General features: G+C 32.7%; 9 protein-coding genes and 1 non-coding gene across 19 annotated transcripts in view; 5 read left to right on the forward strand and 5 right to left on the reverse strand.

Annotated features, from left to right (window-relative positions):
* Window positions 1-690: 690 nt before the first annotated feature.
* LOC114166212 (nuclear poly(A) polymerase 4-like) lies at window positions 691-6,109 on the forward strand. Of its 6 annotated transcripts, none has more exons than XM_028050904.1 (13): window positions 691-1,200; window positions 1,296-1,373; window positions 1,874-1,981; window positions 2,230-2,292; window positions 2,374-2,535; window positions 2,664-2,777; window positions 2,884-2,946; window positions 3,066-3,395; window positions 3,498-3,662; window positions 3,790-4,557; window positions 4,978-5,054; window positions 5,155-5,224; window positions 5,823-6,109. In XM_028050904.1, the coding sequence occupies exons 1-12, from the start codon at window positions 1,087-1,089 to the stop codon at window positions 5,180-5,182; spliced, it is 2,070 nt and encodes a 689-aa protein (XP_027906705.1). In that variant the 5' UTR covers window positions 691-1,086; the 3' UTR covers window positions 5,183-5,224; window positions 5,823-6,109. The 6 variants fall into 6 exon arrangements, 4 of the variants coding, with proteins under 4 accessions (XP_027906705.1, XP_027906707.1, XP_027906704.1 ...); XM_028050906.1 differs by having other exon boundaries at window positions 3,790-4,545; XM_028050903.1 differs by lacking the exon at window positions 5,823-6,109 and having other exon boundaries at window positions 5,155-5,635.
* A 657-nt stretch (window positions 6,110-6,766) lies between these two features.
* LOC114165663 (hexokinase-1-like) lies at window positions 6,767-13,859 on the forward strand. Its single transcript, XM_028050233.1, has 9 exons — window positions 6,767-7,064; window positions 7,160-7,310; window positions 7,453-7,635; window positions 8,119-8,193; window positions 8,338-8,493; window positions 8,597-8,695; window positions 8,779-8,909; window positions 12,846-12,927; window positions 13,530-13,859. Exons 1-9 carry the CDS (start codon window positions 6,793-6,795, stop codon window positions 13,857-13,859), a joined length of 1,479 nt encoding a protein of 492 aa, XP_027906034.1. The 5' UTR covers window positions 6,767-6,792.
* A 1,922-nt stretch (window positions 13,860-15,781) lies between these two features.
* LOC114166653 (auxin-responsive protein IAA18-like) lies at window positions 15,782-18,785 on the forward strand. Of its 3 annotated transcripts, none has more exons than XM_028051412.1 (7): window positions 15,782-15,951; window positions 16,116-16,303; window positions 16,447-16,912; window positions 17,312-17,598; window positions 17,883-18,078; window positions 18,338-18,402; window positions 18,502-18,785. In XM_028051412.1, the coding sequence occupies exons 3-7, from the start codon at window positions 16,545-16,547 to the stop codon at window positions 18,519-18,521; spliced, it is 936 nt and encodes a 311-aa protein (XP_027907213.1). In that variant the 5' UTR covers window positions 15,782-15,951; window positions 16,116-16,303; window positions 16,447-16,544; the 3' UTR covers window positions 18,522-18,785. The 3 variants fall into 3 exon arrangements, with proteins under 3 accessions (XP_027907213.1, XP_027907216.1, XP_027907214.1); XM_028051415.1 differs by having other exon boundaries at window positions 17,315-17,598; XM_028051413.1 differs by lacking the exon at window positions 15,782-15,951 and having other exon boundaries at window positions 16,011-16,303.
* A 2,714-nt stretch (window positions 18,786-21,499) lies between these two features.
* Window positions 21,500-21,572, reverse strand: TRNAK-CUU. The gene has a single exon. It is a non-coding gene; the product is annotated as a tRNA-Lys (tRNA).
* Window positions 21,573-25,074: 3,502 nt separating this feature from the next.
* Window positions 25,075-30,956, forward strand: LOC114166784 (lysM domain receptor-like kinase 3). Of its 2 annotated transcripts, none has more exons than XM_028051611.1 (11): window positions 25,075-26,229; window positions 27,598-27,675; window positions 27,789-28,097; window positions 28,268-28,413; window positions 28,504-28,593; window positions 28,706-28,805; window positions 28,959-29,110; window positions 29,207-29,304; window positions 29,387-29,534; window positions 29,972-30,079; window positions 30,486-30,956. In XM_028051611.1, the coding sequence occupies exons 1-11, from the start codon at window positions 25,632-25,634 to the stop codon at window positions 30,648-30,650; spliced, it is 1,992 nt and encodes a 663-aa protein (XP_027907412.1). In that variant the 5' UTR covers window positions 25,075-25,631; the 3' UTR covers window positions 30,651-30,956. The 2 variants fall into 2 exon arrangements, with proteins under 2 accessions (XP_027907412.1, XP_027907411.1); XM_028051610.1 differs by having other exon boundaries at window positions 25,076-26,229; window positions 28,706-28,811.
* Window positions 30,957-31,406: 450 nt separating this feature from the next.
* On the forward strand, window positions 31,407-33,475 carry LOC114166786. The gene is made up of 4 exons (XM_028051612.1): window positions 31,407-31,615; window positions 31,785-31,934; window positions 32,014-32,746; window positions 33,059-33,475. Exons 1-4 carry the CDS (start codon window positions 31,541-31,543, stop codon window positions 33,277-33,279), a joined length of 1,179 nt encoding a protein of 392 aa, XP_027907413.1. The 5' UTR covers window positions 31,407-31,540; the 3' UTR covers window positions 33,280-33,475.
* Window positions 33,476-34,274: 799 nt separating this feature from the next.
* LOC114167098 (protein PAF1 homolog) lies at window positions 34,275-38,465 on the reverse strand. The gene is made up of 13 exons (XM_028052045.1): window positions 38,258-38,465; window positions 37,316-38,180; window positions 37,063-37,131; window positions 36,860-36,967; window positions 36,591-36,771; window positions 36,445-36,518; window positions 36,226-36,345; window positions 35,937-36,042; window positions 35,494-35,580; window positions 35,325-35,393; window positions 35,103-35,174; window positions 34,855-34,998; window positions 34,275-34,772 (listed from the first exon to the last, which is right to left on the reverse strand). The coding sequence occupies exons 2-13, from the start codon at window positions 38,125-38,127 to the stop codon at window positions 34,635-34,637; spliced, it is 1,980 nt and encodes a 659-aa protein (XP_027907846.1). The 5' UTR covers window positions 38,128-38,180; window positions 38,258-38,465; the 3' UTR covers window positions 34,275-34,634.
* Window positions 38,466-41,937: 3,472 nt separating this feature from the next.
* Window positions 41,938-43,508, reverse strand: LOC114167472 (histidine-containing phosphotransfer protein 4-like). The gene is made up of 6 exons (XM_028052562.1): window positions 43,234-43,508; window positions 42,880-43,010; window positions 42,716-42,787; window positions 42,546-42,617; window positions 42,229-42,301; window positions 41,938-42,139 (listed from the first exon to the last, which is right to left on the reverse strand). Exons 1-6 carry the CDS (start codon window positions 43,291-43,293, stop codon window positions 42,092-42,094), a joined length of 456 nt encoding a protein of 151 aa, XP_027908363.1. The 5' UTR covers window positions 43,294-43,508; the 3' UTR covers window positions 41,938-42,091.
* A 6,679-nt stretch (window positions 43,509-50,187) lies between these two features.
* LOC114166152 (NADP-dependent malic enzyme-like) lies at window positions 50,188-55,270 on the reverse strand. Of its 2 annotated transcripts, none has more exons than XM_028050823.1 (20): window positions 55,059-55,270; window positions 54,576-54,844; window positions 54,348-54,468; window positions 53,739-53,813; window positions 53,392-53,543; window positions 53,171-53,276; window positions 53,031-53,096; window positions 52,663-52,758; window positions 52,484-52,555; window positions 52,300-52,383; window positions 52,112-52,210; window positions 51,900-51,947; window positions 51,776-51,829; window positions 51,591-51,689; window positions 51,418-51,507; window positions 51,265-51,342; window positions 51,090-51,164; window positions 50,912-51,002; window positions 50,695-50,823; window positions 50,188-50,494 (listed from the first exon to the last, which is right to left on the reverse strand). In XM_028050823.1, exons 1-20 carry the CDS (start codon window positions 55,086-55,088, stop codon window positions 50,406-50,408), a joined length of 1,923 nt encoding a protein of 640 aa, XP_027906624.1. In that variant the 5' UTR covers window positions 55,089-55,270; the 3' UTR covers window positions 50,188-50,405. The 2 variants fall into 2 exon arrangements, with proteins under 2 accessions (XP_027906624.1, XP_027906623.1); XM_028050822.1 differs by having other exon boundaries at window positions 53,392-53,561.
* Window positions 55,271-59,883: 4,613 nt separating this feature from the next.
* Window positions 59,884-67,839, reverse strand: part of LOC114167292 (ABC transporter G family member 36-like) — an 8,456-nt gene continuing 500 nt past the window's right edge. The window contains exons 2-22 of the mRNA XM_028052343.1: window positions 67,478-67,839; window positions 66,629-66,838; window positions 66,416-66,500; window positions 66,138-66,297; window positions 65,969-66,045; window positions 65,796-65,849; window positions 65,387-65,477; window positions 64,679-64,980; window positions 63,889-64,487; window positions 63,569-63,729; window positions 63,382-63,491; window positions 63,130-63,286; window positions 62,881-63,036; window positions 62,613-62,782; window positions 62,179-62,511; window positions 61,798-62,088; window positions 61,486-61,703; window positions 61,170-61,397; window positions 60,908-61,079; window positions 60,550-60,804; window positions 59,884-60,449 (exon numbers count right to left, since the gene is read on the reverse strand). The exon at window positions 67,478-67,839 is cut by the window's right edge and continues 13 nt beyond it. Coding sequence (XP_027908144.1) covers window positions 60,177-60,449; window positions 60,550-60,804; window positions 60,908-61,079; window positions 61,170-61,397; window positions 61,486-61,703; window positions 61,798-62,088; window positions 62,179-62,511; window positions 62,613-62,782; window positions 62,881-63,036; window positions 63,130-63,286; window positions 63,382-63,491; window positions 63,569-63,729; window positions 63,889-64,487; window positions 64,679-64,980; window positions 65,387-65,477; window positions 65,796-65,849; window positions 65,969-66,045; window positions 66,138-66,297; window positions 66,416-66,500; window positions 66,629-66,838; window positions 67,478-67,836 — 4,461 coding nt within the window. The 5' untranslated portion in view covers window positions 67,837-67,839 and the 3' untranslated portion in view covers window positions 59,884-60,176. The remainder of the gene's footprint in view (window positions 60,450-60,549; window positions 60,805-60,907; window positions 61,080-61,169; window positions 61,398-61,485; window positions 61,704-61,797; window positions 62,089-62,178; window positions 62,512-62,612; window positions 62,783-62,880; window positions 63,037-63,129; window positions 63,287-63,381; window positions 63,492-63,568; window positions 63,730-63,888; window positions 64,488-64,678; window positions 64,981-65,386; window positions 65,478-65,795; window positions 65,850-65,968; window positions 66,046-66,137; window positions 66,298-66,415; window positions 66,501-66,628; window positions 66,839-67,477) is intronic.

Consider the following 67,839-nt stretch of genomic DNA (forward strand, 5'->3'; position numbering starts at 1 on the left):
AAAAAAATAAATAAAGAATCTTGATGTAAATAAATATTAGCGCCTTAATACTCTAATTCTATTTTCTTTGTTTTGTTTATATCTTTTCGTAAATATTTACTATCCTTCGAAAACACCCATAATCTTAAAAAAAATGTAATATCCTTATCACCAAATCAAAATAAAAAATATAATATCCTCATCATTAATCCAACTTTAAAAATTGAACATGTTACATATATATTTATTGATACGGTAAGATTTTTATCTATAAACAAATAACCACTAATCTAAAATTAAGAATATAATATTCTTATCATTGATCCAATTTTAAAAAAATCAAGATATTACTTGTATTGATATTGATATGATAAGGTTTTTATCTATGATCTGAAAAATAAAATTTACAAATTATAATATAACTGAATTAAGTATATTGATAGTGTTATTTTCTGCTCATATAATACAATATTTTCAAATTAATATTCAGTACAAATGTAAACTAATTAATTAATAGATCGGTTGAAATATTTAACCCTAAAAAGTTTATTGAGGAAATGTTATCAAAAAGATTTTGGAGATAATTGATAATGCAGAAAAAGATATTAAAATTGATAAAATATTTTGAAGCAGTAATAAGATAAAATAAATAAGCATGAATGGATAAAAAAAAATCTTAAACGTGCGATTCTATAAATATCTGAGGAAAAAAAATCACAAAAATGCAAACCCCACCATTGCATTCACCGCGCTTTCTCTTCGCCGCTCCCTTCCAAACCTCTCTTTCTTTCAACCTCCCTCTGCAATCCCTTCCAAACCTTTCAGATCTCCCTTTTCTTTTCATCCTTTTGTTTTTACGATCTAGGGCTTTTAAATTTTTCCAATTCCTTGCACTTTCTCCTTTTTTGTTTTTGATTTGGTTTCTCCTTTCTTCATTGATTTCCCGTTAGATTTTCAATCGTGGGTTCCGTCTGAACGTTCGATACGATCTTTTTTTTTTGTATTTTTTTAAAATTGTTTTCCGGGTATCAGTTTTGTCTCAGGAAAAGAATAGGAAAAATATAGAAATATTTCATTTTTTCTTTTGGGTAATTGGGTGTTGAGATCATGGGGAGTTCGGAAGGGGTGGGAACATCGTCGAAGCAATACGGTATCACGAAACCCATTTCGATGGCTGGACCAACAGTTTATGATTTGCACAGAACTCTTGAGTTAGAAAAGGTTGGTTTTTTCTTTTGTGTAATGCGATATTTTTTTCTTTTAAGTGATTGTTGATGTACTTATTCATCTGAAAAATTCTTTCCTATGTTTACAAGTTTCTCGCTGTTTCGGGACTTTATGAGAACAATGAGGAAGCTGCTAAGAGAGAGGAGGTTCTTTGCCGACTTGAACAGGTAACGGGAGATATAAAGATAGAGATAGGGAGAGTGTTACGTGTTGGTGATTATTCGTTATAACGATTGTTGCGATGCTTAGATGATGTAATTGTACGATGACAGCAATTTATGTGAGATACTTTTACGTATTAATGGTGATGCCAAAGTAGGAGTTGTAGGGGCAAGTGGGGAACTATTTGTTTGATTAGGGGGTTTATTTCTTTTATCTGGAGTTTAGTCTAATTGAGTGGTGGATTTATGCTAATTATGGTTTATCAGAATTGTTCTGGGAGTTAATTGAGTGATTAATGAGAGCGCATTTTTTAAAAAAATTTTATGCTGATATTAATCATTATAGTTTGAATTGCGGTTGAAAATAATGTATAATAATGATAAGAATAAGAATAATAATAGTATCTTATTGTCCGTTAGTGTCACTTTGTACAGAACTATTTAGTGCAAGATGCAAAACCTTCAGAGTTAACCTTTTATGTATTAATTTGTTTTCTTTATTTCAGATAGTAAAACACTGGGTGAAGCAACTTACTCACCTAAAGGGATACACTGATCAAATGGTGGAAGATGCAAATGCTATCATTTTGACTTTTGGTTCTTATCGCCTTGGTGTGAGTATCTTACCTCCTTACCTGACATGAACACCTCGTGACTTGGTTATTGTTGTAGAATCAGGCAAACATGTTTTTGGATCTGTTTACTCTGCTTGGGAATGTTATAATTTTATAGTTTACTAGATTGTATTGGTTTTTTCTCTTGAACAATGTTTTACTTTGTTAAGTTTTGCATGCAATTTGCTGCACCTATTCTGCATTTTGTGGATTAGTTGATCCCGTTTTCATCGAGTTTAATGATGCAGGTTCATGGTCCTGGGGCTGACTTAGACACAATATGCATTGGACCTTCCTACGTGAATCGCGAGGTAGAATGTGAATGCAAATTTTTTTTTTTGTGTGCTCCATCAAAATAATTTTTGTCTGATTTTTCATGTTTTCATCATCAGGAGGATTTTTTCTACACATTGCATGATATCCTAGCTAACATGGAGGAGGTCTCTGAATTGCAACCAATTCCGGATGCTCATGTCCCAGTTATGAAATTCAAGTTTGATGGAATATCAATTGACCTCCTTTACGCCAGTATTTCTCGCATGATTGTACCTGAAGTAAGACAAATAATATTTTTTTGTACTAATTTCTCAAACAAAAGAAAACGTTTATTGTTCCAGATCTAGTTCTGTATCATCTGGTTTTTGTCATATTTTCTAACTGTTTTTTATTAATAAATCAACAGGACTTGGTTATATCTGATATCTCTCTCCTATACAATGTTGACGAGCCTACTGTGCGAAGTTTAAATGGCTGCAGAGTTGCAGATCAAATTCTAAAGCTTGTTCCTAATGTTGAGGTGTTTCTTTAGACCTTGTTTGTCTTACTGTGCTACGTCTTCCATGTAATATTATTCATTGAGTCCCTAATACTTTTAATACATTTACTTTTTGTATGTCTTATAGCACTTTCGTACAACACTTCGTTGCTTGAAATTTTGGGCCAAAAGACGAGGCATTTATTCCAATGTGAGAGATATTTTAAAATTTCCCCTTATTTGCTATTCTTGTGAATATGTTCGTTTATTTTGAGTGCCCACTTACACAGTTATTGGCTAATTTATTTGTGATTTTTAATGTTTTTTCAGGTAACAGGTTTTCTTGGTGGTGTTAACTTGGCACTTCTTGTAGCTCGAGTGTGCCAGTTGTATCCAAATGCCGTTCCGAGTATGCTTGTTTCTCGATTCTTTAGGGTATATACACAGTGGCGGTGGCCAACTCCTGTCATGTTATGTCCAATAGAGGAAAACGAACTTGGTTTTTCTTTTTGGCATCCTCGTAAAAATCCTCGTGACCGATCCCATCTCATGCCAATTATTACTCCTGCCTATCCCTGTATGAATTCTAGTTATAATGTTTCTACAAGCACGCTTCGTGTTATGATGGAACAGTTCCAATTTGGCAACAAGATATGTGGGGTAATCACTATTATTTTTTGTTGAGTTTGATAGGAATAATTTGGACATAGATATTGATTTGTTATTGGTAATTGATTCCTTTGTTTTTGTCAAAAAAATCAGGATGTTGAACTGAACAAAGGTTGTTGGGAGGATCTGTTTGAACCATACAGTTTTTTTGAAAGTTATACAAACTACTTGCAAGTTGACGTAGTTGCTGCTGATGTTGATGACTTGCGCAATTGGAAAGGATGGGTGGGATCACGCCTTCGGCAGTTGACCTTGATGGTATTTTCATCTGTTTTACCTCTGTGAAACCAAGACATTTAAATCTATACATTAGAATTAATGTAGTTCACAACTCCGGGGTACATTTAGTTGGTGTGCATTTGATTAATTTGGTTCCTGTTTGCAGATTGAGCGTGACACTTTTGGGAAGTTGCAGTGCCATCCCTACCATCATGAGTATATGGATACCTCAAGGCAGAGTGCACATTGTGCTTTCTTTGTGGGTTTGCAGAGGAAGCAGGGAGAAGTAGTTAAAGAAGGCCAGCAATTTGATATACGAGGAACAATTGAAGAATTTTTGCATGCTGTCAATATGTACATGTTCTGGAAACCAGAGATGGAGATTTATGTTTCTCATGTTCGGAGAAGGCAAATTCCATGCTATGTGTTTCCTGATGGTTATAAAAGATTGCGATCATCAAGGCCAACCTTAAAATGTGAGAATCATAAACCATTTCGTAAAAATGAGGTTTCTGGGACTGAACATGTTGAGAGAATTCGTAAGAGGAAGAACAATGATGGGTTGGGTGTGAGGGAGGATGCAACACTGAAAAAGAAATGTACCAGTCTTCCTGAAGGTAGAGGGGCAAGTAGCAGTGTGTCTGATAGTCAACAGTTGTCAAGCAGTGAGCAAGAGTTGGGTAGAACAGACTCTCCTGAACCTGCCTCCAATTCTAGTGGGACTGCTTCTGTTGCAAGTGATAGTGGTTCTTCTGAAGATATTGGAGCCGTATCTATGGCAGGTTGTGTTGAAGATAACACCGGGGGTGTTGATACGATGAACAATGATGTTAGGTTTGAGAGTATTACATACGGGAACGGTTCTGGCACACTGGAGAACAGAGTGACAAGTTCTGAGGGAGTATTTCAACACGATCTACAGGTGCAGTTGCAGGTTTTGGCTTTCAATTCCTTCCCGAATATTTCCTTACTCTGTAACACTTTTTTATTACCATCTTGATATAATCTCTTGTCTGGTTAGTAGTGCAGTACTTTTAGTCATTTAATCATTCTTTCTTTCGTTATCATATACTGTAACTGTGTAGAGATTGTACTGCGAAGGGCACTGTTGTGCAAGACCTTCCCTGAATCTGTAAGGCCAAAATGATTACATGGCTTATCGGTGATGCATAATTTGAAGTGAGACGTTAGATAGGGGATGGATAATAAGGGTGTAAGCGTGCACATTTGCAAGATTTTGCATATCTACTAGCATTGTATTTTTTCAATTTATAACTTTCTTTTTAGATTATTATTGTGAACAATGTCGTGTACCGATGAATTAACCATTTTTCTTTCCGGGGTTTTTATGTAGCAAAATGCAATGGTAGGGATGGTTCTTGATTCTACAGGAAAGGTTCATTCGGAGGCGGTGCAAGAACCAGTGATAAGGCATGCTCATGTTTAATAATGATTGTGTTTAGAGCTTGAGCTTGACCACTTGTATTTTGTCTTTATGTTGTCTCTTGTGGTTGTTTGGTGTATATTACAGGAGACTGGGTGTGGCATCTGCAGTGTGAAGACTCATGCAGTGGAGAAATCAAGGGGAGCCAGCAATTTGGGTAAGTAGTAATTTAAATGGCTGGCTTTCATTTCTCTAATTTTTTCAGGCTTGCTTGGCCATTCAAGCTTGCAAATTGCAATTCATCGCATCAAGCTGAAGAGCTGGAGCTGGGATTTGTCAGCCGCCACTTGTACAGTTGCATTTTTTATGCCTTTTGACTCAGATAGCCTACACTATATCTTGTTTAGGATCATCATCCTAAACTTTTAGGGCCTTTGTTCACCTTTTTGGGTTTTGTTTTTCTTTTTCATTTGCTTTTTCTAGGGCTAGGGAGAGAGCAAGGGCGAGGGTGGGGATTTGGTTATCTAGTGTTTTCTAGCAGAGAGGGTTCTTACTTTATTATACTCATATTCTTGGCTACTGTCTTCCACACTTTTAGTATATAAACTTAACACTGTACTTCTGCTTTCGCCTTTCCTCCTCCTCCTCCTCCTCTAACAATCATTAACATTCATTCATAACGACAAACAAATTAATTATCAAGAATGAATAAGAATTAATAACTAAGTAATGATTTGTTAATAGCTTTTATAGTTTCTTATATGTTTTTAAAAATTATTTTTATATAATAATTATATTTAATCTATTCTTAACAGGCCAATGTCGGACTCACAACTACTGTGGGGACTTACCATTCACAAGAAAATCATCTTTAATCATACGTGGGGTGTTATTTGAATCTAAAAATTGTTTATATTTCCCATAACCACAATAACCAGAGAGAATAGAGAGAATGTCGAAGACCATATTTAGATCAGCTGGTACCACGATGAGAAAATGCGACGGAGGTGGCGGAGCAACAAGCCACGGAGCTGGCTCAGAAGAGACCTCCGGCAAATGCTGCCGGCGCTGAACTAAAGATAAGGCATAGGTTATATCAAAATTTTTCGATAAAAAAAAATTGTAAAAAGTTGCGAATAATTCTGTGAATTTTACCAAGCTTAAATAAATGTAATGAAATTTCATTTTCAGCACGAACTTAGGTTTTTGGTTTTCGTGGTTGAATTGTAAATCAACGGTGCATTTAGTTTTACATTTTAATTCTCGTGTTCTATCACTTAAATATCTTAATAAAGTTTATAAACTTCTGATTAATTAGATTATATCATAAACTTAAGTGTATCATCAAGAAATGAAATGCTATATTATAAATTTAACAAGAAAATTTACGTTTACAAAAAATGCTTAACATAATTTATTTCTTTATTCTAATCGCAATTTGACACAACGTTATTTGTTCGCGGAGAAGTTGGTTTGTTTTTGTCGCGTTGTTGTTCCAATTTTGCGTTTCCTCGTACACACGTCACCATCACCCAAATTTTTTTCAATTACGGAAAACAAAATTCTGAGTTGAGCATTACACACGAACAACTATTCAGTCACTCTGTTTAGTTCCAATTAAACAGTGACTTAAGCTTTAACTAAAATTAATTAAATTCGTTATTCGTTTTCCTAATTAGCCGCATTGGTCAATAGTATATGTTTCTTTCCGCTTTCTATTTATATGCAAGAGCATGATACAAGGGAAACAGTTGGTTGCGCGCCAAAGTCGATCGTGAAAGCAGAATGAGGAAGGTGGTGGTGTGTGCGACGGTGATCGGAGCCGCGACGGCGTGCGCCGTGGGTGCGGTGGCGGTGCAGAGCTACGTGAGGAAATGCCGGCGGTGGGGAAGAGCCATGGAAATATTGCAGGAATTGGAGGAGAAGTGTGCGACGCCGACGTGGAAGCTGAAGCGTATTGCGGATGCCATGAACGTGGAGATGCACGCTGGCCTTGCTTCCGAAGGTGGTAGCAAGCTCAAGATGCTCATCACCTACGTTGATAAGCTCCCAACTGGGTACTGTTCCATTCTTTTCTTCATTCAATCTACGATCTTATTCAATCTCTTTATCATGCTGTTGGTTTGTTCTTATGCATCCCTTCCCTTTTTAGGAATGAGGAAGGACTATACTATGCCTTGGATCTTGGAGGGACTAATTTTCGGGTGTTACGTGTGCAATTGGGAGGCAAGGAAGGAGGTATCGTTTGTCAAGAATTTACTGAGGTGTCAATTCCTCCTAATTTGATGGTTGGGACATCAACTGTGAGTTCTTTTTTTCTGCCGTCAATTTGAAAATCTTCTTCTTTGCCCACCACCTGTTTTGTTTACTCCTTTCGCAACAGTTGCTGATCTTTGTGCAAATGATATGAGAAACAAGACCAATCTAAAATAAATTGTGATCCAGGAACTCTTTGACTATATTGCAGCAGAACTTGGAAAATTTGTTTCCGAAGAGAGTGAAGATTTTAAAGTTCCTCCAGGTAGACAGAGAGAGATAGGTTTTACCTTTTCCTTTCCTGTCATGCAAACGTTAATTGCTTCTGGGAACCTTATCAAGTGGACAAAAGGCTTCAACATAGAGGACGCTGTAAATCCCGTTTCCTGATTGCTTTGATGCCTTCTCCATTCTTTCTCAGATTCAATATCTCCTTGTCTGTTCATTATAGCATTTCAGAGACATAACTTTTTGATGATTTATTCGTATGTATAATAATTGAATCACAATGTATATTATAATACACAGTATCATCTCATCTTAGTGCACTACACAATGAATCACAATTGTTCATTGTTCATATTCTTCATTGTATATTTTAAATGTTCTATCAAAACTTGTTAAAAGGATCCCCTATATATCTTTTGGTATTTTCAGACAGTTTACAAGAATTCCCCTAAGCTCGTTAATGTGGAAGTAGTTTAGTTCGGAAAGTCATTGAGTGTTTTAAGTTTTATCTATTAACCAGTTAATAATGCTGAAACTAATAACTCCGGAGAATGGAGGGTTTTAGACTCTAGAAACTTACTACTTCTTTCACCTTTTTTGTACTTAGTTTTGTTGTTGTTTGAATAGGTTGGTAAAGATGTTGTGGAAGAATTAATGAAAGCCATTCGGGAACGAGGTCTTGATATGCGTGTAAATGCTCTGGTAATTGACGGTTTGACCTCTTCCAATCTGCATAACAATAGTTAAATCACTAGACTTTGAATCTCTTTAGTCTTTTATTGATCTTAAGGAAAATGGTTTTTCAAGTTATTATCTCTGTACTTATACATTCGATATCTATGCTAGGTCAATGATACGGTTGGAACATTAGCAGGAGGTCGATATACACACAAAAACGCCATTGCTGCTATTATTTTAGGAACTGGAACAAATGCTGCATATGTAGAGCGTGTTCAAGCAATACCAAAATGGCATGGTCCTTTGCCAGATTCTGGAGAGATGGTGAGCAATTCCTGTCATTGTTTCCTTTGGCAGAGTGTGTAGTCTTAACAATGGTTACATATGATTTGATATGAATGAGATTAATGTGGAATCTTGACTCCAGGTTATCAACATGGAGTGGGGAAACTTTAGGTCATCACACCTTCCATTAACTGAGTATGATCATTCTTTGGATGCTGAGAGTTTAAACCCTGGTGAACAGGTTAGTTTGTGCTACTTCTAAGCTTCATCTTCTCTTCCTTAAAAAACGAGGTTATGTAATTTTATTTTTCAATCACACCTCAGATTTTTGAGAAGATAATTTCTGGCATGTACTTGGGAGAAATTGTTCGTAAAGTAATATGCAAAATGGCCGAAGAAGCTTTACTTTTTGGTGACAATGTTCCCCCAAAACTAAAAGTTCCGTTCATATTCAGGTATAATGTCAGGTTTTTGTTTGGCCACTCTATCAATGTTATTTTGTTTCTTCAGTATTTTTTTGTCTATTGTTTTGTGGGACGGGATAATTTTGTGATTTCCATTTAGCTTTACCAAATAGTATTTTCTCTATCATGGCACCAACCTAGTCTTTTGATTAAGATAACGTTAGTGTATGAATTTTGTGTTACACTTAAACTCTGTTCTATACATAAAAGTTTAACGAAGAGTAAAGTTAGTGTTGCAATGGTTTAAGGAGTTTCTTCCCGTAATACTCTTGATCATTCAAGAAGATATAAACCTTATTAAATTTTGCTACAAATACACATCAAAACAATATTGATCAAAATCAACAACATTAAAATTGAAAGCGTTTACCAATCGCACTAGAAATAAATAAGGATTAGAAATTCAACACAACCTTTAATCTCTCAAGCTTTGAAAACACTCAATTCGCTACTTTGATGACAAAAGTTATTTCAAAGATCGATAATGAATCTTTATTTATAGATTTTGAAAATATTAATTTAAAATAATTTCTAACACATTTAATCAATTAAATCAAGATGCTAATAAAATAAAGATGCTAATAAAATAGTCCAAAACAAAATTTGAAAAACAATTACAACGTATCACACATTTTAATTGATTAAACATGTTTCTCATTAATTATTCAAAATAAGTTTAATCGATTATAAAATATTCTAACCGATTATAATTAGGAGAGTTTAAAAACACTTCAAATGTTCTCGGGTTTCTATTAGGAACAATTTAATCAATTACATATATAATTAATCAATTAAAAATGCTGAAAAACATTTTATGTTTGAATTTAACTTTGTAAAACCATTTTCTTTCAATTTCTTTTAAGGTATGCTGTGTACTAAATTATAAAGTCTTTATGAATATTTTATGTAAAGAACACAAACAAAATTAAAAGAAAACTTAATTGTAAGACACTTTTTTACCATCAACCTCTTCAATTATCATCAAAAACATCTTCATCTTGAGTCTTTGAAACTCTTCTTCAAGTTCAACAAGATATTGTCGCAAGATGCATATGCTTGAGCATCAATCTTTTCCTTTTATTTGTTAAGTTGCTATGATATTCTAACCATGCTTGCCCTTTTAAGTTAACTGGTAGACAAGATAGAAGATTATGAAAACTTTGGAGCATTCACTAAATCATCCATCAGAGATATACTTAGGAGCAGTTAATTAGTGAAAAAAAACTATATTTTCTGTTTTCACAATTTTCTCTAAGAACTTCAAAAAATGAAAAAAAAAAAAATTAAGTAAACTAGTGAATGTTTTTTCATGAGCTCCTTGTGTTGTGCTGCTTATAATTACTGGTATTGTGTAAAAATTGTCTCATGACCTTCAACACTGAATGTGCAGGACACCAGACATGTCTGCAATGCATCATGATTCCTCTGCTGATCTCAATGTAGTTGGAAGTGTTGAGAATATTACTTAATATCTTTTTTATTTAAATTAGTTTTTAGAAAATATTTCAGTTTTAGAGATATGTGTCAGTTTTAGAAATTTGTTATTATTTTAGATTAGGAGTGAGATATTATAAATATTTTATACTTGATATTTGTTATATTTTGCTCTATATATAGAGTATATCAATAAAATACAAAAACATGTTCCTCCGTATAACATATCACATATATCTCTTATATCTCTCATATTATCAAAAGCCCTAAAATTCCCAACAACTGGTATCAAGAGCCATTGTTCTTACTGTCGATAGAATGGAAGGAAATATGTCACACGTCGCTATTCCACTCTTTGATGGTGAAAGCTATGATCTATGGGCGGTAAGGATGCAAACATATCTAGAGGGGCTAGATCTATGGGAAGTTGTGGAGGAAGATGATGTTCCCTTGTCTGAAAATCCCACCATGGCTCAAATGAAAGCGCATAAAGAAAAGAAAACGAGAAAGGCAAAGGCAAAATCATGCTTGTTCGCAGGTGTTTCACAAATGATTATGACCAGGATCATGACTTTAAAGTCTCCCAAAGAAATATGGGAATACTTGAAAGCAGAATATGAAGGGAACGAGAAGATTCGAGGCATGAAAGTTTTGAACTTGATAAGGGAGTTTGAGATGCAAAGAATGAAAGAGTCAGAGATGATTAAAGAATACTCAAACAAATTGTTGGGTATTGCCAACAAGATAAAATTGTTGGGAAAGGAGTTTTCAGATTCCAGACTCGTTGAGAAAATTCTGGTGACGGTGCCGGAAAGATATGAGGCATCTATTGCTTCCTTAGAAAACACAAAAGATTTGTCTACAATCACCTTTACAGAGGTGATACATGCCTTGCAAGCACAAGAACAACGAAGATTGATGAGAGAAGATCATGAGGCGGTTGAAGGTAATTTAAATTACACGGAAGATAATGCTCTCATAGTCAAGAAAAATATTAGGAGCAAATACAACAACACACAGGTTTTTCCATCTTGTCCCCATTGCAAGAGAAAAGGTCATCAACCCAATTGGTGTTGGTGGAGGCCAGATGTCAAATGTCACAAATGCGGTCAATTGGGACATGTGGAAAAGGTATGCAAATCTAAAGATTCTGAAGAAGATGTTCAAATTGTGGAGAATAAATCAGATGAGGATAAATCAGAGGAAGATCTACTTTTTACAACATCATGTGTCACAACCAACCAATCTTCAAAAGATTGGATTATAGATAGTGGTTGCACAAACCATATGACTCATGATAGAGAAATTTTCAAGGAGCTGAATAAATCAAATATTTCCAAGGTAAGAATTGGGAATGGAGAACAACTTGCTGTGAAAGGTACAGGAACAGTTTCAATTAAAACTCATTCAGGTATCAAATTAATTTTTGATGTCTTATATGTTCCTGAGATTACCCAGAATTTGTTAAGTGTTGCTCAATTGTTAGAGAAAGGTTATAAGGTCTCCTTTGAAAATAAAGTATGTGTGATCAAAAATGCAAACAACATAGAGGTATTTAAAGTCCACATGAAAGACAAAAGATTTGCGCTGGATTTTATGAAGGAGGAATTTGATACAAAGAAAGTGAACATGAAAGAATGATCAAAATTAGAAGATAAATATCTTTGGAAGAAAGTAGATGTTCAAGTGAAGAAAGTAGATGGAGGTTCACATTTTAATATTCACAAAAGGTCCAATGCCACTCCAATGAAATCCACACCGAACAAAGAAAAAGAAGATGATGCTGATATAAGAAGAAATATGAAGGATGATGCCAAATTGAAGAAAGATGTGATGCCATGGAAGAAGGAGAAAAACAAATATTGCAAACACAAAAAGAGGAGAAAATCAAGCATCAAAAGATGGAGAATCAAATCTGAAGATATAAAATAAACAGATATTAAGCAAGGAGGAATGTTGAGAATATTACTTAATATCTTTTTTATTTAAATTAGTTTTTAGAAAATATTTCAGTTTTAGAGATATGTGTCAGTTTTAGAAATTTGTTATTATTTTAGATTAGGAGTGAGATATTATAAATATTTTATACTTGATATTTGTTATATTTTGCTCTATATATAGAGTATATCAATAAAATACAAAAACATGTTCCTCCGTATAACATATCACATATATCTCTTATATCTCTCATATTATCAAAAGCCCTAAAATTCCCAACAACTCTTATATGTTATGTTTCATATGTTATGGTTGTGGTCATGGTTATAGTTATGGTCATGGTTATGGTCATTGAGAGATTGTGGTTCCATATGGTTATATGACATTAGTCTTACACATATAAGACCTTAGACACCACTTTACACCAAAACCTTAAGGCAATGTTGTTATGGGCCTTTATTCTTATATAGTGTTTTAACTTAGTCTTTTCTATCCAATGTGGGACTTTTGACTCACACTTGGACTATTCCCAACACTCAAACACTGAATGTGCAGGACACCAGACATGTCTGCAATGCATCATGATTCCTCTGCTGATCTCAATGTAGTTGGAAGCAAACTGAAGAACATTTTCGAGGTATATAAAATTCTCTGTTCTGTTTGGATTAAGATTTTCCAACAAGCTTTTCAGAGCTTCTTTATACTGACATTTAGAAAGCTCATTCCAATTCAGAGTGATGTCAAGGTTCTTTATGTACTTATAAGTTATAATAGTCACAATGTAATACATTATTTTATAGATTCAATATAATATATGTAGGATACATACCTGTATATATAAATTCTTAAGACATGATGGATATATTATTACAATTCTGCTATTTCAAGAACATACTTTATTCTTATTCATTAAAGACAATGCCCTATGTTTTTATCATGCACACGCTTCTATGTTATCACGTAGGTTTTTCAAAAATCGAAGGTCTGGACATTTCTCAGACACATAAATACATGAACCCGTGTCCAAATTTTCAATATTTTATTTCTATGAAAAACCTTCTAAAGTTAAGACTTGCTGAGTCTAAATTCTCTATTGGATTTTTTTAGTATTATGCTTTGTTGAACATTAAAAATAGTAATATACTATGTTGTTTAAAACTTTAAATTATCACAAAATTAAGCGGAGAATCGAAATTCTAATTTTATGAGGTTAACTTTGTTGTCGGACTTGTGAATCAGATATCTGATACCTCCTTAGAAGTGAGGAAGGTGGTGGTGGAGATCTGCAATATCATTGCGACCCGTGGTTCTCGTCTTGCTGCTGCTGGGATATTAGGTATCTTGAAGAAGATGGGAAAAGACAGTGTGAGTGATGTTAAGGGTGAGAAGAATGTGATAGCCATGGATGGAGGATTGTATGAGCACTACACTGAGTATAGCAAGTGCCTAGAGAATACCCTTAAAGAGTTGGTTGGAGATGATGCCTCAGAAAGCATCATCATTGAGCTTTCCAAAGATGGTTCAGGAATTGGAGCTGCCTTACTTGCAGCCTCTCTGTCGACCCAATAACTTGATGCACAGCATCATGATATTGGGGTTTGTATCAATTATTTTTTTGTGGTGGCCATCGTCCATTTATGGCCACAGTAGAAGTTTTGGGAGTTGGGAAGGTTGACTTTCTCAGCCTCTAATTTAGACCAATCTTTGCCACCTTTTCTCCTCACCATTGGTTTAAGTTTTATGTGTATTCAATTCTTTCTGCAGGATTCTGCAATTTTTTCTCTTGCCTTGTTAACTTCATCGATCTGTTTCTTTTCTAGTCTCGATGTTTTTTAAGAGTTTTGTATTCTATCTATTTATGAATCGATAACCATTGCATGCAAATGGTGTTGTCAACACGAAAGAAAATATTTACACACATTACTTTATTATGGTGAAATCAATACACGCGCATTTCTGAATTAAATACAAAAAAAAAAAACTAACTTGATCTTTTGGACTTGAAGATCTAGTGAGATATTTTTTGATCATGTGATGTTGTGGGAACATAAATTAAATTAGGTGTTTAAACAATAAATACGTTACATTACCTTAACCTTCATCCGTTGCCACAAATTAAAACCTATATGTTAGGCATTTCCTATATGCTATCACCAATGCTGTAAAAAACCTCCTCCTACTCCATTTTCTATTTCTATTCTAAATATATTACAATATTTTAACCATTTTAACTTTTAATATTATGATGTGATACAAGTATAATACATTTATACATTTCAATAAAAGTAACATTATTTTTATTTATTTTTAAATATAATTATTACTTTACAAAATGGGTGGACTCATAACTTTATAGGTTGGTTCAACCTAAAGTATATTTAGGTTGGAAGTTAAATATGTCGGTAAAAATGTCCTAATTTAATTTATGCCACAATTTATTTTTTTTTGGTTTAGTTTAATTTAATCTATTTTATTGAATTTTCGGACCTTCTCATTGTAATCCCATTTTGATAGTTTTAACAAGGTGTCCCAACATTATCCTATTTCAACATTAAAGTTAAAAATATGTCTAATATCATCATTAAACGTAAAAATATTATTTTAAAAGAGTTAAAGTTGGAAAAAAAAGTGTAAATAACTGCACTTGCTTCTGTAGTATATGGTAAATGGGGAAAAAAAAAGAAGAAAGTCAAATGTTTGATTGTTGCGTCTCTCTCAAAACAAACAGAACTAATAGGATTAGTCCTTGGTCCGCTCTATACTTCTTAACATTAAGCATGTCCATTCACCAAGAAAAAGTTAATGTCACAAACATCACCAAAAAAACCATTAATGTCACAAAGGACCATAGTATCGTGGGTTTCGAATTTACCGTCAGACCAACATGTACGTGGGGAGTTCCAAAGGATCTAAAGGACAAGAATTAGGTATGTTTTAAAGCAATGCTTTTAAGTGAAAATAAAAGAAAGAAAAACTGCATTTTGCAACATTGGAAGTTTTGACAGAAGCAAAACAAAGAAATTCATGATGATCTTTAATTCCACATGTATATCAAAGAACACCTGGCAGAAAAGTCTAACACTTGATCCAAAATCTATCTTTAGTCTCATCACCAGCTAGTAATCCAGTAATTTCTGCACAAAAGGTATCTATGTATTCAAAGAATGGTGCAGAACAGGCTTGTGTAATTACTGAAAACGGTTCTTAAACAGATGCAATTTAATAAAAACTGACACTGGATAAGAAACAGATCAAGTAATAAGATGCTGAGATTAAGAAGGCAAGAGAAAAATGCAGAATCCTCCTGAGAGAATTAAATACATGAGCTTAGAGAAATGTTGGGAAGTAAATGGTGCAAAGACTGGGTTAAATTAAGGGGTTTTGCAAGTCAACCCTCCCAACTCCCAAGAATACTGTGGCCATAAATGGATCATGGCCACCACAAAAAATAATTGATACACATCCCAATATATCATGATGATGTTCTTTATTATAAGCATCAAGGTACTGGGAGTGAGAGGCTGCAAGAAGAGCAGCACCAATTCCTGAACCATCATTGGAATGCTCAATGATGATACTTTCTGAGACATCTTCACCAACCAATTCATTATCGCTATTCTCTATGCACTTGCTATTCTCAGTGTAATGCTCATATACAGTGGTATGTAATGTATCTTCATATGTTGAATCTATATATATGTGTTTAAAATAATGTATCTTTGTATCAGATACATTATAACTATTTTATCAATTGGAATCAGCTTTATAAACAGCAGTGTAATCAACTAGCTGTGAAAAGCTTACTTTTTATATATGTTTTTTCAGTTTGGTTCCAACCACATTGCAGACATGTCAGTGTTGATGGTCATGAGACAAATTTTACACAACACTAGGAGCTCATGCTGCTGCAAAAACGTTTACTATTTTACTTAAATATACTTTTTCTTCTCGAAAGTTCTTAGAGAAAACAGTGAAAAGCAGAAGGAAATTCAACGTCACATCAAAGTACTCGTGTGAGTATATCTGATGGTCGATTCAGTGAATGCTATGTTTTCATCATCATCTTCTATATTGTCTACCAGTGAATTGTGTGATGATATTTGTTCTCTCTTAACACGTGGCATGGTTCTCATCGATTCTTTTGTTCTTTTGACAGGTGCTTTTTCAGATATCAAAGGTTCAAGTACGTGTGCTGTTTCAGTCTATAACTAGAAGTTTGTTCCTAAACAAAGGAAGAACACGATTGCAAGCAAGATGTGGCAAAGAAGCCACGGGTCTTCAGAGGAGAGGAAACTGGAGCTTAGGCTTGGTCCACCTAGCGAAGAGTCTTTCGATGAAAGCATCAAAAAATACATCACAGAAAGAAACGAATCACCGCTCACTCTTGGTTACTTTTCACCTCATGAAATTTTCACTTCTGACAAACCAGGTCCAGGTGGGGTTATGGTGCCCAATGCATGGAGTTACCAACACCAGGCTAAACCAAATGTTTCATCATTTTTTCAACTCCAATCAAGGTCACAAAACTTGTTAATGATGAGAAAGGAAGTGTCACAACAACTTTGTTGTGTAGAGAACAAGGCATTCTCACCCTCTTATGCAGAAGCGACCGTATGCACAAGGTACTACTTTTCTCTTTTGTATACGAGGTTTTTAAACTGCCTCTGCTGTTTTGTCACAGTTTTTGATATTGTCGGAAAATAGAGACAAACATAGCCTATGCAACACGTAACTGTGATAGCAGAAAATATTTAACCCTTAATGTTTCAGGTTTCAGACAATATTGCAGTTGCAGAACCTTTTTAAAACTTAACTTATATACCTATATTTATTCAACTTTTCATGATTATATATATATATATTCATTCTCAGATCACCTTTGATATTGTTGTAATTAGTCCATGCAAAAAAGCTTTGTTTCTACAGCATTTTGGATTATAGTTATATAAGAATAAATTTTTTATTGAATATTTTTACTGTTGATGTTGTTGCTGAAATTTTTTGTATATGAACACCAAAAGCAGAACTGTTTCGGATCCAGTAGTGGGTTGGCCTCCAATTCGTTCCTTCAGGAAGAACATTGCAAGTGGAAGCTCTTCAAAGCTGCCTACTGGGTCCCAACAATATCAACATTTTGTTCCAGACAACGTTGCTAGCAAACAACCTACTTACAACTGTGGCAAAGGCTTGTTTGTGAAGATCAATATGGATGGTGTTCCTATAGGAAGAAAACTGAACATTAATGCTTATGACAGCTATGAAAAACTTTCCTCTGGTGTTGATGAGCTCTTTAGAGGCCTACTTGCAGGTTTCACTCTTAGCCTTTTAGTGAGGTGGATTTACTCATATTTGTTGTTTACACAATTGTTTTCAATACAGAAATTTGTTTCTATAATAATAAAAGTAATTCAGTTAATCTCAACCTTCGTAAAAACTTGCTAAATAGAAGGAAATAACATCTGTTCAACAAATTCCTGATGCACATTAATGCATGCACACTGATGCACAGGTTCAATTTCTAAGCTATGTTTTATACCAATTAAGTTTTATATTTTTCTTTTCATTCTTCTCTGATAAGGACTCTTGTTGCAGAGATGAAGTTATCTCATATTGCCTCTTCCCACTGTTTTTCTGCACAAAGAGATTTCATTGCTGGTGGAATTCAAAACAAGGGAGAGGAAGAGAAAGAGAAAGGCAACACAGGTTTTCTGGTTGGAAGTGGAGAATATACTCTTGTTTATGAGGATAATGAAGGAGACAAAATGCTTGTTGGAGATGTACCTTGGCAGTAAGCACCTTATCAATGCATTTTTTTTTTCATATTCTATTGCATGACTATACTTTGAAGCCAAGATATACACAGATTACATTGTCATGCAATGTATATAAATAAACACTAGACTAAAAGTAACTCTTGCAGTTTCATTTTTCTCTTTGCCACAGTTTGATTATCATCTCATGATGTAGCTATTGTTAGAAATCTATGATTCTTGGAAGCTGTGATTGCTATTATTATGTTATTCTTTTTGAATATGTTTGTTTTGCAGCATGTTCGTGTCGACAGTGAAGAGGCTGAGGGTGTTGAAGAGTTCTGATCTTCCTGCATTTGCATGTGAGTTTGACTCTTTTAATTGAAAAGAACTGGTTCATTATTTTCCTCTCTGATTTTTTTCTCTGTGATCAATCATTGAACATTTTTTTTTTCTTTCAGTTAGAAATAAGCAAGACTAGCCACACTACTTGATTTGGCAATAAAGAATGAAGCAGTTTGGGGCATTCTTCCATTCTGAAACTCCAAGACTAAAGAGTGTTTTTATTTGACCTTTTGGTTCTTTTCAATGTTGAATATTAGACAATGAAATATTCAATTAATAAGTAATGTTTGTATCAAGGAATGTACCTTGTTCTTACTGAACTTCTGATTTGTTTCTGCACGTGCAAGAATAAACAAACTCATGTGTACTCATGATTTTGCCTTTAACTTAGTTCTTAGTTTGAAAATGGATCACAAATAAACAAATAAAGAATTATTTATATATATATATATATATATAATTTAAAAGGATTATATAATATTTATAAAAGTAAAAAATTTTATATTAATTTATTGTTTTACTTGTTTCATTTTGTAGATTTGGTAAATGAAAATTTTCTTTCTTTCTTTTCTCATTAAAACATTGCTTTACAACATACCTAAATCTTGTCCTTTAGAGCATTGAAACTCCCAAAGTCCTTGTTCATCTGATGGTAAAGCACAGACCCACGACAATATGGTCCCTTTGTGACATTAATGTTTTTCTGTTGATGTTTGTGTCATTAATTTTTTGTGGTGAATTCATGTTCAGAAATAGTGTGGACCAAGAACTAAGCCTAGTGTTTGTTTAGTTTGAGAAAATGGACAACAATTAAACATTTCACTTCGTATTTTTTTTTTTCTTCTCCCTTTTAGCAGACTATGGAAGTAACTGCATTTATTTCTACTTTTTTCGAATTTAACTCTTTAGAATAATAGGAAGTGCCTAAGATAGGTTTTAAAAATGGACAATGCTTAGTTGTGATAATCATACACTCATATATCTCACAACAAATATATTTTTTCTTCGTCTTTAAATCAAAGTGCTATGATAATTGCTTTGGTATTTTTATAATAAGTATGCATACATAATATTTCTACTACATCTATTTTTAAAATTTGAAATGATAAACCAACTAATAAGAAAATAATCAAGAATATTTTTTGTCATGTTATCTATTGAAATATTAAAATAAACTTTATAGTTATCTATATCTGTTCAAACTTTGTGTAGGTTTTTGGAAATATTAGGAAGATATTCATTATTTTGATATAAAAATAAAGTGATGCATGTATTGGCGTCTGGTTTGTATTGTTCACCATTGTCTTCAACCTCAAGAAAACACCTTTTAACAACTTTTCCATTTTTTTCTGCTTCTAAATGTCTAATTTGGGTACATATTTTGTCCCTGTTTCATTTTACAGTACTTAAATATAAACAATTTTGAATACACACAAATGAAAATTTGGTGAATACAAACAACTTAAATTTTATTTATAAAGATCATCTCTTAATCTATTTTCATTACTTACTTTAACCATTCTAATGATTAATTTTCATGTTTTTGGCTAGTTATTTATATTACTAATATAGTTGACTTTACAAGTAATGTTAGTTATGAGTGTAGTAAAAACTCGGAACATATCAAACATTTCGGTAAGAGTGGTAAAATAGTTATAAAAGTCTATAAGAGTGGTAAAATACTAATATAGTTCTAATGTTTTTAGGATTTAGGATAAATATTTTACATATTCACACTTCCTTGCTTTATGATTTTTTGAACAAAGTCAAAATATATACTTATGAGTTTTGTTCTTAAATGAAAGATATGAGTCTTTCCAATATGACACTCTCACTATTACAACACATAAAAGTCATTTATTATTTGGCATTTGATTTTACTCATTAACTAACATTTGAATCTATATAACTTTATTGCATGTTTTGATAATAGAAAATGTACAAAGTGAACCTAAAGTTACAATAGAAAAAACTATAACATCTTATCCAACTAAGATTAGATATAGGTGAAAGTATTAGTAAATGTACAAAGTGAACCTAAAGTTATGCAATAAAGTTAAATTCCTATACAAAATTATTATATTATCAATACCTGAAGTATTTAATTTAAGTTGAATCTATATACCAATGTATTTTTAATATTTTAAAAATTACTATTTTAAAAACTACATTTCCCTTCTAAAAAAATACTTTAACTTAACAATAACTCAACATAGAGAAGTATAACTGATGATAAATCAATAAATTATTTTTAACCCACCCAATCTCCCATAATTCCTTTTCTTTTCATGTTATAGTTCCAGTGTGGGGGAGAAGCTAAGAGATTTCTTTTAAAATAAATTGTTTGATAATATTGTGAGTTTATTTTATAAATTTAATTTCTCTAATACTAATAAAATTTTTAAATGAGATTTAGACTAAATTATTTGTATGCTTTAGATTATTTAACCATAATTGTCTATTTAAATTAATGTTATAGAATACATTAAAAGAAAAACTTTAAAAACTCTTTATTTTAAATTCTCAGCAGGTTAACCTGTTTGTTTTCATTTGGTAGAAGTAGATGAGCTTGGTCTAAAACAACTTTTTTTGTTCTTGTTGGTGACAAACTCGGCCCAAATGGACCCTATTAGCCCATTGAGTCACATTTTTTTTGGGTTGCGGTCTAAAGAAGGAAGAGAAAACAAATGATTGATTGGATGAAATTTGTTTAAGAAATCAAACTAATTGTGGATTAACAAGGTTGGGGAAAATTATATAACATTTAGCGAAATTAAATTAATACAATAGTGTATAAAATAAGAATTTGCATAAGATTTAATTTTTTAAATTAAAAAAATAAAATTCAATGTCATTTATGCAAGGCGCAGAAAATTAGTATTCTGTATGTACTTTTTTTTCTTCATCGAATATATTGATCATACATATATAGAGACAAAAAAAAATAGCAATGAGATTTTAATGTACCAAAACGAAACAGTAAAGGCCTTCTTTTTAATTTGAAGCTATTGGACCAACAGTGATCCAGGAGTGAATAAGATGGAAAAGCCCAACCCATAACGAGGGTACAAAACAAAAGTCTTAACTTCAAAATAAAAACTAAGAAAAAATAATCGCCCACCGTGGGGCTCGAACCCACGACCACAAGGTTAAGAGCCTTGCGCTCTACCAACTGAGCTAGACGGGCATGTTATGTAAAATTAATAATATAATATATAACGTTGTAATACTTAATTTTACATTTCTTATTACATTTTTTTTCACATCTTGCCTGACTGTTATATTTGTATACATTGAAATAATTTCTTAAATTTATGATATAATTTTCTTTCTATTTATATATGTATACAACAAAGCTATTGTATATACTTACCAGATTTTTAATGTGAGCGAGAAATGGAGTATATTTTTTCATACTATTTATATATTTTTCCAAATTTATACATTCTAAATAAATTTTAAATTGGGATACATTTTTAAGGTATGATTTTTTTTATCAAATATTTTTAAGGTACCAAAAAAAAAATTATTTTTATACCTAAATCAATTAATACTAAAAAAAATTGACACCTTATTTTCTTCTAAGAGGCATAAAGCAACAAATTTATTTACTTATATCTTGAACCATCTTGACAAAAGAGATCAATAAAGTAGAGAAGAATATGCAGATTATACTGTCAACTAATAAGAAATAAACTTTCTATATAATAACGGAAAAAAATATCATATATATATATATATGTGTGTGTGTGTGTGTGTGATCAAATAGAATTTAAAAAATTGTCTTTCTTATTTTATAGCACTATTTAAAAAGTTATTTTCTATCGCCATGGTTGGTGCCAATGAGTTGGTCGTCTTTATCGCAATCCACATGGCCTATTTTACTATAATGCTTAATTGGGCCTTTTTTCTGGCACCCCTAAATTTAACCTGCACTCCCTGTGGAATGGTGGAATGATCCGTTTGTCCTTCTACAAGTTCATGAATATAAAAAATAAAAAAATAGAAAATCATTTAAAAGATCTTATTTCATATTATAGGAGAAAATTGACAAAATTTAATTTTTAAAAAATTATTTCATTAATTGGGTGAATAATAATATGAAAAAGTTTTGACGCGAGGTGATGATGATTCGCAGACAAGATCCAAGTGTTGGGGGAAGCATAGTGGAATCGCAAACCTTGATGAACCACATTATTTGAAATCCAAAAAGAATGATTTTTGGTTAATTAATTAAGATGAAACGTAAATAATGAGTTGGTGTATTATGTATGATTGATGATGTTTCTTGAATACACATGGCTTTGGAAGAAGGGTTTCACATGCAAGTGACGTAGCTTATGGGTCCCACATATTTTGCCTAATCTTTCATTTCGTATATGTTCCAGGGATTAGGTTGATTAGGTATTATTAACAATTCAAGGAAACACCTAACCTAATTTTCTTTTTCTTTTCCAACACTATATTTTATGACATCTTCAAAACATATCTTACGCTTTTTCATGGTACTATTATTCATAGTTCTACGAATAACTAATTTTCTACTCATAATAATATCAAAATCGATTATTAACATTTTTACATATATCCTTCTTGCTATGTGAGAAAAGATCCAAAAAGAATTGTATTAATAATAAAATTCCTTTAAGAAAAAAAAAAGTGATAACAAATATTAAACCAGAAATTCCGTATATTGTCCAAAATCCGGAACAAGTGGGTTTAAAAACAAAATTTGTTTATTATAATGTGTCGTAATTAAGATTCGTAATTGATGAGATGTGTGTATCTCATAGATAATAGTATAATTTAGAGTTCCACGTGCGTGAGTCTTCCATTTTTATGTTCTATCATTCTTCTTCTCATTCATTCAATACTCAGAAATTTTACGACCTTCATATAATTAATAATTTTTTTCCCAAAAACCTTCAATACTCAGAAATTTGAATTAACCTTCAATGATGAACACTTAAGCTGCATGGATTAAAGTTCCACATGGATTTAACTATTTAAAAAAAAACACTTTTTCAACATTTACATGTATCATTCATCACACTCTAAAAGAAACAAGTTACACCAGAATAGTAAAAATTAGGTGTGTTTGGTAGTTTTGTTTTTGTTGTTGAGAATATGACATCACTAAGTTGAATTGAAGGGGGTGATTATGGTGGTGGGGTATAGTTTTTCATCTTCCACTAAATGGTGCCATGCTTTTTCTGGCATTCCCTCGTTAATGGAGACACCCACACTTTTTCTTCACTTCAATTGCACTTCAACACAATATAACTCCTGCATCATCTTTAGTAAAAATAATCCTCAAATTTAAATTAATTTATTTTCGCAAGAAATAATAATATTATAAATTAATGTTCAAACTGAATTGGTAAAACAATTTACACGTCCCACTAATAAAAATTTTATCATCAGAAAGCAGTGAATCATACGATGTCCATGATGTTTCTGTTTGTGTCGGTTTCGGCGAGTCAAACAAGACAAGGTCAACGAGGAGAGTCTCCGATGATTTGAGAAATCCTCCTCGGCGAGGTTTTGTTTTGGTCACATCGGACACCCCTTTTGGGTGGCCCCACTTCCCAAACTGTCCTTTTCCTTTTGCCTATTGCCAGCTATTTCCTCTATTGTGCCTTCACCTTTCCGTAACCATATTTTTTATTTCTCATATTACCCTCACTTCTTCAAATATCATACTTTCATTTTACGAAACAAGATTTTTGTCTATGGGCCACTCCTTCTAATTTTGTTCACTTTACAATTTCTTAAAAAATATATATACATATACTTCAAATTAAATTCATAACATACATCTATTGTTTTTTACGATAATTACTATTTTAAAAACTATTTCAATCTCAATTTTCTATTGATTGTTATTGTTATTTTAAATGACTAAAAGCATATTATTGAAAAAAATATGTTAATATATTTTTGGGTTAAATATGTTTTTGGTCCCTCGAGTTTCAGCAAAATTTGAAATTAGTTAATCTTCGAAATTTTTGACAAATTTAGTCATTCATTTTTAAAACTGCGTAGATTTAATTTTTTAATCGAACTTTGTTAAGTTTATTTGACATTTCAAACACGTTTTATGATAATATTTGAGTTAACATTGAAACGAAAATATATCAAATGGTGTAAACAATTCAAATACTATCATGATATATGTTTGAAATGTCAGATAAACTTAACAAAATTGAGTTAAAATAACTAAATTCACGCATTTTTAGAGGCGAAGAACTAAATTGGAAGAGTTTCGAAGATAAATTAATTTTAGATTTCACTAAAACTGGAGACATAAAAACATATTTAATTCTATATTTTTTTACTTAATTTTGTCACTTGAAAAATGTATTTAATATATAAATCATTTTAACATAATAAGGTTAACAAATTATATCTATTCACTTTTAAAAATTGAAAATTAAAACATATAGAATTTAAAATTTAAAATTAAAATGTATAAATTTTTGAACCAAAACGAATTCTATAGATATTTACATTAAAGTAAAGTTGATGGACTTCATAGATATTTATCACTCCTGAGAAAAAGTAGTTAAAATATATATATATTTACTTATTTTCAATTGGGCAAATGAATAGAAGGGAGGGGTGAAAATGTCAAAAGAGAAATGTGTGTTGAAGACAATGGAGTCTGCCAGGTGAGGTGGGTGGGTCTGAAAGTTCCCTCTTTGAAGGTCGCTTTCTCTTTTACTGTGTTCAGTGAGGGATTTACCAGTTACCACAACCAAGCAATGCACGATTAGCCCTTCCAATTCCAATCACATACAAACACATTGCCATTACAAATGCTCTCTTTGGCCTCTCTTCCTTCGCTTTTTCTTCTTCCCTTCAGCTTCAAACCCCCCTAACTACTACCATTTCTTTTACTTCCACCTTTTTGTTTCCCGCACTTAACCCATCTTCCATTCACTAATCTCTCTTAACTTCTTTTCCTATTTGTGTTTTGTCATCTTTCATCAATTTGTTAGAAAGGACCAAAAACAAGTTCTTCTGTCATCTAAGCTGGAGCATCGAAATCCCATCACTTTGCTTTCTAGTTTCTGCACAATCTGGATTTTCCTTTCCTTTTTCCCGACTGAATTTGTACTTGGTTGTACTATTCTCCTTCAAACTTAGATCAAGTTGCTTTCTTTCTCTGGATCAAGCTCGCTGTTTGCTTCATTTTCATTGACCCTTTTGCTCTAAATACCCCTCACTTAAATATTACCAGTCAATGATGATTCTCGTGAGAAAACCCCATTGGGGGTTGCTTCTCTTTCTTCTCCACCTTCACTTCAGCACCTGTTACTCCACAGAACCTATGAACTGTACGGACACAAGCCGCGTTTGCACTTCTTTCATGGCCTTCAAGCCTGAGCCAAACCAAACGCTTGCTGTGATTCAGAGCATGTTTGATGTGTTGCCGGGTGACATCACAGTTGAAGGCAACGGGTGGGGTTACATGTTCATAAGGAAGAACTGTTCTTGTGCTGCGGGTATCAAGAAATACTTGTCCAATACCACCTTCACTGTGAAATCCAATGAGGGGTTGGTGTATGACGTGGTGATGAATGCCTATGACGGCCTTGCTGTCCTTCCCAACACCACCAGGAGGGCCAGGAATGGTGCTGTTGTGTCTCTGAGGTTGTTTTGTGGCTGCTCCAGTGGACTGTGGAACTATTTGGTCAGTTATGTGATGAGAGATGGGGATAGTATTGAGTCCTTGGCAAGCAGGTTTGGGGTTAGCATGGATAGCATTGAGAGTGTCAATGGCATTAGTAATCTGGATAATGTCACAGTTGGTTCACTTTATTACATACCACTTGATTCTGGTTAGTCTTTCCTTGCAATCTTCCTCGGTCATTTTCTTGTAGTCTTTTGGAACCAGTTTCTTCGCATGTTTTTTAGAAGAAAATGAACCTGACTTTCCAACAAGACAATGCGTAAGTTAAAATAAATAAATAAAATTAGAAAAACTATACGAAAGAAGTTCTACAAATTAGTTCATGTATAAGCTAATTTTAGACAAGTAAATTTCAATTTTTTTTCTCATTTTCTTTTTCAAAGGAACTTACGAAAAAATTTGTCCAAACATACCTTATGGATTAAAGTGTGTTTTTAGTTTGAGAGGGTCTTGTTTTGGTTCTCTTCAGTTTTGGTCGAGGATGTTTTAGACTTAAGTGTTATATTGCTTTGTGCATCTGCTTACTGTCAATTTTTGAAAGTCTGGATAGGATGTCTGAGGTGGGGCTGTTGAGGGTTATGTAGTTGGGATTTAGGAAAAAGGTGATTGGATATAACAGTGATTTTGAGAATTGTAATGTTAAGATTTTCTTAAGTCACTTAAATAGAAAAGTATACTTTATCAAAATAAAATAGAATTTCAGGATAGGTTATAATTCACAAAGCAGCTGGCAAATGAAAGATGATGTGTACATTTAATGAGCTGATTATGAATTGAAAGTGATTTCATTCACGTAGTTGGGAATTGGTAAAGTTCTTGGTTTGGCATTTAATGTGTTAAGAAAATCATGCGTGTGCGGGAAATACCTACTACTGTCAATTGCTTAAAAGTTGGAAGAATTGTTTATTTTTCATGCATTGATTACTTTGACTGTTTGAGGAACTAGATTGGAGGGGTTACGGAGTGCATTTAAACAGATTTTTCTTTGCATCTTCTCTTTGCCCTGAACACAGTAGCATTCTGTTTCGAAACGAGATTGATTTACTATTAAATCAAGTTGTAAAGTGTTGTGTTATCTTGGTAGCAGATTGTTGACAAAGAGTGCTTTATGGTAGTTTCTCCATGCAGAGTGAAAGTTGAAGAATATCATATTTTCTATGTTGCTGGTGTTAATCTGTCTGAGATCTTGAGCTTAAGTCAAGGAATGTTATCTCTGGTTATATATTAGTTTCCTTAGGTTTAGGACAAATATGATCTGTTTTGAGGTGGTGGAAGTTGCATTTCTGTTGTAGTTTAGTTGGGAGAATATGCACGGAATGACCTTTTTTATTGAATGGCCAAGCTGAAATTGCTCATTCAAATATTTGCCCATGTTCACTGCTTCAATGTTTTACGTGCAATGGATTTGTTTATATTCCTTTAGCATTATTTAGTGATGAACCAGTATTCCAAATGTATCAGTGAAATGCTATAATATTAGGCACCCTTGAATCCTTACCATTTCAATGGATTGCAGTTCCTGGTGATCCTTATCCCCTAAATAATGCTGCTCCACCAGTTCCTGTTCCCGCTCCATCCTTTGATAATTTTTCAGGTACTGATCACATATGTGAAAGGAAAATATCTTTCTTTTGAGCTTGTCTGTCATGTCCCCTACTAAATACTACGCACTTAATTTATTTAATTAATTTAATTTTTTGGTTACAGCTGATCAAGTCAACCACAATGCTCATGTACCTTTAGGATGGATCATTGGGGGCTTAGGAGTTGGTGTGATTCTAATTGGATTATTAGTTGTGATTCTCTGTGTTTGTATGAGATCATCAAATTGTTTTGCTGATGATGCCAGAACTCATGAGAAAGATGCCGAGGGCAAAATTTCTCATAAATTCCACATTCTAAGGAACCCAAGTTTTTTTTGTGGTTCTGGAAGGTACATATGTGGCAAGCATGTTGAACATAAGCAAACAGATGCTGAATCCAGCAATCACACGATTACCATTCCAAAAGTCTCAAGTAACTATCTACATACTGATTTTTCATCAAGTGTTTATTGTTCCTATTGATATCTGAAAACTTTGCTTATATAACCTGCATTCATTTTCATTCTGTCACCATTTTCCTATTAATGATTTGTCCGTTCGAATTGGAATGGATAGATAATAATATGCTCATTATTATTGCAGCTCTTGGGCCTGATGTATTTGAAATGGACAAGCCAGTTGTCTTTACATATGAAGAGATTTTCTCCACATCTGATGGTTTCTCTGATTCAAATCTACTTGGTCATGGAACATACGGTTCTGTTTATTATAGCCTCCTTCGTGATCAGGTTTGGGGTCAAGTACATGAAGAGTTGAAGTTTGTTATGATATATAGTGGGTATTTTTTTCTCAGACCAATTTTACTTGAATCCTTGCAGGAAGTTGCTATTAAAAGAATGACTGCTACTAAAACAAAAGAATTTTTGTCAGAAATGAAAGTTTTGTGCAAGGTTCATCATGCCAATCTGGTAATTTCCTTTCTAACTATCCAATCAAAATAAATTATATGATTTAATTTTGGAGTCAATTGTATGGCACATTTCAAAAGCCTGAGTTGTACTTTTGATTGATATTGTCAAGGTAGAGTTGATTGGCTATGCAGCTAGTCAAGAGGAGCTTTTCCTAGTTTATGAATATGCTCAGAAGGGTTCACTTAGAAGCCATTTGCATGATCCTCAAAGTAAGGGTAAGATTATGCATCTATGCTTTGGTTTGTAGAATATTAATCAACACTGTTGTATAGACTCCTGCTTTTACATTTAATGTATTATTGTATGAACAAGTTTAAGCTATGCTTTTATGGTTTATTTTCAATTTTTTGTGTTGCTTACAGGTCATTCCCCACTTTCTTGGATCATGAGGGTTCAAATTGCACTTGATGCTGCCAGAGGCCTTGAATACATACACGAGCACACAAAAACTCATTATGTACACCGTGATATCAAGACCAGTAACATATTACTTGATGCTTCCTTTAGAGCAAAGGTAATAAAAAAGTATAGGCTGCTACACTATTTTAATTTCAAAATGTTTCACATTTCTTGGTTGTCGTTTGTCTTACATCTCTTTTGTCTTCTCTAGATTTCAGATTTTGGGTTAGCAAAACTTGTTGGGAAAGCAAATGAGGGAGAAATTTCAACTACCAAAGTTGTTGGTACATATGGATATCTTGCCCCAGAGTAAGTAAAGTCACCAACAACTTTTTCTTTTCACTCATTCCTCCTGCATAAAATAATATTTTTTATTTCTTATACTTTGCAGATATTTGAGTGAGGGTCTTGCGACAACTAAAAGTGATATCTATGCATTTGGTGTTGTCCTTTTTGAGATTATATCAGGAAAGGAGGCCATCATTCGACCAGAAGGCACAACAACAAAAAATCCTGAAAGACGTTCATTGGCATCCATAGTAAGTTCTGCTTACAATATGTTGTTTTTAATAACAGTTCTACTGAATGTAGTTCTGCCTGGTTTTACGTTAAAGATTTTTAAGGTGTAATGTGAGTAACTTTAGCAGTAATTATCTCATCTTATCTGCAATAATATTTGATGTTCAAAATAAAGTCCCACAATTTGCAATATAATATTTTAAATTTATAAACTAACAAAAGTGACTCATGTTATTAACTAATCTGCAATTTACTTACTATGTCAACCTACTGAGATGGTTGAGTTGTTCTGTAATGAAAACATACATATAGAGCACAGAGATTTGTTGTATGAGCCATGTGGCAATAGATGAATACATACATATAGAGCACAGAGATTTACGTTCAAAATGTTACACCATTTATTGAATAAATTTCTGGCTTCTCGGACCTTGCCTTGATGTTCGTTAAATTGCAGATGCTGGGAGTTCTTAGGAATTCACCTGACTCCATGAGCATGTCAAGCTTGAGAGATTACATTGATCCAAATATGATGGATTTGTATCCCCATGATTGTGTATTTAAGGTCAGTTTCTCCATTTCACTTTTTTTTTTCTCATTTTGGATATCTTGGATCTATTGACCCGGAAAATTGAAGACAATGCAGCTCAAACCTCAAAGAATGGATATTTTCATATCTGAATTGAGCAATCCATGCAGCTTTGTAATATTAGTAACATTGCATTAAGTTTGTGTTTGGTTCAGCGTTGGAGAATTGATTTTACCTGAATCCATTCTCCAAGAATTGATTTCACCTGAATCAATTCTCTAACGCAGAAACAATAATTAGTTGCTTCACATTCAACGTGAATTTTTTATTCTTTAATTGATTTTGGAAACCAAACACGTAGTGATTTGAAATTTTTTATTCTTTAATTGATTTTGGAAATCAAACACGTAGTGATTTGTTTTTTTGTTGTATGCTATATTAGATGGCTACACTGGCAAAGCAATGTGTGGATGAGGACCCCATCTTACGACCTGATATGAGACAAGTTGTGATTTCACTCTCACAGATTCTTCTGTCTTCTGTTGAGTGGGAAGCAACTCTAGCTGGAAATAGCCAGGTTTTCAGTGGCCTTGTTCAGGGAAGATAGTTTACATAACCGGATTCATTCTTTTTCATTTTTTTCTCTGTATCCAGCTCTATACCTTTTTGGTGGGTTGATGATAGTGATGGATCCATAGGAACAGGGACATGTGGGTCAATATCCATTTTTGGCCATTTATTTTGCTTAATGTCTTATGGGCCATACCTTGATTTTTGTGTAGAAAATTTTGGATGTATTTTAGAGTGTGATAACGAAGCTAAGGAAGGATCTGATAATTTATTGTTCTGTCATTTGTATTGATGAAAGTTGTAACTCGACATTAAACTATGTTATATTCTTTGATTCCTTCCATGTCTTCTGTTCATGTAACATATTCTTGGGTTTTATTGAGAGACATGTAATGTTACTATCATGTCGCGTTGTCTAAATAATTGTATGTGTAAACCAAATTTACAATATTGGGAAAGAAAAAAATATCCAGCAATATATTTTTAATACATTTTATGTTGTTTATTGATTAAAATTTATTCAAAATTTTAAAGATTAGGAGTAAAATTCATTAAATAAGTTGTGGTATTTACAATAGTAAAGTGGGACGTTTGAGTGAGTTTTAACTGAATCATTCATGTCTGCAACTTAAAAATATAGAAATTTGAAATTGTTGTCGATAAATTTCTAGTGCAAATTATTTTATATAAATAGTGTATAAACAAATTTTAGAAAAAGAAAGTACAATCATTTTAGTGTATTTAGTATGATGGATTTAAAATTATTTATTTAATGAAGGAGTCATGATCCAAACAAATTTATGGGCCGAAAAGTCCAATAGAAAACCCAAGAAAACGACGTAGTTTGGTGTAATCCCGCGTTGGCGAAAAATTCAAATAAGAGAGAGACATTGTAGAGAATAGAACGAAGAAGAACAGACGAAGAAGATGGGTTTGGGTAGTGAGGTTGAAGACAGTGATCTTCATCGTCTTCGCTCCGATCTTTCTTCTCTTCTCCATCAGGTGCGTCATTCTCTCTCACCTTTCTTTTCTTTCAATTCAATCCTTTCAAACGCACACAATTTCATTCTTCAATCTGTTCAAATACCAGAGAACCAATGCAATCATTCATTATTTATTAACCTAACGCCCAATTTTTGGGAACGTGTAATTATAAAAATTGGATTCGCAGATTGATGAGCTTGTCGTGCGAGCCATTGAAGTGAATAATAATAATAATGTGATAAAGAAGAAGAAGAAGCAGAATGGCATAAGCAAAGATGACAAAACGCAAATTGAATCTTTCTCCCGAGTCCTTTCTGACATGCTCTCTTCTTTGAAGGTGAAACCTTACTCAACCCTATTCTTTGTTTTTTAATTTTACTGTTTTTTTTTTCTAATTTGCTTTGCTCTAATTGTAGTCGTGGGTCCCCAAATTTCAAAATGCACTTCACACGGAAGAAGAGACAGATTCATACGATGATGAAAGCAGAGCGTGTGATAGTCCTGAAGAGACAACCTTAAGTTTGGTGTCTCCTTCACCGCTTGTGTCCTGGCGTGCCAATTGCACTGTGGAAAGAGGTAGACAAATGTTCATGCTTACACCTCTTCCGTTATCATCCAAACACCACAAACAACCTAAACCACAGTTCCCTCCGTCCTCATTAGCAGTCAAACCAACCCCAGTTAAGCACCAACTGCCAAACAACCAAGACAAGGGATCCATGCTTCTTGTCATGACTCCCTGCCTGAAAATGTCCCCTCCCCAATCCTGCCTTTTACTCGAACCTATTTCCGAAATGAAGCATTTGGGTGATCACAAGTTCCGCAAGGGCACTCCCTATCCTGTTGGGATACGTTACAGTGACTCAGAATCTTCTGGTAGTGATGATTCTTCGCCGGATTTATCCTTGAAGTATCCGGAACTCCTTGGGATATGCCGCGATTCTAAGCCGGGAATTGGAAACAAAACAGTGGAAGCATCGCCGGATTGGTTTACCTCACCTCCTAAAACATGTGTTTTGCTGGAGCCACCTGATGATAATATTGATGATCGCTTGTGTGTACACGTAACTGCCAACGTTCTTAATCAACAAGCCGGCAAGTGTAAAGATGGTGATGGTGATGATGTTTGCAAAGATCATAGTGACCGAGGTAATGCTTATTGCAATTGCTCGTCTTGTTTGGATAAATTTATCAATAAGAACATATAGAGAAGAAAATGAAAATGAAAATATCCATCTCAATTTGTCAAAAAGTTAAATATAGCATCTTTTATGAAATTTGAATTGTATTGTATCTGTTGATTATAGATTATGGCTTGTGAGAGAACTTCAAATCATCTTACTTTTTATATTTCCTGTAAATGTTTGTTGAGGATTTTACCAGAAATTATTGGAGTCGTTGGTTAACACTTGACATGGATTTCATGCATGAAAATAGCTGTTATTTTTCTCTTATGTGCAGATCATTTTGTTGGGAGCTTAGAACACGTAGAGCACACTCCCATGCCTGAAAGCTCATTTGAAACTGGAAAACGACCTGGTGAAAATACTTTGAAAAGGGAGTTATGGACTAAGTTTGAGGCAGCGTCCACTTGGGGGTGTCAACCTAACTTACCCACCGATGAAAAGAGTGCCCACAAAGGGTTTCTTGACCTACTGGAAGAAGCTTCCTGTGATGAATAGTTTAAAGATCTCAAGATGTCAAAGAAGATATAAGCAAAGAATATCATCTCACTTGAAAATTTTGCCTTGTAAATGCTCCTTCATGTTGTAAGATTTGTAGAAAAGAATTTGTTCATGTACTCACGGGCAAATGCGTGCCAAACGAGCATTGTTATTTTCTCTATAAAGAAACTGCAAATTTATGGAAAAGTTTATTTTGTATTACTTTTTAAAACTTTCTCTATAATTATATATTGTTTGACATGATAGTAGTGAACCTTCATAAAAGTCTTCTAAAACTAGGGTTGTTAATCTAGGGTGTATAAATTAGGGTTTCTCAATAATTCCTTCTCCGAAATAAACTCGGTGGTTTATTTCTATAGACCGTTAATCTTTTCAAATTAATTAGGGTTTATAAAAACTACATAAATAACCTTTCAATCCATGTTCAGAAATTTAGTTAGGGTCTTGTGACTGCAAGTTTTTAGAAACATAAATTTGGCTCTTCTCCTTACTAATGTTGAATTAATGAGCATATGTAATTTAACTTGGAAGTAAATTTTTACGGCTATTTATAAGTTGCTTACTTGGTCTCTCCCATTCACAATGTAGTTTATTTCGATATTACCGCTTAAAACATCCTTAATGCAACTTTATTTCGTCCTTGTGACTTTGCACTGTCAGTTCACAAATTTTGAAATTCCTTTCTGAATCTACGGTTAAGTATTAGTTCAGGCTGATAATTATATTCTCACCTCCACGAGTAATACCCAAGCCACTTATCAACTATTCGTGTTTTAAATAATGAATAATACCTGTCTAAAATTATTGAAGTTAATTCACATTCGACAATTATCTTCACTTACCAATCGTAGAATGATCTCCACACCAGAAACTAAGCCTTCAACTCATGGCACGACCAGTACTTTTTACTGGCAATCCATCAGCTATCACTCAAATTTCACCATTTGATAAAACTATCACAACATGACCAAAGGCACAAAAGCAAACATGTCTGAATCAGAATGCCACAACATGACCAAAGGCTGTAATTTCATTGGCAAGCAGGTCAGATGAACATTGAGCAATGACAGGATTCTATTTGGTCTGACATGCTTTTTACACTTAATTATTTTTCAATCTTTTCTAATATAATGGTATTGAAAAGAAAATCTATATTAATTCAACAGCTGCCTACACTCTGAATGTATGTGCATCAAGTTAAAAATGGTCATACAAAATTATGGGATTTGTCGTTGGCATTCTTCATTGAAGCACAAAGGCGCCACGAAAAATTCAGCTGTCTGCAGCCACTCATCCAACTACCATTTCGTTGGACCAATTTGCTTTACTTCGGCAGCATTTGCATCAAATAATCACTCAGACAAGTAATCTTCTGCTCCACTAGACTGATAGTTGTCCTGGTGTGAAGCACCTCTATGTTGGTGTTCTAGACCATCGTCCATGTCTAGACGAGCTCTCTTCGAGGAATTGCCCCTTGAACTTGTATAAACCTTTAAAGCATTATAATATAGGAAATTATATTTATGCGTTCAAACAAACCGACAAACTTAACAGATAAATTCAGTGCAATACCCCAGTATCCTTCCGCTCAATCGCAGCGACACTAGACCTCCGTCTTACGGTCACTCTTGAAGGTACTGGACATTGCTCAACTTCTTCACCTGATCTTCCCTCTTTAGCCCTCTTTTTTCTTAAAACAAGTTTAGTCGGAAGAGGCTGCATATCAAATTTATAATAAAATTAACAGATCGACATTGCGTAATCAAGAAACTATGTTCCAATCCTTAGTTAAAAAGACAGATACTGGCTCCAGAAAATACCAAGTAACGTGCTTCTGAGTCATCAAATGCAACCAAGAATGTTGTAGGATCGTCTGCATCGTCACCCCGAACCTATTAAGATGATACAAAATTGTCAGAATAGTGTTAAAAGGGGAATTTATTTTAACATTGAAAGGGTTAATGACTTAAATTAATTATGGAAAATTTAAAGCCAGTCATGTAATTTTATGGTCTTTGAAGTATTAAAATGATTCAACGTACATCCCAATGATACTCGCGAATCCAAGAGTACGAGACATCTTCATTTTCATCATATATATCCTTTGACAGCTGCCATCACAAAGTTTAGACATTTCCAGAAGTTAATACATAATTATGTACAATAACTAAAGCTTCAAAATCGAAATCCATACATAGATTTAATGCATACCTCTCCTGGTGCTGGGGCCATATATGCCAAAAACTTTTCAGGATTAGCAGGATCTGAACTCGTTGCAACATAACTCTTCATAACTGCCTGCAAGCCACAAAATGGATAGGAATCAATCTAACAACATTCAGCAATTGGCACCATGATTCACAGGAGCCAAAATATTATTTACTTCATATCTCTCATCAGTTGCTACTTTCAAACGCATATAGAACCAAAAGACCAACAATCAGGTAGCTAAGAAACCGGTAATTTAGCCAGTACTGTCGTATTGACAAAGGCAAATTGAATTTTCAATGCTAGATAGCTCCACCACAAATTATGACAGAGTTTCCTTTTTTACATTATCATAAGTATTTAACCAGATCCTAGCTGATAATCTTTTTAAAAGAGGGGATATGTGAACAACTGATCATTAATACATTCATCTTTGCAAAGCTTACCTTTGATTCAAAGGCGTCACGAACAGATTTGTCCAACTTAGCATACATTTCTGAATCGGCCGTGGGAGCATTATCAAATGCAGCAACAACGAACTGATCATCATACCTGCAAAGAGGTCAGAAGATATAAGGCAGCTTTAGTTATTATGAAATATGAATGTTGTCTAACAGTTTGCATCGTCTATTATCAAAAGATTAGGCTTTAATATCACAAACATAAAAGACTGATGAATAGAACATCAGGGTGAGCAATAATGTTACTTGTGGAAGTTAAATATGGTCATCGTACCTATCAAAATCGGGCAGTAATGGCATAACCTCAAGAGGATACAAATCTTTGTTCGTTGCATGGACAGGATCAGACTTAGCTGCTTCAAACGATGCTTCAATTTCCCTGATTTGTCTTTCCCTAAAATAGAGATTTCAATTTTAGTTAGAAGATACAAATTACTTTCACATAGTAATCCATATGTCGACAATTGACTTTGTAATGGTGGAATATACTTACCTACTGTTTAGATTGTCCAAAATGCCACGCCCCTTCATCTCTCTCAGCTCCTTAGCTTGTTTTTCAGTTAAAGACTACAGAAACGTTCATAAGTTTTTGCTTGTAGAGTGTAACGCATCATCATGTCAATATATAAAGCCTAATACCTGTTTTGTGGACTCCATGCTTAGAGGAGATATATATTGTGTTTTGACAAGCCACGCTACACCTTTATCAGTAGGCCTCTCTTTTCTTTTTATGCCATCTTTTTTAATAGGTGTAGCAGCTTCATCATCCCGCAACAGTTCCTCATCTTCTGGAGCAAGAGGTTGTCTGCCACTGGGAGGACTGTATAAAAAGGTTCACCATACCTTCTCAGTTCGCATAATTCATTCATTCAAGTATTCAAATTTACAAAAGGAACAGAGGACAGTACTTGTAAACACTGAGATCAAGCAGGTCCAGAGGTATCCCTAGATCTGGCTCCACAAAAAGCTTGGGTTTGTACATTTTCTCCAGGGATGTGATTGTATATTTTGCATATCTGCCAACAATCATAAAATTACCATTAGATTACATACTGATTTTTATCCGTATATTTCCTAGCTACAGATGTAAAGTGCCGATAAGATAACATACTGATCTTTATCTTTCTTGAAAGCCATAAGCTTGGGCTGAGCACTTGGATCTGGAAGTTCATTTCGAAATCTTTAATGAGAATACACAAAGAAAAGTGTCAGTGTTAGAAATAAGCACGACAAAACCACAAGGTGGCATCATCGAAAAAATACAAATAACATTTGCCCGCCTTATGGATCATTGCCAACACCAATACAATGTCAATTGAATTGAAAAAACACTCGAAAACATAAAATGATATCAACATACTCACTTGAGCTTACACAAAAATGTCGTGGGCTTCTTCAACCTATTTTCCACCCTCTCGGCACTCAACAAAGGAGTGGATCTCCTTTCTCCCAATCGAGACCCTGCAATCATGCCATGCCCCTTCCCAGACGACAACAGGTGAGTCTTCTGCAGAACACTGTTCTGGGACTCCTTGAGCTGCTGCCTATGCTTTTCCTCCTGCCTCTGCTTCTCAAACTCCCTCTTCTTCCTCAACCTCTTTTCTTCCTCCGTCTCAGTTCTGCCAGGAGGCCCATTCACCTTTTTTGCTGGCACGGGAGGCTGGTGCTTGTGCTGCTTGTGAGCAATGCCGTGATTGGAAGGATCATATTCGCGGCGGCCGGACGTGGAAGGATCCTTGAAGCGCCGCTCTTCATTGTTCTGAGTTGCCGGGGGAGGAGGAGGGGGCGAAACAGGAGGAGGTGGCGGCGGCGGCGACAACGGCGGCGGCGGCGGAGGTGGCTGGTTGTTATACTGGTTATTAGAGGGATAGTAGGCGGGAGGAGGTGGTGGCGGCGGAGGCTGGTATGAAGCCTCCGGTGGCGGTGGAGGTGGTGGCGGATATGGATAGTGAGGGTGATGGGGATTTGGAGGTGCATACGGAGCATGATGTTGATTTTGATGTTGTTGCTGCTGATGGTGATAATTGGAATTTGGAGGGATTTGGGGAAATGAAGCATTAGAGGGATCTCCGTAAGCACCCCAATTTTGATTATTATTAGTATACTGATGATTCCCACTGGGAATAGGGTTTTGAATTTGACTCGATTGCGGAGGGAAGGGCCTGTATGAGGCCATTCCTTTGAACCACGAATCGCAGGCTAGGGTTTGAATTTGAACACAGCTGAACCCTAGAACAAACAACGGCAATATTAATAATGATCAAAACCAAAGTGGGTTCCCATTACTGAAAATCATTGTCCTGTACCTCAAAGTCGCAGAAAAGGAAATCGCTGCACACCGGCGATGTAGAAGCAGGAAGAGGTGATGCAGAGGAACACAGAGCAAACCAAATTGACGCACTCAGATGAATTTTGTTTTGCTTATGAACACAGTTTCTACTACAATCTTTCTCCCTTTTCCTCTTTCAGTAATCATTCCTGGGACTCGAGGGTTTGCTTTTGAATTGGGGAAAAAATCAGGTAATATAATAGGATTTATTATCAAATTCATCTTTATTTTATAGGTTTTTTTATAGATTAGATTGAATTTACCTTTTTGTCTTTTTAAAGGATTAATGCAATTGTTTACGTAAAAAAAGTAATTTAACCTTTAATGTTTGAAAAAATAAAAGTAAAAAAAAATATTTTCCATTATCAATATAAATATGATGAAAATTAGAAAAAAAACATTACAAAACAAATATAACATAATATAGTACCGATTTTAACTGTTATACTAATTATTAATAAAATTAATTTTAATTATCTATTAATCAATAAGATAAATCTTTAAAAAAATTGTATTTCCTGTCTGTTTTACTGTAAACATGTTTAAATTATTAATGGAATTTTAATTTTTCTAAACTATAAAGGATTAAATAACAAAAAAAGAGGTCAAATTGAATTTAATATATAAGACAAAAGATAGATTTGATAATTTAGGCTCATTAAAATGTATTCTTACATGTTTAAATATTGTAGGATGGAGCATTTGGTGGGAATATTATTTTTAACATAAATTATGGTAATTTTATATTTGAATGGAGACTTTCAATTTATAATATAAGTTATTTGGTTTGAAATTATTTTATTTGGATCATGTTATTTTGACACTCAATTAATTTTTATACTTCTTTGACATTTATATGTTTATTTTTCATATAAATGTATTTATTTAGTAACTATTTTATTCTAAAAGTGAGTTGTGTAGTGATTCTTCTATGTTGCAAAACATTTTTCATTTTATCTTTTGTTTAGCTTATTTTCTCTGAGTCCTCCATAATAACCATTTGTCTTAATCTATCTATAACAATAAAGGGGATTCCTCTTTATGTGTTCACTTTTCATTTTTCAATTTTACCCTTAATTATTATTTTAAAAATTAATTATTTTAAAAAATAATTATTTTATAATTAGTTTATTTTTAATCGTTTTTTTAAATCTTTTCTATTTTGACTGTTATTCTAAAAACTTTTTTTAACAGTTATTTTATTTAACAACTATTTTAAAATTTATTATATATGTTTTAAAAATAAATATTATTAATCTTATAAAAATTAAAAAATGCGGATATACCGGCGCGACAGCGCCTGTGTGTTCGCTAGTTTAGTATAATAAAAATGTCACTCCGTTAATAATTGTCAAACTAAAATGACAATTTATACATTTAGAGGTTAAAATAAAAATATATATTTGTAGAGATTAAAAAAAAGCATATTTATAAGTGCAAAAAATAAAATATAAGTTTAATAACACTATCATTAAGATGACATTATGGTTATTATGAAAATTTTATTGATATATTATGTTGGGTGTGTGTAAATCCTTATATTAGTAAAATCAGAATATTACTTGAAAGTGGACTATATTTATAATTGAACTATTAATTTTGTTGATATTTTAAAGTGTTTGTATAAAGTTTATTTTGTTTATATCAAATGTAAGACAATATTAAATGATTGATTTTATAAGGATTTATAAAACAATTTAAGAGTGCATATAGTTATATAAATGATATTTTAATACTTTATTATTAAAAACTTAAATTATAAATATAATTTATATTAAACGAGTCTCATTTTATTTAAATTTTCATCTCTACAATATTTTTTTTAAACTTTTTATATCATCTTTTTAAGATTATGACTTCATCATTCATCTCTTTGAAGATTTGAACCCACCTTAAGACTTTTGGTGTAGAGATAATCATAATTGACTAATTAAATTTGTGATTAGAGTAAGTTCTTTCTTTACTATTTTTCTTGATTTAGTTTTAATCTTGGTTACTATTTGTGATTTTAGATAACTCAATTTGAAACTATGCTCTTTTTATGGTCACGAGGGGTATGTTTAGATCATTGATATAGTTTTTCTTTGTATAGTTATAGTTATTTGTGATAGTTGAGTTGTATGGTGCACCTTTGGGTGTGTGGGTTCTACTTTTGAGGTAAAAGAAATTAGTAAATTAGAACAAAGCTAATTGAGTTTGAATGCTTAGGATGAGGTAATGGTTTGATTGATAGTATTGGATTATGATGGTTTGATTGATAGTATTGGATTATGATGCGATGGACTTATCCTTATTTCGTTAGTATCTAATTCACATAGAGTAATATATTTAGTTTTGAGAGATCAAGAGAGGTTCCTGCGTGCTTTGATATGAAACAAGATTGAACTACCAATACTTGAAGAGAGACTTTGGTCCTAGTTTACTACTCAATAGGAACGGACTCTGTGAAAATATAAGATAGTATGTCAAGTGTAAAATCTCTGAGTCTACTCAATATATATGTCTTTCATAAATAAAGTCAAATTTCTAAGTAATTGAGAATATTGTGAATTGAACCACTAGGTTATAATTACATATATGTATATAGGTGAAGTCAAATTTAATATAGACATTTGATTTTTTAAAAATATAACAAATGATTGAATTTATAAGGGTTACCACTATTGTAAGAGAGATACATCTTATTAAGTTATTATTATTGTTTTTTGTGTTTCGTTCATATGCTATTATACGATAAGAGAATAATACAAGAAGTGGTCGACAATAATAAAACTACTAATATGCTATTATGTGAATAATATTTACACCTTTATATAATTGTATTTTGCACTTTTATCACTTGTTAAAAGAGTTTTAAAATGGTAAATACAATATATATATATATATATATATATATATATATATATATATATATATATATATATATATATATATATATATATATATATAATAAAATAAATGATTGATTTGTCAGAGTTTTCTTATTTTATTATTTCATTGAGAGAAAGTTATTACATTGTTGATAAATTTTATTTTGCGAATTTGTAAGATTTTTTTTTTAATAAATTATCCTAGCATCGCAAAATTTCTGTAATGAGAAATTGACTAAATTTTTTAATATTTTTGTTTATTGCTAGAATTTCATCCAACAAATTTTTTATTAAAACTAAAATATGTTTTTTTCTTTCTATTTATTATATTCTTATAATATATTTATATTAGAGTGATTATATTTCATGAAAGATTGTTTATATATATATATATATATATATTTTTATAATATATTAATAATAATATGAATGATAAAAATGACAAGATAATTTAAAATGCTAATTTTATATTATTTTAATAAGATTATCAAGTAGTTAAATTTAAAATAAAAATTCTCCATTTTTTTTCTGTTTCTATTCAGACTTATGTTCCAAGATTCTGATACTTGTAGTAATGCCTGGAGAAAGACGATCACAATGTGTTTGTTGGTAAGTTTTGACAAAGCCTAAAAGGCCTTCTTTTAACCAAATATTATAATGATATTAAACTCTGAAACATGTGAATTAGGAACATGTTATGTTATTGATTGCAGAGTTACATTACATGTATATTATATATTATATATATATAATATATAAATAGTTAGTATAAAGTACATGAGTAATATTCCTGTAACATCTGAAAACAAAATTGATATTTTGAAAACAAAATATCTCAAAAGGGTGAGAACATCACTTCTGTGTGGTGAATACATATTTTTCTATGCTACAAGATTCACCAATTACATTTTTTTCCTTATTTTGCAGCTTTCATCAGCTCCTTATTTGGAGCGACATGCTATTTCCTGAGGCCCAGCTTGCCTTGCCAACTGCACCAAACAAACAACACTGCTTTAACAACACATTGCCAAACACAACAATTTTACAACACTATTTCACTCTTCTATAATCTTCCTACCTGAAAATAAGCTTCAAGTTTCTTTCTAAGTGTAGCATATTCTTTCTTCAATTGTTGAAAGCTCCTCATGCATCTGCAAGAAAAAACAATAGTATCATTGCTTAGGAAAATTCACAATTGGGTCATGTTTTTGTTAGAAATTCAAGTGTGAGTCCCACATTGACTAGAAATGAGAAAGTAGAGTACTATATAAAGATAAAGACTTATAAACTCATCGTTTTCAGATTTTGGGTTGAGAGTGGTGTCAGTGTCTTATATGATTAACCTGAATTTGCAGTTTGAAAGAAAACAAAAAGAATCAAAGAAAGATATATTACCCTTCTGCATTTCCTACTCTGCAATATTCTCTGAACAGATTGCACTCTGCTTTCACCTTTTTGGCTCCTATGCTGCAATCCATGTAAAACAGACAAAGGAATTGAAATATCAATAAAGGTGATACTTTTAAATAACATTTCACCTTTCTTTTGGACTATTTTATATTTACCTTGAGCTACTTCCTTTGAACTGATGCATAAGAGTGTCCAGCTTGTTGAAATCCAGAGGGTTTTTCTCTTTGCTACAAGAACAAAAATGAACAAATTCATTTATCAATTTTTGCTGTCAAGAAAAAAGAAAACACAAGAGAATGGTGAAATCAAATTAGCTTACAGAGCCTGCTCTATGCTTGAGATTAGCCGTGACGAATCACGATAGTGAAGAGTGACAATTTCCTCAACAAAGTTGGGATTTGCATCATCCTGCAATTCCTCCAGTTGGATAAACTGTTCATCCAGTAACCCCTGCAGAGAACCAATGTTAAGGTTTGATTTTTCCAACATTTTTTCTGTATGTTGCAAATTGGAATAAAAGAGAAAAAGATGAGATTTTGAGTCTAGGTTTTCTGCTGAGTTTTTATTACCGAGTCTTCGACATGCATTGATGTTGGTCAATGCATCAAATTTTGAAGACTCGGTAGAATCTAAATTCATGTACTGGAGAAGAAGATTAGGATGAGGGAAGAACCTGATCAAAGAGGGACTGTTTCATTGCAGCAACCTGTCTGCGGGATTGGTTTCTGTCCATTGGAAGAGAATGTGAGGAGTGAAGAGTGAAGGAGAAGAGGAAAAGGGTGAGAAGGTTAATGAATGTGGTGATTGAAGGGAGTGCATGAAAGGAAGGTGGGAAGAGAAAGGGTTTTATAGGAGAGAAAAGATGTCAGGTGTCTAGGATCTAAGAAGTGAGAAGCACAAGACAAAAAGCTTCACCTTTTGTTTTTGATCATTGATGTGGGTGGGGCTCATGGAAAATTGGAATGTTGCATTGCATTGCATGCATTAATTCTCATTCTCTTTCACACATTTTTACTTCATAAGCAAGCACTCACTGGGAGGAAGAGTATCTTCTTGAATGGTATTTGCACATTTGAATGATATTATATCACCAGTACTCATATTTTGTTTCTTCTCCCTTCACATGACATGGATGGATATACACGGATTGATGGATCACGTACTTATTCTTGTAATTTTTTTAAAAAAATCGCATATTCTGCTAAAATATTTAAGATGGAGTCGTGAAATGTTAGCTACACATCGCCAGAATAAGTTTCGAAAGTCTTAAATCGACTAAACATAAGATTGATTAATAATATAATATCAGAATTATCAATTTTAATTTATATAAAATTTGTTGTTTGTTAAATTTATTTTACTGGTTGTTACATCATGTATTAATATTTAGTCTTATGGAGAATAATTTATTGAATAAAAGAAAAAGAAAAATAGAATTATTATGTCTGGAAAATAAATTGGTTGGAAAAGATGAAACTGTGGTGAAGATGTAACAGATTATTTTACAATGGAAAGAAAGTGAGTGTACGGAAACGTTGCGCCATCATCGAGCATCGCATTTAGTTGATGTTGTTGATTGCGAACATTGCAACAGAACATTGAGATGACATTATATACGTAGACGCATTTTCAGTCCAAATCCATTTCAATATTTTTTCAATTTTTTTTATATATTGGAAATATATTATTTTCATTTTTCAAAATACAATAATGCTTCACGAACTTTTTTTAATAGTATGTTTATGGAAAAAATGGAAAATTAAAATTATTTTTTCTATAAACTACTTTTATATAATTGTTAATTTTTAACTTATACATAAACTAATCTTACAAAGTATCTAAAGATATTATTAATCAATTCATAATTCAAAATTAAACTGTTTATTTACTTTGAAATATTACAGAGAGTTTTTTTTTTTTTTTTTAAAGTTAGCAGAAGAACTATTTTTAAAATATAAAAGCAAAATTAAACAAAAACAAAAACTGAATAAAACATAAAAGATAAATATCATTTATATAATTTAACCTTACCCAACATAACACTTATGAAAATATTTAACACTTAAATGTTCTTATTAAATATGAAATTACTATATATGCTTTCTTTAAGTTATCTAATTTATTTTCATGTAGACTTTTTCCTTTTTTAACATAAAGTAGTATAAAATACTTTAATTAATATCTCATCTCAATTTATATAAGTAGACAACATTGTCTCGTGTCATCATCATGTGGCACCACGTTGAAAAAAAGGTAGGTTATGGACATTAGATGTGAAAGAAGAAAAGAATAACTACAATCTTTTTCTCTTCCCCTTTTTAATATCAGACACACCAAATTGGCATATACTATGTTCTCTCTATTAACTCATGTCTGGATGATTTTTATTTATTTTTTCACTAAAAACACACTTTTGAAGCCAGAAAAATTAAATAAATTTATGAAATATATTATTCATTTTTTAATCTGCATATTTCCATGCATCTCAGGCTAATAATTTATGGTAGGGAAAGAAAAAGAGTTTGGTTGGAAAAAAAGGAAATTAAATTAAAAATTAAAAATTTAAATATCCCTTAAATATGGGTATCGCATGAGACAAAGAATTTATCCTAAATAGCTCAGTGTTGATGATTGAAAAAACCAAAAAAAGAGAATTGCCTTTGTTAATTGCTGTTTGTATCATCACCATGCTTTCATAACAGTACTCACATTAATTAAATAAGATTTCTAGAAGGAATAATTAAATAACTGCGAGAAAGAAGAGTGGAGCAGACCGTTGATTCTATGAAAAGACATCGATAATATTTAAACCTGGTTCTCTTGTCTGATCGTGACACATTATCCCATTCCTCATCAAAATTATGTATTTCATATCAGATGTGATACAATTATAGTTAACAACGTAGAATAATAATAATGTATATGTCAGAGAACAGCAATATATTAATCTTACAATTATGAAAAATATACGTTAAAAAAAATTCAAGTGTGAGCCTAAGTTTTATATTGGTTAGAAATGAGAATACAGAGTATTATATAAAGATAACGATCCGTATATTTATTGTGTTAACGTTTTGGGTTAAGAGTGGTGTTAATGTCTTCTGTAGTTAGACTTAAATCTCATTAATGTTGTATTTTTTCAATAAAAGATTATCTGTAAATCTAACAAGTGGTATCAGTATCACAACAAAAAAATCGGTTCAGACGAGTTATGATCCTTGCAGGAAAGTGAAAAAGCAGAGGTTTTGGATTGTAAACCTAACAATATCAGTGTTGATAAGGAGAAACCAATATTGCTTCAGTTCTTCACATTCACTTTTAACCAAAATCATTTTTGAAAATTGTTATGCTTTCAAATGCTCTATGGATAGAATTCACGAAGACCCTTGTTTGAAAAAACATCGTATCTGCATTTATACTCGTATGTACAATGATTTGTATATATTTCTGTGGACAGAAAAGGTGAAGGGACATGAAAAAAAAGTCAACTGCTTTCACTCTACAAAGGATTTTTGTAGGACACGTGCCCTGTTGTTTGTTGTTTCCATTAGAATATCGAAACACGTTGCACTTAACCATGTTGAATGTGATTGCAGCAGTGAAATGCAATTTAACAGTGAGTTGTTTATTTCTTTTTTTGCCTTATTAGTGCATCTTTTTGATGAGATGTAAACCCTAAAGATGGAGAGAAGAAAAGCATGTTATGTTACTGTGAGAAGGGATGGTGCAGAGAGAATAAGGAAGAGGGGAATCAGCAAGTGACTAAAAGAGGGAAACAAAAATAAGAGAGAAAAATTCCCAATGATTGACATGAGAATTTTCGGGAAAGGGAAATAAGTGTTGGAGAAGAGATACTGAAACGAAAGGACTAATTCAACCCTCTTCCCCTTCTTCTTGCTGCTCCTTTTCTCCAATAGCATATTAAGTGTTTGATGTTTGTTTTCCATGTGTGAGTGGTCACATCTGTTTCTTTGTAAAGAGTTAAAAAGCTTAATGTTTTGAGTGAGTGGTGGAAGGAAAGGGATCAGAATCAGAATCAGAATCAGAATCTGGTTTCTTAGTCATTTTCAAGTTTGGCAGATTGTGGCTTATTTTTTCCTTTCTCTCATTACTATCTCCTATCTTGATAAGGATCCCACCGTGGACAATGATCATTCCTACCTATACTTGCATCACCGATCTAACACCAACTACCACTAAAATATCTTTTCTTCTTAGCCAATTGTAGAAATACTTGTCCAAACCATTTAAAGGACATAATATCAGTGGGTAGCATATGCTGATGTAATTGTTTCTGCTACGACCATGCAGAATCACCATTACCAACATAACCCAAGCAATCCAAAAAATATCACAACTATTGTCTCTCATTTTTTCATGTCCTTTTTTTAAACCACCAAATTCCTTAGTCACTAACTTAGCAATACCAGCATATCAGATTAACATGCACGTAACCATTCATTGCATATACTATTAGTAGTTTGTTAGCAGCACAGTATCTATAGTTCTAATTCATTTTTCCAACTCAAGAAAAATGATACACGAAAAGTGGAAGAAGTATTTAAACTACGTCGCATCAATCGAAGGCAACAGGAGTTTTCGTCAAGACATGGTCAGAATCATGCATTCTCAAGCTATTGTCTGTTTGAGACTGAAGTTCCACGCTTAGCTCCACGGTTCTGTCATTAAAAAGTATATCAAAAAATGGAAGAGATATTTAAACTGCATTTGACCTTAACGAACGATGATGAATAAAAGATGATTATGTGATACGAAGAAGATTAAGAAGAAGTTAAAAATAGTTTGTGGTAAAGGGGGAGAATATTCTGAGAGAAAAGGGAGATGGAGGCATTGTATTCTACCACAGAAGGGGTGCCACGTCAAAGAATTAGCTTCTGAAATGGGTTGCCACGTTGAAGCATAAACAGGAGAAGGACCTGAAAAAAGGGTAATGCTATTCTTTGCTTTCCTCATCAAGAATGTTGTGAATGGAGAGAGGTTATTAGAGGTTAGCTGAAGTTGCTTTCTGAGTGACTCTGGCAGCATAAATTCTGCTCATCTTCTTCACAGCAGAATCCATTGCTACCAACAACACACATTAATTGTTGAAAGCAGCTAAGCATGCCACTAAAGACAACTTTTGATCTGTTCTCCAAAAATTTTATCCAACAGAAGATAAGATGAACCAACCAGACATGATCCTCCTAGTAAAACAGCAACATCAAATGCCAATGTTGGACGATAGACAACTGGCCAAATCACTGAAAACAAACACACTCTCTCACAGATGCAGTTGTCACCATGTCCAATAGACACACAATCATGGTTTCATATGCTTCTATGTTGTCATAAAGTTCTTATTCTTCACAAAACCACAACCAAGCCTCAATAATTGTCTATACGTTATACAAATCACACCAAGTGTAAAAAAAGATCCAAGAAATTGTGTGAACACATCACGTGCCAAATTGATGCTTAGATCCTTTTGGAACATGGTTAAATCTATTTGTTTGTGTGTTGTAATCATTTTACAAGGATCAGGGAAAGAAGAAAATATAATGTTTGATATGAAAAGAGGGAAGATTTTTTGGGATTTTTCCATGAGATAACATTGGTGAGACAAGTGTTGAAAAATGGTAACTAATGCTGTCATGTTCAGAAGTTGTTCCTATTCACTTCCTTGCAAGCAAAATCCATTTTTTAGAGTCAAACTCTGTATTTAAATTTATTAATTTAATCATTAATCTTTCTAAATATTAAATTTGAAACTTCATTTCAATCAATGAAGACTTATCTCAACAGAGTTCTTCGTTCCAATTCCAATTCAAACGTTTGTTTATATCTAGATAACTGTTGTGTTACTTTCTACAATATAGTAATAGGTTATTTCTATTATTATTGATACTATTATGTTTTATTGTTATTTTTTTTCAATAAATAAAAGTTATTATAATTGGCTTACCAGTTAACGTTACATGATCCATTTTAAACAAGAAAAAAAAATAATAATAGAGAAATATTGGTTAATTATTTCTATTTTTTATTTTAAAACTAAATAGTACTTAATAAATTCATCAGTTGAGTTTTTTTTTTTTAATTATCAAAGAAAGGGTGGAGGGGTTAAAGTGGTGAAACAGGATTGCGGACAAATTTTTATTAGATATTTGTGTATCAATAATATAAAATTATCAAAAAAAAATCCATCGAATGAGTTTTTATTATTTTTAATTGCTAAAGATAGAATTGGAGTGTGATTCACACCGTGTGAAAAGATATTAAGGTCTAAGAAATTTGTTAATAAATATTTACGTGAAAATAATTATCTAATTATAACAAGATTGTAACTATAATTTTTATAATTTAAAATATACATTTTATGATATGATTATTGTTACATGTGAATAATTGTGAGACTGTATTAGAGCTACAGGGATGAGATATACATTTAAAAAATGTGGAAGTTTGATTGTGTTCATCTTTATTTTTAAAATACGTTTTTTTTTTTCCTTCATATTTTGATATGTACTTTTTTTTTTGTCTCATTTCTACTTTGTCGTATAATAGATATACTTACATCTGTTTAGTTATTGTTTTAATAAAAAAAAAGCCACACACGATGTTATTACTAATTATATATATATATATATATATATATATATATATATATATATATATATATATATCAAAACAGAATGTAAAATAATAATTAAACAAAATTAACATAAATATAAGAAAAAAATTATGAAAAGTGGTGTGACAAATCAGTTACAAAACTAAGAACATAAAATAAGGTGCTTTTTAAGTTAACTAATAAAATAAAGGTTATTTTAGTAATTTAAAATTATGACAAATATTGAAATAAGTGGGAAAATAAATAAATACGTACATATTTATTTTAAAGTTAAAAAAAATCAAATATTACAAATATTCATATTCAATTAATACAAAAATTTAAAATTGTGATGAATTTAGATAATACCCACAAAACAAAATCTTGTGTAAACTTAATTCTCGATTAACACATGAAAGACTACAAATAACTTTGTATAGCAATACACATACTCAACTAGTTATTATGATTTGTATGGAAAATTTATTTATTTTAGTATGCAGCACTTAAAGTTGCTAAAAACTTTGATTATTTTAGTTTTTGGATTAAATATATTTTTATCTCTCAAATTTCAGTAAAATTTGAAATTAGTTCTTCTTCAAACTTTTTGACCAATTTAATTATTCATCTTTAAAAATACGTGAATTTAGTCATTTTAATCAAATTTTGTTAAATTTATCTGATGTTTCATTCGTATTTCATGATCGTATTTAAATTGTTTACACGTTTAACACACTTTCGCTTCAATGTTAATCAAATGGTATCATAAAATACGTTTAAAATGTCAAATAAACTTAACAAAATTTGGTAAGAATGACTAAATCCACACATTTATAAAAATGAAAGACTAAATTGGTATAAAATTTCGAAAAAAAGACTAATTTCAAAGTTCATTGTGATTTGAGGGACCAAAAACATATTTAACCCTTAGTTTTTGAATGAATAAAGGAAAAGAGGCATGCATAAATGGTATACCAGAATCTAAACTATTGTATGTGGATGCTTACAAATGCTTCATTTTTTTTTAATTTAAATTATTGTCAAATAAAATGTAAATCCAAATACAAAATATTTCAAGCTCTACTTAAGTCTATCTACCTACATTAACAACAACCTAAACTATATTTCACCAAATACAATAGCATAAAACTGCATGAAAAGTATAAATAAAGAAAACATTCTATAATAGTAAAAAAAAAAAAACCCAAGAAAATAAAAAATGAACTATTGCCACTTCACCGGTAGTTTCTATAGGCCGGTGAATACATAGAGTTCTCAGCAAACTTCACCATATCTTTTGGTTGAGGAAGGTTACTAGCCAAGCCTGATCAAGAATGTGAATTCAATCTCATTAATTTTCTACACTATTTCAAGGAGAAAAAACATCAAACAGAAAGTGTGCATGTTTGGATTAACATTTGGAATGTTAGGAATTTCTTTTACTCTCAAAACAACAACTTTCTCCAGAATTTAATCCAAACATAGCCAAAGTTTTCAGATATCAAAAGAAAAAGTAAAGTGTACCAAGCTCATAGGCCTTAGCAGCCACCTTGGCTGCTATGTGTGCTGAAATCTTTCTGATGTTTCTGAATGGAGGGTATATGAGTCCCTTATTATAGTCCTCTTGAGTCACCTGTGAAGCCAAAGCTTCAGCTGTTCCAAGAAATAGGATTTGTCATTTGAATTATAATTATCCTAAGCTTAACGTTTTAAGTAAATGTTTGAATTTCTTCTGCATTACCAGCTGCCAGAAGAAGGTCATCATGCACACGAATGGTTCCAGACATTATCAAACCAAGACCAAATCCAGGGAAAATGTATGCATTATTGGCCTGATTAACAAAGAACACATTCATATTAATAAATTTCATTCCATTGGATAGAGAAATTTTTGACATTTTTTACAAACATATTGAGACCTGGCCAGGCACAAACACTTTTCCACCATATTCAACTGGGCCAAAAGGGCTTCCACTAGCAAAAATGGCACGTCCCTGATTGAGATAAGAAATAAATGAAAAATGATACCAGTTATTAATTACTCATTCATTCCAACCAAATAAGTAGATAATAGCTTTGTGTTCTTGATATTACCTTGCTCCAAGTGTAAGCTTCTTCAGCAGTGCATTCTGACTGTGATGTTGGGTTGGAAAGGGCAAGAATAATAGGTTTCTACAAGCATTACAAATGATTGATAGATTAGCTTCTGTAGCATAAAAATGCAGAGTGAATTGATTAACATGTTACCGCATTAATGGAAGCCATAGCTTCAATCACTTCCTTGGTAAAAGCTCTCCCTTGTCCTGATGTTCCGATTAAAACCGTTGGCTTGATTTTCTGAGAAGAAAACATTGAAATGTAAGAAATTTGAAACTACTTCTCTGTGGGTGAGAGAGAAAGAGAGATATGGAGAGCCATACATTAATAGCATCTACAAGTTTCTGAACAGGTTCATGTTCATGAGCCCAGGGTCTCTTAAAATGTTGAAGTGAGTCTTTGCGGGATCTCACAATCAACCCCTGCAAAAGTAGGAATGAAAGATTGATGCAATGGTAAACAAACAATTGCTTTCTGTAGGAAAGAGCTAAATTAGCTTTTGTAAAACCTTTGAGTCCACCAACCAAATGTTCTTGCGCAATTCTTCTACTGGGACATTTGTCTGCCAAGACAATAGTTAGTTTCTGGAGAAATCTAAATCGTTCGTTCAATGATCATGTAAAAAATCTAACCCTTTTTGAAGTTTCAAGTGCTATGAGTTCTGCTATTCCAGTGCCAGCCTGCAAACACAAACCATGCAATTCAAGTGAACAATTCAAAGTAATCTGATAGTGTTCAGTACTCTCTTCTTTTCACCTTTTTCTCTGTTGTGAAATGATTAGGCTTTGTTATCTGTAGGAAACAATGGAGAAGGAAACATGACCCCAGAAGGGTAATGACTTACCTCTCCAGCACCAAGGAATAAGAACCTGTGATCAGTCAAGTTTCCCCCAACCAATTTCAGAGCTGCAACTAGTCCTGCAAGAACAACTGCTGCTGTTCCCTGAAACCAAGTGGATAGAATAGAATATAAGAGAAAATTATTGGTTACCAAAGTATCTAAATATATAATTTAAGAAACGAATTTCTCACCTGAATATCATCATTAAAGACAAGATGTGTTGACCTGTATTTTTCAAGTAGAACAAAAGCATTGTGGTTTGCAAAGTCTTCAAACTAAAATATAGCAGAAAACAAGAAAAGTTGAAATTAGCAAGTGTTGCATACTTCATGTCCAATTACTCGAGAAATGATGTCTTTGTATACTTCTTAGTACCTGAATAAGGACTTTTTCACCATAATTCTGCTTGACTGCAATCATAAATTCGTGTAGAAGTTCAGCATATTCCTGGAAACCGAAAAGGTAAAAGCAAATTTATTATTGCAGTACATTAGATGACAGAATGCCTGATGTTAAAACTGAGGCCAAGTAAATAAGACAAATTATGAACCAACCTGCCCAGTTGCTCGTTTATGCTTGAGCCCTATATATAATTCTTCATTCAACAACTTCTCATTGTTTGTACCCACATCGATGGTAATAGGTAAGCACTGAAACAGTTTGATTATACAGTAATACAACTTTAACAACAAGTTGAAGACTATACACTTTTTTATAAACAAATGCAGAGATCATTGGAGCCACTCTTCACAATCTTCCAAAATTAAATGTTACCCGGCAAGCAAACTTTGAAATAGAACACTATAACACTATTTCAACATTATAAAAGTATAATCTGCTACTCAAATTTCAGTACCATCTTAAAACAAAGTAACATATCACAAGAAGTTTGTAACAGGTATAGTAGACCAAAAATACTTACAGCAGAAGGACGAACTCCACCAAGTGCTGAATATAGAGAAAGTTTTCCTACCGGTATTCCCATTCCCTGGTAATACAGCATTAGTTACCAAAAGAGAGATTACAAAACATCACAAATTTTATACATGGTGAGTATAATACCTGACAGCCAAGATCCCCAAGACCCAGAATTCTCTCTCCATCAGTCACAACAATGACTTGAATGTTCTTCTCAGGCCAATTCCTTAGTACTTCAAGAATCCTCCCTCTTTAAAACGCATCCAATAGAAAATGGAGTAATTTCTTTTAGACACAGTACATTTAACTAAAAGGTAAGGACAGAAAATTGAGGAGGATGAAAGTGCAACTGAACTCAAACTTACTTCTCCCTCAAACTTATATAAAGTCCCTGAGGATGCATGAAGATACTCCCATATTTCTGGCATGCTTCGCCAACTGTTGGAGTATAGACAACTGGTAGTAACTCCTCAACATGATCAAGCAGAAGCTTGTAGAACAATCTTTCATTTCTCCCCTGCAACCCAGCAAATAACTAATAAACATTCAATCCACATTATCACATGGTTCCAGAAACTTATAAAAGCTAGTATTGTTTTTATTGAATGTTTTACTTTCAGTAACTTTTTTCTAATTTTGTGCCAAAGTAAAATTGAAACGGAGAGACAGATTAAAAGCAGTTTTCTTTTTTTTATAAAAATCTGCCAGGCACCTGCAGATCCATCATTGCCACGTACTTCTGCAATGGAACTTGATACTGGCGTATGTGTTGGATCATTTTTTTTACCTGAACAAAAGAAGCATTGATAAATATCAGTCAAAGTAGAGTAGCCCAACAGCCACACATAATTTCAACATTTTACTTATTAAGATTAAACTATTCACTTGGTCACTATAGTTGTCTTCATTTTAAATTTTAGTTCCTATACAAGAAAATGATAATTTTTCTTGCAGCAGTTAATCATGTATGGAAATTCTTAGCGGTGGTTTCATACACCAGAAGGTTTTTCTCTGATAATACTGATAGAGATTAAAAGCCTAACTGTTATGCAGAAGTAAAGACAAAAACTTTCGGGTTTTCCTAAAGATACAGAACTTAATAATAAAAACAATTAAAGAGAGCAGATCAATATTTTAACTTTCTACTAAAAGGGTAACGATACGTTGAGAATCCAATAAATTTATTCATCCATTTCACACTCACTATTATGCCCTTTTTCCTCTTTTCTGTCAAAAGATCCTACTGGTTATATTAATTTATTGGGTTTTCAATATATCAGAAACGATAATCAGGAAAAAGTTATGTGATGAGATGATTAACCTGAGTTTCTTGAGAAATAACAGATGGGGGAAGAAGGCCACGCAAGAAGTGGGTTTCCCTCTCTTCTTCGGTGAAGGCGAGTCCTTTGTTGAAGTGTGGATCTCTCAACAAAGTATACCCACTAAAATCCAATCAACAGTGTCTCATTCATTCATTCATTCATTGAAACAAGAACACAAGCAAGAAAAATTCAAGATCATCAAAAACAAGTCTCACTCACTCACTCACCTTGAAACAGAGACACTCCATGGAGTCACAAACTGATCCTCCGTGGCCTTATCCTCGCCGTACACGTCCCGGACGCCGCCGCCAGTGATTGGGGTTTCGCCGACCGCCGTGGAAGTCCCATTTGCCTCTTTAGCCATCACAGAGCCGCCGTGAGTTTTGCCGCTGGTCGAAGTTGGAGCGCAACACGTGACTCTCGATGGAGCAGAACGCCTCCTCCGTGAAGCAGAGAAGTTACTGCACGAAGACCACCCACCTATGCCCGACTTGCACTGTGGGTAAAGTTCACACGAAAACGGGAAAAGGGATATTTTATGAATGCCCAGCCACACAAATCAAACGATCTCGAAAAAATTACAAGAAAAATGGCTTCTTTTACGTTGCTGCTATACCAACTTTTTGCCAAAAATAAATAATACAGTTAGTTAGTTTTACTGGGTTGTGAGTGAGTGTGTGGAATGTGGACTGGGAAGTGTTATAGTGTACCATGAAGGAGCATGCATTGGAGGAGAACATGATGATGCTGAAACAAGTGTATGACAGAGAGAAAGTTGCGGTTTGATCACTGAGTGAGTTGAAACAAAGAGAGAGAAATGAAGAGAAAAAGAGAGAGTCTCGAGGAGAAAGAAAGAAAAATAGCTGAATCTTTCCTCGTTTTTCTCTTCTCTCAATTTCTCTCTCTCTCGCTCTGTGTTCTTTGCCTGTGTTGTAAGATACATATAGCCCCCATGGAAGAGAAGAAAGGTACGTCATCACCATCATAGTATATAAACTTGTAAAAAAATTATATTATTAGTCAATTAATAATCATTAAGGATATAATTTTTCATGTATATAATGTATGATTGCCATTGTCCTTCGACTGTACCATTTTTATTTTAGTTTAATAGGAGAAAAATTCTACTATTTATTACACTAAAAACAGTTTTACTTGTTGTTTTAGGAAAAATTAAGAAATAAAATTATTTTGTTAAAAAGTATAATATTTTGTTAAAAACATTTATCATAATAGTTTTTGTAAATTGTTTATGATTACCAGTAAAACTGACTAAATGTGTTGCTTTCTTTTTTTATTAGAGTCTTTTTTTCTTAAACCTGTCTATTATTTTAATACTTAAAAATATGCTATTTATATATTTATATTGATTATATACTTACTTTTTATTATCGTGAGATTGAAAATATAAGACAAGTAACGTTTATTTATTGTGAAATAAAAAAATATAAAAAATAAAAATAAACTTGGTATTTATTTTACAAGAATTCCCGTGAAAAACACAATTATTTGTGCGTTCTTTGAGATTTACATAGAATAGTGTCTTTTTGGGTGCAAGAACGAATGAAGAGATTGTGATGGTGTGAGTGAGAACAAAAAATTAGGTTACATTTTAGGATTGTTGTGCATCTGAACGTTGTCGTTTAGCGTTGTTGCTGTATATAACGAGAGTGTGTAGATTTAAGAACAACACCTTCCAAAATTAGGATTAGTGATCGGAGGAACTTCCAATGACTATGAATTGAAGTTTCTGAAGTTAATTTTTGATTCAATTTATTTCATAAAATAAGGTCCTCTGTGTTACTGAAAGACAAACAAAATTGATTAATTTAAAGCAAAGTTAAAATTAAAGTATTTCACAAAACAATGAAAATAATGATACATGTAACCATTTTATTTATATATATATATATATATATATATATATATATATATATATATATATATATATATTCTTTTAAATCATATAATATATAACTATCATTTTTGCTCTCTTTATATGTATATTAAATATTGATACATCTTGTTGATATCCATGAAATTTTTTAAAAAACTAAATTAAGGAGACAAATATACTCCAATAAGTATACCTTCTACAATTTAAATCTGACTTTTTTTTTTTACTTAATCCTTTTAGCTAAATGGTATAAAAGAACACTTAAATATGTTTGTATTAAATGATTTTTTTTTAAGTTCTTAAAATAGTTCTTTATTTTTTGTCCAATAAAATTCGAAATTGTTTCTTGAAATGAGATAAAAATTAGATTTTAATATTTTATAAAATGATCTCATTTTTATTTAATTATGGAAAAAAACTCTATATTTTTTGTCTGATAAATTTTGAAATATTTACTTTTAACTCTCATAAAATGTATAAATTTTTATTTTATTTCTTTTATTTTCATCAGTTAAAATTTGAAATTAACAGTTCTAGGTTTTAATATTTATTTAAATAAAAATAAATAGAAACGTATGTTTTTCATATTTTAAAATTTTAATAAAAAAATTATTACATGCTAACAATATATGAAAATATCAGTAGGTACGATTTAGAATAGTAGTCATTTAAACTTTTTTGTTTCTAATACATAAAAAATAATATCAAAGATCAAAATTCAATTTTAAAGAGACTAAAAATAAAATATTTTAAAAATATATTTAAGCTTAAAAAATACTGTCAGAATGGTATTTTATATTTTATATATATATATATATATATATACCGTGGACGAGTTAACCGTGTTTACACACTTAATTAAGAATCCACATCAATGAATGATAAATTATATAATTGAAAATGTGACACAAATTCATTTGTCGATTCTTATAAACTTTTAAGTTTCTTTAGACTTACTTTTTGTTTTTTAATTATAATTTTTATATGATATACAGTACATAATGAAATACAAAAAAATTTCAATTTAATATTATCCTTGTAATGAATGAATTTTTCTTCTTGCTTTTAAGGGAAATCTATATCATTTTACTGCGAAGCCTAACTTTTAAATAACTATAAAAATATTTATATCTTAATAAGTCATTAGAAATTATAGAATTAAATATATTTATAATAATCGTTATTGTTTTAAATTTTAATCTTTAAACTATAAAAAATAAATATAAATATTTCAACATAATAATATTACTTTTCTTACGTATTAAGTGATTTTAGACTAACATTTGAATTAAAATATGTTAATTATAAATTGAAAACTCTCTAAAATCGATAAAACTCAAAAATCTGAGAAAAACATCAGTATAAATAAATAAACTCTCAATTTAAAACGTCATAAAAAATTTATTATTTTTAAAATTTAAGACTAAACTAAATTAAAATTTGAAAATAAATTTTAATTTTTAATACAAATTTAAGAACTAAATCCTTATTTAACTTCAAATTATATTAAATTGTAAGAAATAACAAGACTAATTTCCCACTAAATTAGAAAGAGCAAACACCACACAAAGTGATTGATTGGGATGACAGGGTTGTCCCTTCTTACGTGGTGGGAAGGACTTCTGACCCCATTGCGTTCAAATGTGGTCTTTTTTTCTAAAATAAAACTATTAATATTCTAAATCATTATTATATACATAAATTATGAATTCATTAAAATATATTTTGTTAAATTTCTATTAAGGACAACACAAATATGATACTATAACTAGATATTTGAGTAAAAGTTCATCTCATGTGGGTTTGAGTTTGAATTTTTTTCTTTTATATTTTTAATGGATTCGGGTTTGAATTTTGTTTTTCTTAAAATTTTGTAAGTAAATTTTTAATCTTATGGCAAAAGGAATCCGTCCCTTTAATAATTGTTTGAAGTCTTCTCAATTTTAACAAGGAATTATTATATTAGTTGAATATGGTATGAATATGTACATGTTTCTTTTGTCATTTTAAATGATTGAAACTTCTATAATTTATTATGTAACTCACAAAATTTATTTTTAATATTTTTTATTGTTCTTAGTTTGTTTCATTTGAATTTTTTTGTTGTAACATTATATTTTATATTCTCTTTAAATCAAATAGTTTATAAGATAAACATTTTATTTATACTCATTTATAATATTAGTATCTATCATTTATTTCTTTCAGATGAGAGTATCTAGCTCTCATTTTCATGTTTTCAATCACATAAAATATATTTGATATTACATCTTTGATAATATAATGTGGATTATTTTGTAAAAGAATTATTTAATTAAGGTTTAATAGTATTTTTTGTCCAAATTTTTGTTATAATTATTCAATAAATTATCGCAATTTTTTCGTCTCAATAGTCCTTATTTTTGTTAACATGCCAAGATGCATAATTCATATCATCATGTCTAATTTAACCTAAAATTCAATTTCTTTTACTTAATATTATACATTTTTTAATTAATTAAATAAATTATTATTATGTAAATGGACAAAAAAAATTCTTAACATGATTAATTTGTATTCTTGAGATATCGACTATTGTGATGAATTATTACCCAAAAAAAAAAGGTATTAACTATGATATATATCCATTACTAGTCAATTCATAGAAGCATTCACAGAAAATATCATTACCAATTGAACGAGAGAACTTAACTTTAACTTACATGGAAAAAAAATCATTTCAACGAACGACCCAAATAAGTAGTATGATGAATCTTCAAAAGACATAACATCATAACATCGCGAAGGTTATAATTCAAGTGTGAGTCAAAGTTTTACATTGAATAAGATAGACAAAATTAAATATTATATAAAAATAAAGATCAATAACATCATTCAAGTATTGCCTTCAAATTTTGAAATAAAAGTGATGTCAAATATCTTATATGTATAAGATCAATATCATATAACCATATAAAACTACAATTTCTCGATTACTATCACTACAACCCTATAACTTATAACCTGACACCTCGAAAATAAGGGAACAAGAACTGCGAAAGCGACCGATACTGATGTTTTAGCCACATAAAAATTAGGTCATTCCCTATTTGGTTTTCCATTTAGTACTTTATGCTTCGATTTGACACCATTTATCATTGATTTTGTCTTCAACCTTAACAAACTCAGACCTCAGAAATACAATAATTTTGAAGTTTACAAAGTCGTACCAGAATACTAATGCTGTATAATTTTCTAACAAACTCAATTTAGTCCTTTCATTCTTTAAATTACTTTACTACTGTCCCTTTTAGTCCAATTGGATTTAACATCATTAACTTTAGGATTCCCAGAAAAAACAATAATGTCACAAACTTTGTCCTTTTGAGAAGTTTAGATTTTGCATGCAGTGAGCAAAATCAAAGCAGAGAAGACTAAAGCCAACTTCAACTCCAGCAGAAGGGTCAATGAAAGTTGAAATGCTTACTGAAAATTGTCTTCTATAATATAACTACTTTGTAATGAGCTGATGAACACCATTTGACTCCATTATTTAATGCAGAATTAGTTTGTCTCAATTAAACAGTAAAACTCATTGCAAAGTTAATCAGAGAAAAGTTGCAATAGGAAAACAAAAATAGACTGTTCTTGACAAAGAGTTAATGCAAAAGAATAAGATTTTATCTATTATTGTTGCAAGAATCGAGCATAAGAAAAAGCTAACTTGTTCTAGGTACCAAACCAGACTGATAAAAGCATGAATGAGATGATTTACATTTACTGAACAACTCTCTACTAGCAAAACTATCGTGGTCATCTATTAATCTTATGAAACATGTTCCATAAATCTTGAGCATGGACTCCAGCCTCAGTTATTTACATACAGAAATCGATACACTGTTACATCTTGGTACAGCATAACTTGCTCATACAATACAACGTTGTAGCTCTTTTATCTTGATTGGAAGTTCAGTGTCTTGATGCAGAAGGAAAATACAAAGGCAAAGAAGACAGTGAAAGCTACCAAAACTGCAGCAACTGGACCCATGAAATCAGATTTAAACCCGTAGTGGTTTTCAATGTATCCTTTAACAGTGAAATTTATGGCACTCCCTGGCACATCAATTGGGTCCTCTATATCTCTATATTGAGAGACAATTAATCCATACACAGTCCATGCCACTGGGCAAATCCAGTAATACCACACCCACCATTTAGGAATTTTCTGAAAAGATAAAGTTGGTGGAAGAGTTATGTTAGTAAAGATCATGCAAGATAATGTTATAGTGTTTATGAGTTTAAATAAAAACTAGAAGGGTACTCACTGGTCTTGGGATAAAGAAACCAGAGAAGAGATTGAATAGTCCATAGAATGCTGCTGCAAAGATTGATGCCACTTGGTGGTTTGGTGTGATGGAAACAGTCATCATACCATAATATGTGAAGTACAAGAAAGAGAAGAAGCTGACAAAGAAGAACCAAAAGAACTTCTCCACTTTCCATTCAAAGTTCACCATGGCATAGATTAGGAGTGAGTAATACACAGCTTGGACAAATACATAAGGTATTTCGGCAAAAACCTGCAATTGCAAATGCATTAGCACAATGATATATAACACAAGGTAAGAACATGATAACAAGAAACAAATATCATTGTTCTTTGTGGTAAACCAATCCACCAACCTGTGCTAGGGCATAAGGCAGAGGAGCATACATTCCAGCAGCTCTTTCTCGATAGAACACTGTTCTTTCAACGGCTACGATTGGTTGAACAGTTTGGCAGTTGTTAATGCCGACAAAAATTACAGCAGCATACATTGCTCCAATGATCATTGTAAGGTCGCTTGAGTTGTCCCTAAACAAAAATAACCACATAAATTAGCTAAAACTTAGTACTAATGGTTGAAGAAGAGTAGAGTTAGATTTCACAGAAAGCAACTCTCACCTATTTCTGCCAATTCTCCAAAATATTGTTCCTATCATGAGGGCACTTGCCAAGGTGAAAAAGAATCTGACAAGATTATAATCTGGACTCCTCCAATATGTCAGCCACTGCTTCCAAAAACAGGATTTGAATTGCCCCAGTGCAGATTGAGAGTATTTAGTGGGGAAATACAGATCAGTGGTTCCAGGTGGGGGTGTGCTTAGTTCCTTTACAAGGGCTTTGTTTCGCCTGTTCAATAAGCAAATGTGTTAGCTCAAACCAACAGAAGTAATAAACTATTTGAAAATGTAGGCATTCTAGTTGCTAGTTGACTCACTGAAACAAAGATGAAGATTTGTAGTATTCAGCAAAGTCCATTCCAAGCCGAACTTCAGCTGCTACAGAACTCACTTCTAGCATCCATGTTGCTGGGTTGTACATCTCTTTAATCTTTGGGACCCCTGGAATTGCCTCAAAGTATTCTATAATCTTGTGGGAATTTCGGCCTAATGGTCCTGAGTAGATCACTTGCCCTCCTCTTTTCATCAGCAAAAGCTGGACCAAAAAGTTTTCATTAAGCACCAAAGAGGGTATAAGCGATACAGAGAAAAGAAACACACCATAAAATAGTTTGTAGGTTGGTTTTTACCTCGTCAAAGGCTTCAAAGATATCAATGCTAGGCTGGTGAATTGTGCAAACAACTGTTCTTCCTGTGTCCACAGTGTTTCTCACAGTCCTCATAACAATAGCTGCTGCTCTTGCATCAAGTCCTGAAGTGGGTTCATCCATGAAAATGATTGAAGGATTTGCAACAAGCTCAACAGCGATGGTCAACCTCTTTCTTTGCTCAGTTGACAACCCTGTAACTCCTGGAAGCCCCACTATAGCATCTTTCAGATTATCCAGCTCCACCAGATCCATCACTTGGTCCACAAATTGCTGAAAAGATAAAAAAGATCAAATTTTTAGTTCACCCTTCTATGACCCCAAGAGAAGAATGAAAGGGCTATAATATTGTTGAGTACTTACTATTTTCTCCTCCTCATTAACTTCTTTTGGTAAACGAAGGAAGGCAGAGTAAATCAAAGATTCACGAATGGTAACTTGGGGTGAATGAATATCAGTTTGTTCGCAGTAACCAGCTACCCTTGCAAAGGTTTCTTGGTTCTTGGGGAACCCAGAGATTCTAATATCTCCTTCAATGTAGCCACCAGTTTTTCTTCCTGCTAAAACATCCATTAAAGTTGTCTTCCCAGCTCCACTAACTCCCATTAGTGCAGTTAGCACTCCAGGCCTAAAGGAACTGGTTACTCCCCTAAGCAGTTGTAGCCTATCTTCAGTCACACCTTGTGCTTTCATTTCCTGTAAGAGTTATTAGAGTTAGAACTTACTTTATAGGTACACCATGGATTGTTAATGGTGCATGTCATGAAATTATACTAAAGAAGTAATCGGATCCTTACTGCAGGCATGTCGACGTAGTAATTGACAGTGTCAAAGGACATTGCAAGTGGTTGAAAAGGTAGAATCATTCCTCTTTTGGGGGAAACTCCAGTAGCTGAATCATTTGCTGAATCAACTTTTCTTAATCCACTGGTAGCTTGGCTACCCATTCTCTGCATTGCAACTTCTCCTGAAATGGTTCATATAACACAAACCGTATTACATCAATAAGAACATACTTTTAGCCAAAACATCAAAGATTCTAAAGTTGTGTCCTTTAACACTTACTTGCATTGTTTCCATCAGCAGTAGATAATGATCGAAGCATTGAATCTTTGTTGGACTGTGGGGGCCTTACAAGCCTAGGTTCTTCGTTGGTGTCTCCTCCAATCTCCATTTCACTTGCATCTTCCTCTGAAATAATTGCTTGTTTCTTTCCAAGAGCTAGTGCACCAAACAAGAAAAAAGAAAGGATTTTTATTAAGATGGAAAGTGAAACGAACAACTTGAAAGATTGATAAAAGTTAGAGCTCTTACGGTTAAGGTACATAAGCGCAAGGGTGAAGAGAACATTGTAGAAAATGGTAAAAGCAAAAAGAGCAGCGGCTCCTATCCAGTACCATTCTTCTTTAGCAAAAACATCAAAGTTTCTTAGTACTGACAGACCCAATGTGGTACTTCCATCCGAAGATGTCTGCAGTCAAAGACATGTTCAAGTTAGAAACCAACGAGTTTCTTCTGAGTTATGTGCATTTTCATTTTTCCAATTAAAAAGCTTCTGCTATTTACCTGTGGATGCATCCACCTTGGAGCAAACATTTCATTCACAGCCAAGGAATTGAAGGCATATGTCAATGGTGACACCCAATAAGCCCACACCCACCAATCAGGAATTTCACCTGTAACCATTGAGCATGTATGTGAGCACATTCTTTGAACAAATGCTTTTGCTTAAAAAGTTTGGATTGTCACTCACGTTTGGGAAGGATGAAACCTCCAAGCAGAAAAATAAGAAGGAGCATGAGGGCTCCACCAGTGTTAGCTATAATCATTGTTCTGCACACTCCAGAAATGACCCTAAACATGCCAGCTGCCATTTGTTGGATGAGAAACACCACCAACAATTGCTTGAAGAACCTAAAATTTAGAATAGGCAAGAAAAGGCTCACTTAGTAATTACAAACACATCTCATCATTATATGATGTTGATCAAGAGACAACACAAATATGTTGTCAGGTTGCTATGCGATTCAAATTATGTAAGAAAAGAAAAGAAAAGAAAACGGATGAGTTTACCTGCTAGCTTCAGGAGCAAATCCTATGGTGTAGTAGGTGACAAGCACCCAAACAAGAGACTCAAAAACAGAAATGGGAATACGCAACAAGAAATTGGGGAGGGTGTAAGTCCAAGCAGGGTGGAAAAGATGGTCTCTGTGCTTGTAAAACACGGGAAGCCTTCCAATTGTGAGAGCTAGCTCAGCAAAACCATTAAACATGTTCATGATCATAGAGAACAAAATTGCACCAATGTAGAGTGAAGCACCATCTTCATTATCTTGGTGCATTTCAGTCCTCAAGAACAATGTTGCAGATATGATGGCAATGATGATAATTTGGACTGTCTTGAATATGTACACGAAGGAGTTCCTCTTAATCAGCAGCCACTCCTTGTCCCAACACGCTTTAAAAAGATCCATTGTCGGCACAGAGTTTTTACTGTATACAAGAGCTGCTTTATGTGCACTTGACTTATCAAATGCCACATTCAACTCACTCTCAAGCCTCATTCCGACATGGAACCGCTTGAACTTGTTTGCAAACTCTGTCACTGTAACATAACGGTATGGCTTGTTTTTGTCTGCCCAGTATTGCTCCTGGTCCTTCCTTGAAGTAACCTGTTCAAAAAATTAACATTGTAACCTGTTTTCTCAAATTAAGACACACTCATTCCAAAAGCTTTTGTTTTTCAGTTAACACGTGTCATAAAAAAAAATGTTCCATGATTGGAACAAGTTATATAGTATTTGTTAAGCCAAGGTACATAAGTCATGTGATGTTTCATAACGTGATTCTGTGATGAACACACCTCTTGCAAGAAATCAGCGGTTCCTTTTCTTTCGGGACAGCGAAAGCCACATGATTCAAAGAATTCCACGATGTGCTCACGTGGGCCCTGGTATACAATCTGACCCTCAGAAATGAGGATGATGTCATCAAAGAGATTGAAAGTCTCAGGAGCAGGTTGGAGAAGAGACATTAAGATAGTTGCTTCAGTGAGGTGCACAATCTGCTGCAAGCACTTCACAATCTGATACGTTGTGGAACTATCAAGACCCGTTGATATTTCATCCATGAATAGTGTTTTTGTGGGTCCAACAATCATCTCTCCTGTATAATCAAACCATAGCCATTCATTGTAAGAAATTAGAAATCATAGTTAAGCATTAGATGTGTCTTTCTTTGGATTGTCATAATCTATCTATATCTATCTATGTATCTATCTAAATTCAGCACATATCGTTCTGCATATTATATATACTAAAAAGATAAGATAAAAAGTAAACTGAATAAAAAACATTCTTGGACAAATAAACAAGAGTTTAGTTGGCAAAAGTCCACGTGGCCACGTTCTCTTAATCTTAAAAAATTGTGTGGTTGAGAATGACTATATACAACTTGTAGCCACCTTCCAAAGCATGATTAAAGACAGTGTTGGAGTTGAAAATGAAAACATTAGGTGCAGATACAGATAAACTTCGATGTTCTCAGTAATGGTTGATTTTATTTTTCTAACCTGTGGTAACACGCTTCTTTTGGCCACCTGATACACCTCTGTGCATTTCATCACCCACTATGGTATCCTTGCAAATATCAAGCCCCAGAATCTGTTTAATTAACACAGCAAAAAGAATGATTAATTACAACATTAAACAAATCGTTCGGCACTGTCACTACCCATAACTCGTTGATTATAAAATGTGTAATTTATGAGGGCAGTTAGGGTAGTTCACATGACCACTAGTGATGCTCTGATAGGGACCTTCTTTGGCCAAAATATGTGTTGACAGTAGTCAACATTGCAGGGTAGGTGAATTGAAATTTTTGACAAGAAATTAAGAACATTTATTACTAACTCTGCCTCGTTTTTCTACGCAAAAAACACAAATGTTGAATATTTTCAACAAGAAAAAGAAATCACTTACTTTGAGTGTGTAGTCGGTGATGAGACTGCTTTCTGTTCCTTCCATTGCAGTGGCCTACAGAGCAAGAAACAAATCAGAACACTTCCATGGATGAACCAAAATTGAGATAATTGTTGACTTTTAAAATCACATAATTATAATTAATCATTAATTGGGAAAGAAAAAAAAATTACCTTCATGAAAAGGTCAACGTCTGCCTCTGGAAATATGCCAGCTTCCTTTTCCCTTCTAGCAAGCTCGGTTAATAGATCTATAATCACATCAATTAAGAGAAAAATAAAACTTTTAATACATTATTGAAAAGGGGAAAATGGGTTAAAGAGAAAATGTTGAATCAATTACCATATCTAGTCCCTACTCCTAGACATCTAGCTGAGAAATCCAGTGTTTCTTTTACAGTCATTTCTCCAACATGAACATCATTTTGGCTAATATAAGCTGAAGTCTTTCTAGGCACAAACTCATCAAGTTTGTGTCCATTGTAAGTGATTTCTCCCTTCACCTGTTTCATAAAAACCAATAGTTTATAATGTATCATCACTTATTATTACTATTCATCATCGTTATTGTTATGTATAAAGAATCATTTTTTAAGTAAAAATGATGGGGCTGGAGTGTACCTTCAATTCAGGGTCCAATTTTCCGGCCAATGCCAACAAAAGGGTCGTTTTCCCTGAAGATGGGGGACCTAATAAAAGGGCCATCCTGCAAAGAAACCATACAGCAAAAAACAAAACATATAAGACCAACTAGACTAAACTTATGTTTATTTTGCTTAACATTGTTCCAATCACACTATATACTATTTGTATAACACAACTTGGTTATGGTACCTTGATGGTTTAACAATGCCTGAGGCATTCTTAAGAATAGTGAGCTTTGTCCTCTTAGCTGTACTAATGCCACAAATACCAAATAATGATTCAAGAATGTTCAATGCAGAGTTTGGCAGGGTTGGCAGAGCTCTGCTGCCGACATAGGAATTTGCCTCAACCGTCAAATTTTGGAACCTCACTTCCACCGTTGGAAGTCTGATTCCGACCCTGAAATTAGTAAAACAAAAGAGATAAATAACAATTAATGTTGTACTATTTTGAATCATGTAACAGCATTAATTTGTTTAAAGAATAAGTTAGCTCCAAAGATGGTTTCACATTCGGCAGTAGCAATTTCATCCACTCAAGTATTAGGTTTGCATGAACAGTATGGTACTGACAGAAAAAGCAGGGCATTAGGTATGCTTTGAATTCGATGTCTACTTTGTTTTGACAAATTCAAGTTTGAAACATGACGCTTGATTTTCAAAGGTTTTAAAAGAATAGCTTTGACAGAAATATGAATTAATGAAGCATTTAAATTTAAACTACATCTGCAGCAATATTCATTTGTAGATCTGGTTCCCCTCTACTGCATAGCACCAACATGAAAGTGTTCTATAATTTGATTTCATCTTCATCAAATGACAGAGACATGTTCAAAATGGTGGGATAAAATGAAAGACGGCACAAAGTATAAATAATCACAAGAGAAAGCGAGGTTTTCTAAAAACATTTTGTAATTCTGGTAAAATCATCAAAGGTTTTTGTAATTCTGTTAGAACTTTGAAGCCAGAAATCTGATTTTTTTTTGTTTGGTAGGTGAAGTGAGAACAGCACATGTGAAAGACTATTATCTAGACTCACTTGTCAATTCTGTTTCTGAACTTCCTGAGAAACTTTTCATTGTCTTCTTCGGCAACCTTGAAAATCTTGTCAATGATTTGCTGTCTATCATTCATGTCTAGCTTCCGAACATCAACTTCCTTGTGCAGAATCTGGTTCCCAGGTTGTTGCTCACCACCTTCGGCAAAGGTTTGAATGATGCTCGTTCTTAATCTGTCATAGGTGGGAAGCTTTTCTATGGCAGCCCATTTGAGAGCTTCTTCATCTTCATCAACCTGAGAAGTTCTGCGAGAATACCTTCCACTCGCAAACACTTCCTCCATTTTCCAACTTGATCTGCTTATGCTCCTGCTTATGCTTCTGGTGAAATTCCCATCCATTTT

The sequence above is a fragment of the Vigna unguiculata genome, chromosome 10, assembly GCF_004118075.2.
Source record: "Vigna unguiculata cultivar IT97K-499-35 chromosome 10, ASM411807v1, whole genome shotgun sequence".
In the NCBI taxonomy this organism is placed as follows: Eukaryota; Viridiplantae; Streptophyta; class Magnoliopsida; order Fabales; family Fabaceae; genus Vigna; species Vigna unguiculata.

What these genes read in the sequence shown, in the direction of transcription:
- LOC114166212 (XM_028050904.1), top strand. Translation starts at nt 1,087, where the DNA reads ATGGGGAGTTCGGAAGGGGTGGGAACATCGTCGAAGCAATACGGTATC. An exon ending in CTTCCTACGTGAATCGCGAG is followed by an intron (nt 2,293 to 2,373) that starts GTAGAATGTGAA and finishes TTTCATCATCAG; the next exon opens with GAGGATTTTTTCTACACATT. An exon ending in GACGAGGCATTTATTCCAAT is followed by an intron (nt 2,947 to 3,065) that starts GTGAGAGATATT and finishes ATGTTTTTTCAG; the next exon opens with GTAACAGGTTTTCTTGGTGG.
- LOC114165663 (XM_028050233.1), top strand. Translation starts at nt 6,793, where the DNA reads ATGAGGAAGGTGGTGGTGTGTGCGACGGTGATCGGAGCCGCGACGGCG. An exon ending in ATATGCGTGTAAATGCTCTG is followed by an intron (nt 8,194 to 8,337) that starts GTAATTGACGGT and finishes TATCTATGCTAG; the next exon opens with GTCAATGATACGGTTGGAAC. An exon ending in TGCCAGATTCTGGAGAGATG is followed by an intron (nt 8,494 to 8,596) that starts GTGAGCAATTCC and finishes TCTTGACTCCAG; the next exon opens with GTTATCAACATGGAGTGGGG.
- LOC114166653 (XM_028051412.1), top strand. Translation starts at nt 16,545, where the DNA reads ATGTGGCAAAGAAGCCACGGGTCTTCAGAGGAGAGGAAACTGGAGCTT. An exon ending in GAAGCGACCGTATGCACAAG is followed by an intron (nt 16,913 to 17,311) that starts GTACTACTTTTC and finishes GAACACCAAAAG; the next exon opens with CAGAACTGTTTCGGATCCAG. An exon ending in CTTTAGAGGCCTACTTGCAG is followed by an intron (nt 17,599 to 17,882) that starts GTTTCACTCTTA and finishes CTCTTGTTGCAG; the next exon opens with AGATGAAGTTATCTCATATT.
- LOC114166784 (XM_028051610.1), top strand. Translation starts at nt 25,632, where the DNA reads ATGATGATTCTCGTGAGAAAACCCCATTGGGGGTTGCTTCTCTTTCTT. An exon ending in TTACATACCACTTGATTCTG is followed by an intron (nt 26,230 to 27,597) that starts GTTAGTCTTTCC and finishes AATGGATTGCAG; the next exon opens with TTCCTGGTGATCCTTATCCC. An exon ending in AGGTTCATCATGCCAATCTG is followed by an intron (nt 28,594 to 28,705) that starts GTAATTTCCTTT and finishes GATATTGTCAAG; the next exon opens with GTAGAGTTGATTGGCTATGC.
- LOC114166786 (XM_028051612.1), top strand. Translation starts at nt 31,541, where the DNA reads ATGGGTTTGGGTAGTGAGGTTGAAGACAGTGATCTTCATCGTCTTCGC. An exon ending in TTTCTTCTCTTCTCCATCAG is followed by an intron (nt 31,616 to 31,784) that starts GTGCGTCATTCT and finishes TTGGATTCGCAG; the next exon opens with ATTGATGAGCTTGTCGTGCG. An exon ending in ACATGCTCTCTTCTTTGAAG is followed by an intron (nt 31,935 to 32,013) that starts GTGAAACCTTAC and finishes CTCTAATTGTAG; the next exon opens with TCGTGGGTCCCCAAATTTCA.
- LOC114167098 (XM_028052045.1), bottom strand. Translation starts at nt 38,127, where the DNA reads ATGGCCTCATACAGGCCCTTCCCTCCGCAATCGAGTCAAATTCAAAAC. An exon ending in GCATGGAGTCCACAAAACAG is followed by an intron (nt 36,519 to 36,590) that starts GTATTAGGCTTT and finishes ACGTTTCTGTAG; the next exon opens with TCTTTAACTGAAAAACAAGC. An exon ending in TGGCCCCAGCACCAGGAGAG is followed by an intron (nt 35,394 to 35,493) that starts GTATGCATTAAA and finishes TTGTGATGGCAG; the next exon opens with CTGTCAAAGGATATATATGA.
- LOC114167472 (XM_028052562.1), bottom strand. Translation starts at nt 43,293, where the DNA reads ATGGACAGAAACCAATCCCGCAGACAGGTTGCTGCAATGAAACAGTCC. An exon ending in TCAAGCATAGAGCAGGCTCT is followed by an intron (nt 42,788 to 42,879) that starts GTAAGCTAATTT and finishes TTGTTCTTGTAG; the next exon opens with CAAAGAGAAAAACCCTCTGG. An exon ending in AGAGTAGGAAATGCAGAAGG is followed by an intron (nt 42,302 to 42,545) that starts GTAATATATCTT and finishes TTTTTCTTGCAG; the next exon opens with ATGCATGAGGAGCTTTCAAC.
- LOC114166152 (XM_028050822.1), bottom strand. Translation starts at nt 55,088, where the DNA reads ATGTTCTCCTCCAATGCATGCTCCTTCATG. An exon ending in TCTTTAATGATGATATTCAG is followed by an intron (nt 52,211 to 52,299) that starts GTGAGAAATTCG and finishes ACTTGGTTTCAG; the next exon opens with GGAACAGCAGCAGTTGTTCT. An exon ending in TTTGGTTGGTGGACTCAAAG is followed by an intron (nt 51,690 to 51,775) that starts GTTTTACAAAAG and finishes CTACTTTTGCAG; the next exon opens with GGGTTGATTGTGAGATCCCG.